General features: G+C 36.2%; 1 protein-coding gene and 1 pseudogene across 11 annotated transcripts; one reads left to right on the forward strand and one right to left on the reverse strand.

Moving 5' to 3' along the window:
- Positions 1 to 6030: 6030 nt before the first annotated feature.
- Positions 6031 to 11923, reverse strand: LOC136204023 (subtilisin-like protease SBT1.8; annotated as a pseudogene).
- Positions 11924 to 27567: 15644 nt separating this feature from the next.
- Positions 27568 to 40602, forward strand: LOC136203260 (uncharacterized). Of its 11 annotated transcripts, XM_065994380.1 has the most exons (8): positions 27568 to 27792; positions 27894 to 27969; positions 34686 to 37147; positions 37235 to 37534; positions 37609 to 37714; positions 37804 to 38411; positions 39438 to 39525; positions 40349 to 40600. In XM_065994380.1, the coding sequence occupies exons 3-6, from the start codon at positions 36192 to 36194 to the stop codon at positions 37879 to 37881; spliced, it is 1440 nt and encodes a 479-aa protein (XP_065850452.1). In that variant the 5' UTR covers positions 27568 to 27792; positions 27894 to 27969; positions 34686 to 36191; the 3' UTR covers positions 37882 to 38411; positions 39438 to 39525; positions 40349 to 40600. The 11 variants fall into 11 exon arrangements, with proteins under 11 accessions (XP_065850452.1, XP_065850455.1, XP_065850450.1 ...); XM_065994383.1 differs by having other exon boundaries at positions 34686 to 37440; positions 38186 to 38411; positions 40349 to 40602; XM_065994378.1 differs by having other exon boundaries at positions 34686 to 37534; positions 38186 to 38411; positions 40349 to 40601.
- Positions 40603 to 72089: the final 31487 nt, after the last annotated feature.

Consider the following 72089-nt stretch of genomic DNA (forward strand, 5'->3'; position numbering starts at 1 on the left):
GTGTCTTTAGTCTCCTCAATTAATCTTGTGCATCCTATTAATCTTCTCAACTTACCAAAATGTAACACTTCGTGCCCCTTAGGTTTATATATATGTTTCAAGGCAATGCAGGAAGAGTTCACATCAGGATGCAGAAAGTGTATCAGAATAGATACAAAATATATCTTGGAAGGTGTACGCAATGCATGTAGGAACACAAATGGCACAAAGTATTACATTTATTAGGGGCTAATAGGTTGTCCCCTAAATTGAGGGGGCAAAGTGAAAAAATGACAAATTGAAAGAGCTAAGAAGTGATTAAGCCTATAATGAATAGGTTTTGTATCCTAAACATACATATGTATGGAGAAATGTCCTTAACACAAGAACATTTAATTATACTAGAATTACCATTAAAAATATAAATATATCATAGAATTAATGTATTAATTTAATTAAAAAAATGAGTTGTATTTATTTTAGGGATAAATATAAAATAAAGGTTAATTAGAAGTAGATGCCATATAGTTTTATCGATTTGTGGATGAGTACATGTGATATTTTTTTAAACGCAACCCGTTGTTTGCAAAGTTTTTTTTTATTTCTTTTACTTTGCCAAATTTGGTCGATGACGACCTCAAAATGAAAATTTTCAAGAATTAAAGTTCCTTAGTATTATATTTATTATTGAACCATATTTTTAATTTTTCAAAATCATAATTTTTTGGAGTTTTTTCTCTCTAAACATTAACTTTCTCTTTCATTAAAAACCAAATATAAATAACCTCAAACCTAAAAAATTAAAGTTGCTTAAAATATCATTTAACTCTTGAAATTTTCCATTTTAAAGTTGTTATCGGCCAAATTCTGATAACGTGAATCCAAACGCAAAATTTTACAAACCACAAAGTTGCATTTGCAAAAACAAATATCACAGATACCAATCTGCAAATCAATGAAATCATAAGGTATCTACTTTTAATTAACTTTAAAAATAAATCTTATGGTTTGACCAATTTGTATAAATATTCCTTGTAGTTTAAAAATTTACGAACAATGGTGTGTATTTTTTGCAGTTTACAAACTCATTCATTCATTCAAAATTTGTTCTTATGACTATTTACCCTAAATTGGAGCGATTTGGAACAATTAAAAAGAGTGACGTTGTAAATAATGTAAAATAAAAGGTCTAACTTTACAAATTAACTATACCACAAGTATTGTTTGACTGAAAAATAGACTCACATATCTTTTAACTGTAAAATTAATAAATTATAAGGTTAATTATAAAAAAGTACTATGTGGTATGGCCGATGATGTGGTACCTGTGGTATTTCTTTTAGAAACACAACTCTATGGTTACAAAATTTTACATGTTTTTTTTACTTTGCCAAATTTAGCTGATAACGACTTCAAAATGAAAATTTTTAAGAATTAAACTCGTTTGGTATCATATTTACTATGTAACAATATTCTTAATTTTTCAAAATCATCATTTTTAGAGTTTTCTTTCTCTAAATATTATATTTTTCTCTCATAAAAAACAACACTTAAATGACTTCAAACCTAAAAAGTCAAAGAATTAAAATTGTTTAAAATATCATTTAACTCTTAAAAATTTTCATTTCGAAGTCATTATCGATCAAATTCTGACAAAGTGAACTCAAATGCAAAATTTTGCAAAGCACATGGTCACGTTTGCAAAAAAAAAAAAAAAAAAACCAAAGATACCACATCATAAATCGGCCAAATCACAATGTACTTTTTTATAATTAACTCTAAATTATATTTCTATTTGTAAAGTTTTAAACCATAAATACTGAAAATCATAAAATCATAAAGTTTATTTTTATACATTTTTCTTAATTTTATGAATAATAAAAAAACATAAAATCATAAAATCATAAAATCCATATAAAATCATAAAGTTTATTTTTATATATTTTTCTTAATTTTATGAATAATAAAAAAACATAATTTTTTTTATTTATATTGGTGATAATGACATGGGGTAATAATAGTCTCCACCTCCCAACAAAAACCTCAAACCACATCCATATACATAAGTTAAAGACCATAAAGAGTGGAGAGGAGACTTGACTCATCCTCATTGTTGAGGAATATTTGTTCATGTAGCTAAAATGGTCCATTGTTATAGTGACAACTCAACATCAATCCACTTTTTAAATTTTTATATTTTTAATATAAAATCTATTGAAAATAGAAATTTTTTAAAATAATTTTATTTCTTATGCATAAGGTAAATACTTTATTAGTTTGGAAGTTTGTGCATATTACATTAACTAGTCTCTATTTTTAAAAATATATTATAAAATCTCTAGATTTTAACAAAATTAAGTATTTAAATGATGTTTGATAAAAACTGAAAATTAACTAATGAAAAAATAAAATTCACAATTTTATGTGTTAAATATTATAAATGTTAAAAATATTAATAATATAACTGTTTATTAAATACTACCATTTATATAAAAATGTTAGTTGATAATATTTAACTTAAATATTAAATTAAATATTTTGACTTATTAAAATAAATGATTTTTAACTTAATTGACTAGTTTAAATGGTGGAGAATCATTCTTATCAAACATATTTAAATTAAATAATTGTTTAACATTTTAATTTAAGTAGTGGAGAATCACTCTTATCAAACATATTTAAATTAAAGGGAAAAGTATAAAAATAAACCTTATGATTATACCTGTTTTCGAACAACACCCATATAATTTAAAAGTTCGCAAAATGGTACATTGAGTTTCATTCCGTTAGCAAACACATACCAAATTGACTAACGGTGTTAAAAGGCAAAAAGAAAATAGTTAATTGAGTCATTATATTTATTTATTTTATAAATGAACCCTCATTATTATCTAATTATTATAAAAAAGCTCCAAAATAAAAAAATAAAAATCAATTACACTGTCTTCTCCATTTCTCTTTACTTTTTTTATTTTTTTCTTCTTTCTCTCTCCTCTTTGTTTTTTTGATAACCTCTCTTCTCTTTGTTACTTTCTCTCTAAAGTAACCATTAACTTTTTGAAAGATACATATTAGCTCCCTGCACTTTTTTAAGTGCTTTATTGGCTTCTTGAACTTGTTTAACATGTGTACTTTTCAAAATATCTTTTTATTCCGTCATATAGATTTTCAGAGGTTGATAGGTTACTTAAAATAAGTTTCGAGGGGTAAATTAAATATTTTAAAAATTCAATTTTGCCCCTAACGTCTAAAATGATGCAATAACATTGGAAGCCAAAATCAATTTTATCCATAATGTTGATAAATTGAGTCAATTTAAGAAATAATTCATCAAACTGTTTTGTGGATCATGAATCTTGTCATCTACACTTCACAGATACGTCATTTTATCAGTAACAAATCAGAAACATATGTTAGGATGTGAAAAAAATTAAAAAAATACTCTTTCGTATGAATTATAAAAAAATATGAAATCCTTTTTTTAGAACGAATTGATATACAATTGGTGCAGAATAAAAAACAAAAATATATGTGTTTTATAATAGGGGTAAAATTGATCTAAATTATCAACATTAGGAGTAAAATTGCTCTTGATTATTCTTTTAAAATTGTACCATTTTAGACCTTAGAGATAAAATTACTCCTAACCCAAAATATTAAAAGTATTTTTTACCCATTAACCCAAGTACAAAAGAGCAATTGATTTTTTTTTTCACAAATAGAGAGGGAAAGGAATATATTAAGCGTAAATAAAATAGTAAATACTAATTTAACCGTGAAGTGGAAAATAAAGGCACTGTACTTTGTAGAAAATAAAGTAACTATAGCGGACACCCTGTATTTGTTTATCAAGTCAGGAGAGGTTACAATTTTATCTAACTAAATTTTTGGGTAAATTACACTTATGGACACTGAACTTTAGCCATTTTAATATTGCGGCTACTGAATTTTATATTTTTTAATATTGCTGACCAATAAACGCCTCAAAACAACCGCTAACGGTCTGAAAAAAATTGAAGAGTTAATGATATTATAAGGAACCTTACTTCTTGATAATTTTCGTTTTGAGGTCATTTAAATGTTGTTTGGTTAGGAGTAGAGGTGGCAATTTCTGACACGAAAACACGAAAACAGAGCCAACCCGACTGACACGACACGATTGACACGAAAGTCATTTTTCTAACATTTATAACATATAAAACCATATGGAACATAAATATGAGATAACACGATTTTGACACGAAACACGACAATTGCCAGGTCTAGTTAGGAGAGAGGGTGAATTTTTAGAGAGAGAAAGTTAAAAAAATGTGATTTTAGAAAATAAAAAACGTGGTTTCATGGTAAATGTATTTCTAAACAACTTTAATTCTTGAATATTTTTAGTTTGAGGCTGTTAACGGTCATTTTAAGGAGTTAGTTTTTATCAAAAAAAAAAAAAGGAGTTAGTTAAAAGTTAAGTAACCACCGGAGTTGAAAAGTGTAACATTTAGTTGCTGTACTATTAAGAATCGAAATTCAGTGACCATAATGTTAAAATGAGTAAAATTCAATGACCTTGAGTGTGATTTACCCCTAAATTTTTAAATTAATTGTAATAAATATATATATATATATATTTTAATTTTGAGAATATCACAATTTTTTTTCTGGGGTAAATTACATCCATGGCTACTTATTTATTTTAACGTTGTGGCCACTAACTTTAATTCTTAACAGTCCGACCACTGTAGTTTACACTTTTTTTTTATCGGTGGCCACTTAACTTTAACTAACTCATTAAAATGACTGTTAACAATCTCAAAATGAAAATATTCAAGAATTAAAGTTGTTCAGAATGACATTACCATGAAACCACATTTTTTATTTTCCAAAATTACCTTTATTGGTTCATTCTCTCTCTAAAAATCCATTCTCTCCTAACTAAACAACACTGAAATGATCTCGAAACGAAATTTTTCAAGAATTAAAGTTTCTTAGAATATCATAAACTCTTCGATTTTTTTTTACTTTTTGGATGTCAACGGTCGTTTTGAGGCATTGCATGACCACTTATGTTCAAAAATGTAAAATTCAGTGGTCATATCGTTAAAAATTGAAGTTCAGTTGCTATAATATTAAAATGAGTAAAATTCAGTGGTCATAATGTTAAAATGAGTAAAGTTCAATGACTATAAATGTAATTTACTTTTTTTTTGTACAATAATAGTAAATTTGATTTTCTCAGAATTTAGTTTCAATTATTTCTTTTGTTTTCTCCATATATATTTGCTTTCTCAACTATTATGCGTGATGAACTTTTTATCATCGAGTTCAAGCAACAATGTATAAATATTTTTTTTTTGGTAGGAAAAGAAAAAACAACAACAAAGACACCAAATCAAGGGATCGGCCTAGAAAAGCTAACCCCAATCCTATCATCTAAAAAGAAAGGGAAGAGAAACCCCGAGGGATCAGGAAGGGTAGAGACTTCAAGAACACCGTCATGAGCAGCTGCCGCCAATCGATCTGCAACACAGTTTTGCTCTCTGAAGACGTGACAGAACTCAAAACTCTCAAAGGAGGAGCAAAACCTTCTAATAGCTTTAATAAGGTTGCTATACTTCAAACTTGGGGCATGACTGTCCTTAATCATATTGATGGCCTCCAGATTATCCGATTCAATAGTCAGACTCTTAACACCTAGCCTACCAGCCAGCTTGATCCCAGCGAGTACTCGTTAATAGTCGAGAGTAATTTTACCCTTAACGACTAAAATAATGCAATTTTATTTTTAACGTTGGCAGTTATGGACAATTTTACACATAATATTGGCAAATTGGGTTAATTTCAAATATTATTATAAAACACAAATTTTTTATTTTTTATTCTGCACTCGTTAAAAAGTTGTTCTAAAAAATCTTTTATATTTTTTATAATTTAATAATAGAATTGGAGATTGATATTTTACAACTCGATAAAATATTTAGATCACACAACACGATTATATAACCTATTTTTACATTCCTAAATAAGACTCTCAAACAAAGTTCTATATCACACAAGTTTAAAAGGCACGTATATTTCCCATTATATGGTATTACAAACACATATGTGGACACAATATATTAAACTCCTTCAATCAGGTAGTTAATACATGCACAATCGGATATTTTCCGATTAAATTTATTTATAACTGCGATAATTTAGAGGCTATAAACGTAATTTACCCGATATTTTACATGTACAATTATTTCCATGTAAACGCAATTGGACTTCTAACTTTATATTGTTGGTAGCTCCAAACGACTGAACCAAATTCGGCATCATTTATTGGCTTCACATTTTTGTTGGCTATAAATGTTATTGCATATTTTTGCTTCTCCCCCAACTTTTCGAACACCAATACTGATGGTTGAACCGTCACAGTCACAGTTGGTGGCGCACTCACCGCAACTTCGTATGTAGATTTGGCGACACCCACATTGGTCAATTCACGAGTGTATTTGACCTTAGTTTTGTTCGTGAACAACACCGAAAATGACGGGTAATTAAGCTCTCCAAGATCATTAAACTTGGTTGAGCAAGTGACATTTGGGTCGTCGACAATTGCTTGAACAGCAGAAAGAGGGTAACCTAATGAACACCAGAACGTTATGTAGTCTTCATTCGAGTTATTGTAGATGAGACCAGGGGAGAAGGCTTTCTTCGGGTCAATATGACCCGATCCGTATGCCCACGAGTTTGAAGATTGAGCAGTAACTTCATCGGTAATAAAAGAGTGTGTGTTATCATATGCGTAAGCAGTGGTCATGATGGCTGATTTAAGAGCACTTGGGCTCCAATTTGGATGAGCTGCCTTTAGTAATGCAGCTACTCCAGATACATGTGGACATGCCATGGATGTGCCTGCCAAAATATCCCTCCAAATTACTTCTATTCATTAAATAAAATATTAATGACGCTGATTTTTGGCGCAACAATAACGCTATAATGATACTTTTGGAAATATAAAACAGAGTCGGACCATTCTATTCATGCAACCTTTTTGAGTTTGAAGAGCAATTTTAAATTCTTTGATGCAACGTTGTATGAGAGATCATTATCGAGATATTAAATACTAATTTAACTGTTGAAGTGAAAATAAAGGCACTAAATTAAAACTAGTTTATGAAGTCATGAAAAAATGTTTATTTACTCCTAAACCTTATTAATTTTAAGATATATAATATATCAGTCATCCTGTTTTGACAAATACATTTTTACATAATAACACTGTTTAGTTATTCTATTTTGAAAAACACCTTATAAGGTATATATATTTTTTTGTCATTGTAACCTTTGGTCTTATTGTTATTCTTTTTTAGATTTTTACCAAACATATCTTAATTTTCAAGACAGTCATAATGCAATACAAAATGACTTTATTACTCTGTTATTTTGCATGTTTATGTCGAATATAGCGGTTATTCTTTTTTAAATAGACAGAATGACTAAAAGATTATAGTAACAAAAGTTAAGGACTTTATAATTTATTTTTCAAAATAAGAATTCTAAATGGCATGTTAGACAAAAATGAAATAACTAATACCCATAATTTTATAAGATAAGTTGTCATGTGTTAGAAAGGGTTCAATGCACCATTAGTTAGTGAACTTGCATGGATATCTCAAAATGGTCATTTAATTTCAATTTGTAAAATTAACTTTCTGAATAAAGGGATGGCAACAGATACTCAACCCGCGGGTACCCGACATTACCCCATCCTAATGTGACTATCCATACCATGTATAAAAGGATATGAGATAGGTATGAGATCAGAACTATTACCCGTTAGAGTAATAGGACATATATGGGAATATATCCCCCACGATGGTACCCATTACTTGTCATAACTCTTTTATATATTAAAAAATATTATTGTGTTTTAGAGGTAAGATGTGATATTTGAACACCAGTCTTTTCTTTTTCGACCGTTAAGTGATATCATTAAGCTACTTTATTTTTATTGATTAAGGTTCAATTTGTTCAATTTTTAGATGGACGATTTATTAAATTTATAATTTTTTGTTTTATCTATTGATTCTTAACGGGTAAAGGTACTCGTGGGTACCCGTGAATTAAATGAGACGAGTATGGGATGCAAAACATATACCTGTTAGGATAATGAGACAGGTACGAGTAATTAAAAAATAAACGGATAAGAGTTTGGAATTGGTATTACCAGGGCCGGTCCTGACAATTTAGGGGCCCTAGGCAAAACAAGTAGTAAGGGCCCCTTTAATATAAAATTTACTAATTGATTTTGGGTTAAAGTGCAAAAATACCCCTAACATATTGGATCAGGAGCAATTTTACTTCTAATGTCTAAAATGGTGCAATTTTACCCCTAACGTTGGAAGCCAAGAGCAATTTTAGTCCTAACATTGATAAATTGGGTTAATTTGATAAATATTTCATCAAACTGTTTTCCAATCATGAATCTTGTCATCTACACTTCACACATGCGTCATTTTATCAGCAACAAATCACAAACATATGTTGAGATGTAAAAAAAATAATAAATAAAATATAATGTCTTTTGTACGAATTGGACAAAAAAATTCAAAAAATTCACCGAATTTTTAAATATTAATCTCCAGTTCTATTATTAAATTATAAAACACATTAAATCTTTTTTTAGAACGAATTGATATGCAATTGGTGCAACATGAGAGACAAAAATATATGTGTTTTATAATTGTGTCTGAAATTGACCTAAATTATCAGCGTTAGGGGTAAATTTGCTCTTGGCTACCAACGTTAGGGGGTAAATTTGCACCATTTTAGACGTTGGATGTAAAATTGATCATCACCCAAAACGTTATGAGTAATTTTGCACCTTAATCCATTGATTTTATTCATATCATTGTATAAATTAATTTTTAATTTTCAAATTTAATCAAAGGTATTAAAATGAAACTTTTTTTTAATTTTTAAATTTAATCAAATTAAAAATAGTTATTCTAAAATGAGGTAGTAAAGAATTGAACTCATACCCTTTTTAGTGGGAAGACAATGTATTACTAGTATGCTAGTTTGAATTTATGTATAATATTTAAAACATATAGAATTTATTTATAAAACTAATTTTTTTTGGGCCCCTTCCGGCCTTGGGCCCTAGGCCGGCACACCCCGGGCCTAGGTCCAGGGCCGGTCCTGGGTATTACCCGCGGATACCCTACCCGTTGTCATCCCTAGTTAAAATGCCTTATTAACTAATTAAAAATATCTTAAAAAAACAAATATAAATTTTATTCCTTATTATGTACTAATTGCATATTGGTTGGTTCTAAAAAACATTTTAGACTTTTTGTGATTTAGTAATAGAATTGGAGAATAATATTTATAAATTTGGCGAAATATTTGAATTTTTTTCATACAACTCGTATAAAATACAGTACAGTAAAACCTCTATAAATTAATAATGTTGAGACCATGAAATTTTATTAATTTGTAGAGATATTAATTTATCGCGTATAAATTTACTGAACTGGTCCAAGTCAAACCAGAAGAAATTATTATTTTAAAGAGGTTGTGAATTTATCGAGTATTAATTTATGAAGGTTTTACTGTATATATATATTTTTAAATTCACATCTAATCATATATTTTCGTGATCTGTTATTAATGAGTGATAAAATGGTGCAGTGAAGCGTAAATGACAAGATTCATGGCCGAGAAGACAGATTGATAAATAATTTCTCAAATTAACCAAACTTATCAATGTTATGGGTAAAATTGCTCATAGCTGCCAACATTAAAGGTAAAATTGCACAATTTTAAACATTAGGAGTAAAATTGCTCATGTCGGTAAATGTTTGGAATATTTTCGCACCTAATCCTTTAGTAAATAAAAGGAAAAAAGCATATTTAAGCCTCTGAACTTTACATGTTTTAAGGATTAAACCCCTGATCAATTATTTTTTCATATTAAATCATTGATCATTGATTTTGTTATGGATTTTGCCATTGTTTAACTTTTCCGTCGATTTGAGAGAGGAGATGATTGATTTGACGATTCTAATGCTAAAAATCACAAAATGGGAGAGGAGAAGATCGAGTTTAGAAGAACCTACTGGAAATTAATTTATGTAATTTGTTGTTACTTTTTACTCTCTATCCATCCTACTCAATAAACTTTTATTTTTATTTGTCCACGTCAAGAAGTTGAATTGCCCCAACGAGTCGTGCCACCAAACTCGATGAAAAAGTTACATAAGGGTCAAATCCACAACAAAATTAATAATCAGAGGTTAAATGTAGAAAAATATTTAATCGGGGGTTTGATCCTTAAAACATATAAAGTTTAGAGGCTTAAATACGCTTTTTGCCTAAATAAAACAGAAAGAACCAGAATATACCTGAAATAATAATGTATTTAGCAATCCTCTTATCCTCCTTCAACTCCGTTGGTCTAGCAGCCTCAGAATATGCAGCCAATATATTCACTCCGGGAGCCAATATATCCGGCTTCAAAATCTCCGGCGTCACCGAATTCGGCCCTCTCGAACTAAACGAACCCACCACCGGCGCCGGCCGAACTCCCACCACAGTGTTTCCAAATCCAATAATTATCGTCGGATTAGGATCAGACTTAATATAATCCTTAATCAAATCGCCGTTTTTCTTCCCGACCACCATCCCCGGCACCAAATCGACTTCGGAATCCAACACCTTCACCACCGTCTCAACCACCATAATCATCGCAGCTCCTCCGGCTTTCCGTACAACCATCCCTGTCTCCGCTTGTCCGATTCCCCCATCATCGCAGACCACAACTTTTCCTCTCACTAATTCCGGCTCAAGCGTACCTTCCAAACAGTAATTACTCAAACTATTCTTCCCTTTATGATAGATTAAACTCACCGGTTTAGATCCGATTCCTGGTCCGGTGTAGAAACTTTCGCCGGAAAATCGTTTTTTGTTACCGAGAATAGCATTAGCCGGAAAGTCTCGGTCAATGGTTCCGGCAGCCACAGTTATCACCCATGGAGCTACATTTTCTACCGTCGATTTTGTAGGTCCGTCATTACCTCCGGAGAAAGAAAAGAAAACTCCATTTTGCGTTGCTAAATAAGCACCCATGGCGACAACGTCAGAATAATACGACGCAGTGGCTCGAAATCCGATCGAAATAGACATTAACAGCTTGATCCATTCCACTAAGCATATCAGCAGTATTACATTTGCCATTATCGCCGCAGACCTTGTAGGCAGCTATTCGAGCTCGAACCGCCATTCCTCGGGCAGTCCCCGTCGCTAAACCGAACATGCTCGCATTAGCGACGGGAGAGCCTCCAACTGTGGTAGCTGTGTGCGTCCCGTGGCCGTTGTAGTCCCTCGGCGAGAGATGATCTTTCGCTCCGAGTTTGGCACTTGCTTCGAGGAAATAACGGGCGCCAATTAATTTCTTGTTGCAGAGTTTATGATCAAAGTCTTTAGTAGACTTGCATTTACCCTTCCAACTTTTCGGCACAGGAGGTAATCCGGTGTCGTGAAAACTTTCGGACTCCGGCCATACCCCAGTATCAAGTACACCGACAATAATATCCTCGGAAGCTTGTTCGATTTCTCGAAATTCGCCTCCTTCGATGAAGTTAAAGTTGGAGTTTAGACCTAAGAATTGTGAGGTGCGAGTGGTTCTGATTGAGTAGACTTGATCTTCGAAAACGTTGCGGACGTGTTCGTGATTTTTGAGAGATTGCGCTTCTTCGGGGTCGAGATAGGCCGCGAAGCCGTGGAAGACGGTGGTGTACGTGTAGAGGATCGAATCAGAGGTGGAAGTAAGAGATTGATACCATTGATGGTGAGTTGAAAACGAGTCGGGTTTGGAGTGACGATTCATGTGGACAATGTATACTTGCTTATCTCCAACAGAGAAAGGAAGAAGTGAAAGAAGAACAAGGACTGAAAAAGTAGCCATTGTTGTTGCCATATTGTTGATGCAAAAACATATAGTTGTTATGTCATTATATACAGGGGTGTTTAGGTTTTTGATTAGACAGCTTATGATTGTTTTTGACATCTGAAAAATAATTTTAAAGGCTAAATAGGCACCCAACCCTCTAAACGTGTAACTTTTTTTCACCTGGTCATCTCAACTTAGGAGACAACCTCTTAACCCCCTCAATTCTCCAAAAACATCACATACAACCCCTTACACCCTTATGTTCGGTCAAAATATTGACTCGTGTAGAAAACGCGCTTGACTGTTGACCACACCAATACCACGTGTCATTTTTTCATTAAATTTTTCCATTGAGACCCATGCTCGGCGAGCAAGCCCATTCGTGCTTGGCGAGCAACTACCAAAGATGAATTTCAATCAAAATTCTTATGCCAGAATCCCAACTTGAATCAACTCGTAACACTCCAATTCGACCAGAAGACTCAATCTGACTATGAGGCGACATTTAGCACTATTCGAGTTGGGATTCTGGCATAAAAATTCTAATCGAAATCCATCTCTGGTAGTGGCTCGCCGAGCACAAATGGGTTTGCTCGCCGAGCAGGGTCCCAATGGAAAAATTTAATGAAAAAATGACACGTGACATTGGTGTGGTCAACAGTCAAGCGCGTTTTCTACATAGGTCTTTTGACTAAACATAGGGGTGTAAGAGGCTGTATGTGATGTTTTTGGAGAGTTGAGGTGGGGGCCAGATGAAAAAAGTTACGAGTTTAAGGGGCTGAGTGTCTATTAAGCTTTTTATAAAAGCAGAAAATCCCTGCTTTTTGAAAAAATAACTTTTTCCAACAACAAACAACAAATCGTAATAGCAAACACTAGGTACAATAAACTTGTAGATATTTTTCATACTAAGTTGTTTTTGCAAGAAATTTTGAAATATAATAAATCAACTCTATTCAAATAAAACATTTCAAAATGAAAAAATAAATCTTTTGGTTTTATGCATTTGTATGGTACTCATTTTCACTGTATTACAATTCAACTTCAAAAAATAATATAAAAAATGAAGGACATATCTAGGGGAAGCGGTAAATTTCATCTATGGTGTATAATTTTTTGACTCATTTCATACTTTGATGTACAACATTCATTTTGTCTCACTAATATGTACCACCTTACAGGTGACCTCTCACTATGGTGTACAACCGGTAAAAATAACCGGTCAATGCTTGATCAATGTGCCATCTCAGCATTTTTCATCTACCTATTAAAAAAAGTGGGACCTACTTCTTATATAATTACTAAAATAATTTTCTTTTTTTTGAAATTACTAAAATATCCCCATACTCTTCCTTGCAACCCCTCTCTCTATCCATTTCTCTCTCTAAGTTCACTCTCTCTAAAAACCCAAATAAATCAAACATTTTTTTGCAATTATGAAACTTGTATAAGCCTGAAAAAGGTTGATGTTTTTTTAAAAGCCTAATAGCTGATGTTGTCCGAGTATGCTTCGACAGATGATGGAGAAGAAATTGATTCAAGTTCTGGACAATCTGGGCAAACTCATTGGTGAATCATAAATGGGTTTCTGTTTTGAACGCGGATTTACAAAGGACATTGCAAGAAAAAAACTCATTTCCTCACTTTGTCTAAAAAGTTTGACTGGTCTTTAAACTTTTAAAATATTCCAATAACTCTCTGAATTTGTATAAAATATTTAGTTAATTTCTTGAATTTGCGTAAAACGTAATCAGTTGATCATCCGATCGCAAAAAAGTAAATTAAATGCGGAAGATCTATTCCACAAATCTTAGAATGTTATTACATAATTCAAAAATAAATTAAAAATAAAGTTATTACTTGCTTAATTATAAAACTTGTATTCCCTAATATTAGAACCGCATATCTCGATTTTGATCGTTTTTTTTTAAGGTTCGTGGAATAGATCTTTCACATTTAACTTACCTTTTTGCGATCGAGTGATCATATTTTATGCAAGTTTAGTGGGCTAACTGCACACTTTATGCAAATTCAAAAGGCTATAGGAACACTTTAAAGTTCGGGTGATCAATCAACCTTTTTGTAGGGCGAATGTTGTATTAAAATTGTGATGCTTGAATTCTATTGAAGACAAAATTTCTGCAATTAGTGAGGATGCTGATAATGGCGATAGTGCATGTTATTGAAATTGATTACGATAATGGCAGATTTTTCTCTTTTGCTGAAATTGATTTTGATTTTGATGAAATTGATTGCAATAATGGCATTCTTTCTTTTGCTTCCTGCGTTCTCTTCTGCTGCTGCTCCTTTTAAATTTTGCTGTCTTTGGGGAGGATTTTTGCTAACTTAATCCATAGATATGCACATAGAAAAAAGCCAAAATCTAACAAAATTATGTGATAAGGTAAGAGATGAAAGAGTAAGAGACAGGAAGATAACCCATCTTAACGGTGGATTTAGGAAGAAAATACAAATAAGGTTATTTTAGTAATTACATATGTAGTACGTCAATTTTTAACCTTTTGACTGGTCAAATTGATGAGGTGGCGCATTGACCATGCGTTGACCGGTCATTTTTACCGGCTGTATACTATAGTGGGAGGTCACTTGTAAGGCCATACATATTAGTGAAACAAAATGAAGGTTATACACCAAAGTGTGAAATGAGTCCAAGATTGTATTACCCGTAGGGGAAGAGGGGTACTTAGCACCTACTGGTCGCGGAAATATGTAAAAAAATTCTATGAAAACAATGAACGAGATGTTAATTTTTTTTTATTTACACACACTCAAAAAATATTAATTAGCACCTGTCAATTACAATAAGCACCCCATCTGGGTGAATCTTGAATCTGTCACGGATAAAAGTCACTCAACTTTACACTCTCTAACATTATGGCCACTAAACTTCAATCAACGCTTCAAAATGACGGTTTATGATCTCAAAATAAAAAATTACAAGAATTAATGATATTTTAAACAATTTTAAATCTTCAAAATTTTTGTTTTGATAACATTTAGGTGTTATCTGGTTATGAGAGAGAAAGCTTAAAAAATGATAATTTTGAAGAATAAAAATTGTGATTTCATGGTAAATATCATTCTAAATAATTTTAAGTTTTGAACGTTTTCATTTTGAGATCGTTAATTGTCATTTTAAGGCGTTAGTTAAAGTTTAATGGCTATAATATTAAAAGTATGAAGATTAAACAATGTGTTAGATAAAAATGTAGGGATTAATAAATTATTTACCCTTTAATTTTTGTTGATATGAAATGTTCACAATATAAAGCATACAGTAGTGTTCACATGAACCCTGAACGATAAAATGAGTTTGGTCATTCACTGTTAGATTTAAGCTTATTAACTCTAAACCTCATGATCATTTGAATCTCTATCCTAAGATTTTGATATTCATAGATCTAACGGTAAATGACCAAACTCATTTGGTCATCCAGGATCCATGTGAACACTATAAAAAAAAGTATCTAACGACACTTTTTTAAGGACGCTAAACGATATATGTCCCTACATTTTCTAACTTAACCACACTCTTTTATTTGTGTTGGTTTCTATTGTCACTTAATGACACTTTTATGAATTTGTTGGCATTTTAAAAAATTTAACTACGCTTTTGAAAAAAGCATCGGTATTTTTAAAAAATTAAAGACGGTTTTGATTTTGTGTCTACAAAAATGTCCGGACTAAAGGACATATTTTTATTTATTTATATATCTAAAATTTACCAACAATTTTTATTTGTGTTGTCTTTTATAATAAAGACGTATTTAATTTTTTGTTGGCATTTTTTAATATTTAACTACAAATTAAAAAAAAATACAAATTAAAAAAATGTGTTGTTATGTCTTTTTTAAAAATTGAAATGTATATCACTTTAAGCAAATTCTGGGACTAATATGTAACTTATCAAATTAAAATGATCAATATATCAGTTTAAACAAGTTTATGAGGGCTAACAAAACACTTTTTAAGTTTAATGGGTCAATTGAATTGTTGAACCCAAGTTCACGGACTTAGTCATTATTAAGTCTACAAATTCAAACCACCATCCCAATTATTGTTCACGTAAATGTGGATACACTTTATTAAAAAATGTTTGAGTTAATCTCAAATCTTTTTAGTTAACTAATTTATATCCTTCGAAGTATTTAAATAGGAAAAATAGATTTTTATACGGTTTAGATCTCTTCCTGAATATATCCTTCTAAATTTTTAAATATCTAATTCCTATCTCCTAATTTTTCCTCTTTTTATCTCCTAATTTTCCCTCACCTTCACGTTTTGCTTTCACGTTTTTCCCTCTTATTTTTTCTGATCATAACACCATATAAATGAGGTAAAATTTGCTTATATTTTTTTTTGATACAATAACACCATGGTTGTGTTTCTTTTTTTACATATTTCTTGTTATTTTCATTGTTGAGAATTTCTTAGTGTAATCATCTTTTTACTTTTATATTTTGAACAGAAATATCAAGTTAATTTCAGCAAAAATACATGACAAGGAGAAGATTGAGAGGTATTCACATCAGTACAGATGGCGAAAGCGAATCAGATGGATTAGACAATCTGAATTTAGATAGTGAGACTCAACCACCCAGTGAAAATGAATTCGATGACTCTCAAAATCCAAATCTAGAGAGTGAGACACAAACTCCCGATGATTCTCACTCAAACTATGATCCCGAGCAAGGATATTCGGCAACCAATAAAGTCAATATTGAGGTTGAAATAAGAGGTTAGATTTTATATATTGTTAGATTTTAATTGACGGAACATTCAATTGCAACATTCATTTATTGAATAGAATTTACAGACTTGTTAAATTTTAATCTAAATATGAGTTATATTTGAGTTAGTTTCATTTGTTGAGTTTAAGTAAAACTTCAAAATTATATCGTAGATTTTTGGTTCATTGGAGCTGCAATTTTTTTATTTATTAAGAGCATTGGTTTAACATTGATTTTGCAATTTCTATATAAACATGTTTCATGTTTTACATTTATTAATCGAATCATTTTTATGAGGTTTTCAAATATGATGTATATTTACATATTAATATGATTTTCATGTCATTGTTATAGATGCACAAGGGATGTTTGCTAGGTTTTGGAGAAATCGGTTTCCCTTACCCAATTTTATTGATAAAGACCTATTTATATACAAGTATAAAACATTAGGTCGTATGTAATTACAATGGTATCCTTTATTCTAACACCCCCCCTCAAGTTGGAGCATGGAGATCCCGAATGCCCAACTTGCCAAGTAAATAGAGAAATTGTCGTTTGCCCAATGCTTTGGTGAAAATATCCGCAAGTTGCGCATCGGTAGGCACATAATAAGTCGAAATGAGACCCTCTGTAAGAGCATCACGCACATAATGACAATCCACCTCGATGTGTTTTGTTCGCTCATGAAAAACTGGATTTTGAGCAATGTGAAGCACAGATTTACTATCACAAAATAAATTCATCGCCCGGGGATGGTCAACACCGAGACTACCAAGGAGAGCCTTCAACCATTTGAGCTCACACGTAATGGCTGCCATGGAATGATATTCTGCCTCTGCCGACGATCGAGACACGGTGTGTTGCTTCTTCATTTTCCATGAGATAGGAGAGCAACCGAGAAAAATAAGCCAACCGGTAAGAGACCGACGCGTGAGAGGACAACTAGCCCAATCGGAGTCACACTAACCCGTCAAGAGCAAATCACAATCGGATTTTAAAAGAATACCTTGACCGGGACAGCCCTTCAAATAACGAACCACACGGAGAGCCGCTTCCCAATGCTCCTGCCTCGGTTCATGCATAAATTGAGCAAGGATATGAACTGAGTAGGCCAAATCTGGACGAGTAAAAGAGAGATAAATAAGCCGACCAACAAGACGACGATACTGGTTGGGATTATCAAGAGTTGTCCCACCAGTGAGAGCTAAAGTATGATTTTGTTCAATTGGAAAGGGTGAAGGCTTGGAACCTAGTAAACCAGCGTCAGCGACAATATCAAGTGCATACTTTCGTTGACAAAGGAAAATCCCCTCCGGACCACGAGCTACTTCAATTCCAAGAAAGTACTTCAAAAGGCCTAAATCTTTCATATGAAAACATGCACTCAAATACTTCTTGAAATCAGCAATAGCGGAAGAGTGATTACCAGATATTATCAAATCATCGACATAAACGAGAACATTGAGTTGAACCTTGCCCCGACGAAGAGTGAATAACGAATCATCAGAGTAAGACTGAAGGAAACCATACTGTTTCAAAGAGGCCGTTAACTTAGCAAACCAACACCGCGGGGCCTGACGCAACCCATAAAGAGATTTCTTCAAACGATAGACCATGCCCGGCTTGGCTCCCTGAAAACCAGGTGGCAACTTCATATAGACCTCCTCATCAAGATCACCATGAAGAAAGGCATTGTGCACATCCATCTGATGTAATTCCCAATTTTTAGCAGCTGCTATAGCAAGAAAGACCCGAACCGTCACCATTTTGGCCACGGGTGCAAAGGTCTCGGTATAATCAATTCCTTCAACCTGATGATTGCCAAAAATGACCAATCGAGCCTTAAGGCGCTCTATTGTGCCATCGGCATGATATTTAATTTTATAGACCCACTTACACCCGAGTGCTTTCTTACCCGACGGTAACTCCTCCATAACCCAGGTCTCATTAGCTTCTAAAGCACCAATTTCTTTTTGCATTGCTTCACGCCAACCCACATTTTTCATTGCTTCATTAAAAGAGCGCGGTTCTATACCAGATAATACAGCTGCAAGAAAGACACGGTGTTTCACAGAAAACTTGTCACAATTCACAAAGTGTGCTATAGGATAGGGATTACCTGAGGAAACGGATGGCGCAGACGAACTCGGGGATGGACTCATTTTCTGCACATTGTTCATAACATAGTCTTTCGCCTAGCCTGGAGGGCGCTTATCACGGACCACACAGCCTATAGGAGAAGCAGGCATGGGCAAAGAACTACCAGCCATGCCCACGGGAGGAGTGGCCGCATCAACCGCGGCCTCATTGGTAACCGAAGGCGGAATAGGCACCGCATGAGGGACTTCCATTCCAGTAGTCGAAGAACCCACACCATCACTGTCATCATCATGTATAGTCACAGTCGGAAGAGAGCAAGACTCACCAACATCTAACTGGGAAGAAGATACATCCTGAAATGGAAATTCATTCTCATGAAAGTCCACGTCCCTAGAGACAAAGAAATCTCCTGTTTCAAGATCATAGAATTTCCAACCTTTCTTGCCATTCAGATAGCCAACAAAAATGCATTTACGACTACGAGGGGCCCATTTATTTCTCTTAGATTTTTTATCATGAACAAAACTCAAACAGCCAAACACCCGTAGTGCAGCATAGTCGGGAGGCTTGTCAAACAAGACTTCATAGGGTGTTTTATTTTGTAAGACCAGCGATGGTGTCCGGTTAATCAGATAAACTGCTGCAAGAATACATTCCCCCCAAAATCTAATCGGTAAATGACCCTGAAACATTAACGCTCTCCCTACATTCAAAATATGTTGATGTTTCCGCTCAACACGGCCATTTTGTTGTGGAGTACCCATGCAAGAAGTTTGGAACAAAATACCACGTACAGAGAAGTAATCAAGCATACATTTAAATTATGTACCATTATCACTACGCACAATCTTAACAGTCGTGTCAAATTGGCGTTCTACCATAGCAAGAAAAGAACAAAAGGCCTTATAAACTTCAGTTTTATTTCTCAATAAATAGACCCACACTGCTCGAGAAAAATCATCCACAATGGTTAAAAAATAAACAGCATCACATGAAGAGGGAGTATTATTCGGACCCCACAGGTCACAATGAATAAGTTCAAACTTTCTACTTGCTTTATTTTCACTAAGAGAAAAACAATCACGTTTTTGCTTTGCTTTAGGACAAACTACACAAGCTTTATTGGACTTTTGCATATTACTAGAATCTAAAGCAGCCACTAACTTGACTGCTTTATCTGAAGGATGACCCAGATGTCGATGCCACAACTCAAACTCTGTCAAACCCGGAACAGTAACTGCTTGCACAATAGGAACGCTCCGGAAGAAATAGAGTCCATCCCGTCATTCACCTGCTCCAATCAGATTCCCCGAAACTTGGTCCTGTATAGCACATAAAGAAGCAGTGAATTTAACAAAGCAAAGGGAATCATCAATCAATTGGGATACTGAAATTAAATTGCAAGTGAGTCGGGGTACAAATAGAACATTTTGGAGAGTAAGTCCACGGGGTAACATCACACGCCCTTTCATAGTGGCAATTGTATGTTGACCATTAGGCAGGCCCACGGGACAGTCCGGAATCCTCACAACATCCACCAAACAAGTTAGGTCTCCGGTAACGTGATGAGAGGCTCCTGTATCAAGTATCCAAGATAAAGAAGAAGTCTCACCAGTCATTCTATCTCCTTGACTTTTACTATCAATCATGTTTAATAGAATTTGCACTTGTGCTTTGTCTAAGTTCAAAGGTTGAATATCAATAGAATCAGTAACAGCGTTTGCACGAACAGGAGTTTCTCTTCTACGACCGACGGAAGTAACAGTACCCGTGGAGGCAGCCCCACCACGAGTCGAACCGCGACGATTACCGTCACGATTGCGATCAGCCCACCATTCCGGATAGCCATGGAGTTTAAAATAGGTACTAGCATCATGGCGAGTCTGCTTACAATGAGTACAAGTCAATTTTGATTTATCATAACGATCTGAGTTACCCTTAGAGCGATCAACTTGGAGGGCAAATGCATGGACATCCGCTGCTACAGTCACCACCTTCTCCCGTGCAATATCGCGGGAGCGCTCTTCCTGAACAAAAACTTCATATGCCTCCTCCAATGTGGGAGTAGGTTTTTGAGAGAGAAGATTAGTGCGAACAGCAGAATAGAGATCATCATCAACACCAATCAAGAGTTGATGAAAGCGCTCCTCTTCTCGATCCACCTCAAACTTCCCTTGAACACCACAAGTACAGAGGCCACATTCACAAGTATGCATCGATTTCAACCGATTCAGCTCATCCCAAAGAGACACAATACTATTATAATACTCCTCAATTGACATACCTTTTGCTTGTTTGCAATTGGTAATGGCAGCCCGCAATTGTTGAAGACGAGGTCCGTTGGCCTTCGCAAAACGCTTCTCCAAATACACCCAGAGGCGCCGCGCCTCATCATGAAAAGGAACCGTAGATGCAACCTTTACATCCATTGTTCGCATAATCCATGACACAATCATGGAATTGACTGTGTCCCAATCCAAAAGCTTCTTCTTATCGGTGGGCTTATTAACCTTTCCATCAGGAAAGACAAATTTTCTACGAGATTTCAGTGCCAAAGTAATGGCTCTCGACCAAGTTACATAATTATCCCCCTTGAAAACGACATGAGTAATGATATTACCGGGTTGATCACCGGATCCAAGATAATAAGGAGAAGAAGTATCAATCTTTCCCTTGTCTGCCATAGTTTTGCAAAGGAGAAAAAAAAACGATTTAGGGTTTGGTTTGCTAGACGGCTGGCTCTGATACCATGCTAGGTTTTGGAGAAATCGGTTTCCCTTACCCAATTTTATTGATAAAGACCTATTTATATACAAGTATAAAACATTAGGTCGTATGTAATTACAATGGTATCCTTTATTCTAACAATGTTGGTGCGTAAAAAACGTGGGACTATTCACCTTAAGGAGGTGTGGACATTGCCTGAAGGACATAAAATTGTTGTTAATTGCAATGATCTAGGGCAACCTATTAAAGAGGGAGCTGGTATTTTGGGAGGATGGTTGGGTAATGTAGCTAGAAAGAAAGAATTTTGCTCAATAGAATTCACAGATTGGAGAAAAATGCCTCGTCAGTATAAGCATGATATTCTTAATTTGACAAAGGTATTGGACTAGTTCAAATATTTAATATTGTTTCAATTGATTATAAATCACTTATATATTATACCTTAATTTTCTTTTTTATATTTATACTAAACTCTGTTCATGTTAACATTATAGAAATATTTTGAGCTTCCTGATACTGAAAATGTGCAAAAATGGATATTGGCATCTATTGCTCATAAATGGAGAGAGTTCAAGCATGACTTGAAAAACAAATATCTTTTGCCTGGAAAGACTCAAGAAGAAATAGAGAATGATGTTCCCACTGGAGTCTTTCCGAATCAATGGAAGGAACTTGTGCAGTACTGGCATAGTTATTAGACTCGTACGAGTCACGAGTCGACTCGTACGAGTCGATACGATTTAGAAGGATTTCGAGTCGACTCTATAGTCTAACTCGAAACCTTCCTGAATCGGTCATGACTCGGCCGAATCGTTGGTGACTTGGCCGTATCAGCCGAGTCATCCGAGTCGGTCGAGAAAAAAAAAGAGAAAAATTTAACTTAGTGAGGAGACTCTTCACTTGAGAGGCTGGCCACTCAACTCCGTCCCTGTATTGGCCATGGCTGAAGCCCTTACAGCCATGACCAACGGAGAAGAAGATGCTATCTTCTATTTTGTTTTTCAAAAAATAGATTTAATCAGCAAATCTCACTTCTAATGGCAAGCCTTCAACAAAATTTGATTATTGAGTTACATTTGATCCAAAGTCTTAGATTTCAATTTGTTCCTGATGATATGCGGTCGAAACCGACCGACTGTGAGTGAGGCGGTGGAGAGAGGACGGTAGAGAGAGGGACGAAAAAGAAGGAGAGAGACCTAAATGATTTTAAAAAAAAACTGAAATGATTTATTATTATATTAAGGCTTAATACACAAATAACCTCCTAAACTTGTCTACATATTGCAACTTTCCCCTCCAACTTTCAATTGTAACAACTTACCTCTCAAACTTGTTCAATTGTAACAACTTACCCTTTAAATTTGTCCAATTGTAAAACACAACCTCAAATTGCTGACATAGACTGCAATTGAAGAAACACGTAAAATACAAAATCTGCAACACTCGTGGAGTATAATAATCAGATCTTTGACGTGATACGAATCCGGTGAAACTTTTTCATGGTTGTTTCAAATACGGGGTAAAAAAATTCCCAATTTGGGGTTATGTTTTACAATTTGACAAGTTTAAGGGGTAAGTTGTTACAATTGAAAGTTGAGGGGGGCAGTTGCAACATTTAGACAAGTTCAGGAGGTTATTTGTATATTAGGCCTTATATTAATTTGTTAGTTCCTGGACTTTCCACACAATACATTTTCATTTGTTTATTTTTATTTTTAGTTTTGTCAGTTTTTAGGTTTCTTATTATTATTTTCTATTTGTGTTGAGTTCACTTCTAACTACTATTTTTATTTCTTTTCAATTTATATTATTGATGGAATTTCAGTTAAATTAACTATTAGATTTGAGTTAAATTTGTTAATTTGGTATTTAATTTTAGTTTATTTCTTTTCAATTTGTACAGATGTTTCATTTGGATATTAAAATTTGATTTTTAAACTCATATTTAAAGTTAAATATGGATAATATTTTATTTTTTATAATATTTTAAAATTGATCCGTATCTTACGATTCGATTCGATTCACGAGTCTCGATTCACAAAATGAGATTTCGAGTCATGAGTCGTATCTCGATTTAACAACTATGAGTACTGGTTTTCTGAAAAATCACAGGTTACTTTTTTCAACAAATATTACTAGTTTATCATTAAGTTTATAATTCTTATTACTAAACAATTTATTTTTCAACTATATGTTCAGAAGCTTTCAGAAAAAGGCAAAGCATCATGGGCAAAAAAAATACATCGCATACAACGGGCTCAAAGAGTTTTGCAAGGAAAAAAGACGAATATGTAAGTTTTTATTTTAATTTTCGAATTCATGGTTTGTTATTATGAGTTTGTATAGCTACTTATTAATGAAATATCATCATAGGAGGTGGTTCATGGAAAAAACCAGGACAAATTGAGTTTTTTGGAATTACTCACAAGAGACAGGATGGAAGTTTCATCAATGATCAAGCACGAGAGCTTATGGTAAGCCTTGTAAAATAATATTTATGATTCAATTTTTTATGTGCTTGATATACAATTATATCAAATATAGACTTTATTACTTTTAATAATAAAATAGGAGCAAGTTGTCAACATTGTTGCTGAACGTTCCGCAACATCTAAAGATTCCAATCTAAATACTGTTGAGGATGATGTGTTCAATGAATTAATAGGAAAAGATAAATATGGTCGAATTAGAGGATACAGACTTGGAGTTAGTAGTAGGCAATTGTTTGGACCTGAATTTCATCCGAGGAAAAGGGCTCATCATGATGTTACGATTCAAGACAATTGTGAAGGGAACATTGCTGACATGAAAGAATATTATGAGACAAAGATGATAGAAATGAAGAATGAGCATGAAGATAAGATGAGAGAAATGAAGAATGAGCATGAAAATAAAATGGCTAAACTTCAGAAGAATATGGACTTAATTAATTCAAAAATATCTCGTTTTAACATCGTTTCCGGGGTTAGTAATTTTACTTGCTTACATGGATTATTATACTTGTTTTATATCTGAACATAATTTGATTATAATCTTCTTTTTTTTTTCAGACCCAGACTCGATACAGTGATTCACAAGGTTATCATGTGGTGTCGAGAAAATGAAATCAAGCTGCAAATAGAATGGTCATCACTTTATTTTTAGATATGATTTTGTTGAAGAATTTCTTTATGTTGTTTTATCTAGTTAACTTAACCATAGCCTGACCAAATTTGAAGTTGAAATCAGCACCGTGTGCGACTGAGCTAGTGATGTTGTCCAATGCAAGTCGTTGATCAACTTGAAGAACTTGAAAGGTTCTGATCAGGAAAGTTGTGTTTGTTTTTTGAGAAAATTACAAAACTAGGTCAAATGGGAGGCCCATTTACATATTTAACCCATTTACTCAACCTATTACATATCTAGACTCATTTTGTGTGACTTTTCAAAAATACCTCCAATATTTACGCGCGGCTCGCCCCACCCCGTCTGACTTCGCATATTCCATACTATGCGAAGTCTGCGAAGTAAATGTTTGGGTTTGCTTGATGAATTTAGTTCGCATATGCGAAGCCTGGATGTGTTTTGAAGCTAATTCGTGAAGTGGTATATAACAAAAAAGGGCAAACAACAACGGATTCTAACATTAAAATCATAACATTATCAAAATTTACAACAAGATTGCCACAATAACGACATTCAAATCATAACATTATCAAAATTTACAACAAGATTGCCACAATGAACTCTACTAACATTATCAAAATTTACAACAAGATTGCCACAATAACGACATAACATTATCAAAATCTACTAACAAGATTGGCACCATGGGATGGACGTGTCCCATGGTGCACCCCGAGATTGACACAACCTCTCCGAACGAATCATTTCAGGAGTGAATGTGTCAATCTTGGGGAAGTTCATCCCTATATAGGAAGGAAAATCATCTTCCCTGCAGCTCAGTACGCCGCCTTCTAGAAAGGGATGTTACGTATTCAACCATCTACATAAAAAAATTAACCGTGTTAGTTATGAAAAAGAACGATTTTGGATTCGCGAAATGAAAATTAGCAAAGCATGCGAATGTAAATGTGCAGGGGAAGAGGTGATTTTACTTCGCATAACGATTTTTTCGCGAAATCTGCGAGGTCTGAAATGTGACTATCTACGTCGCATAACGATTTTTTCGCGAAGTCTGCGAGGTCTGAAACGTAAGGATCTATTCGCAGAATTCGCGAACTAATAGATTCGCGAGGTAGATCCATACGTTTCAGACTCTTTCTCTTCGTAGAACGTCGTGAAATCATCAATACATGAAGTAGATCATCACTTTCCAGGCTCGTTCTCTTCGCAAAGCTTAGCGAAACCATCGATTGCGAAGTGAATTCATTATAAAACGCAGAAAAAAAAACAGATACTTAAATTTTTCGCCCCTTTCACCCCCAAAAGCGACAATAACAATATGATAACATGGGAAGAACGAAGGAAATAACGTAGAAAAACCATTTCTTTGATGGTAACAAGAAGAAAGAAACCAAGCAATGAACATGAAGATGAAAAACCATGGCTTCGTTTTCTAGGGTTCGGAAGTTGCAGAATCAAGAGATGAAAAGAGGAAAATGAGAAATTCATTGTGATTTTGACGAAATGGTGCAGATTTCGTGCAATTTAAAGGAAGAAAGGAAGATCAAAAGTCTTTGAAATCATTAATGCAGGAGCAACTTTTCGCATAACCAAGGAGATAGGGGGGAGCGGTGATTCGCGGAGATAGAGGGGAAGTGGGAAGGTCAGGGGTATTTTTGGAAAGTCACACAAAATGAGTATATGTAATAGGTTGAGTAAATGAGTTAAATATGTAAATGACCTTCCCATTTGACCTAGTTTTGTAATTTTCTCTTGTTTTTTTTTTTGTTTTTAATCAAGTTAACCTCTTCATTAATTATTAATTATGGTCCTGATGTAAGACTTTTTGGATTATGTCGTGGATGTGAATAGACTTTGAAATGTCAAAATTGTGTTTGGTGGATTGTAGATTACCGCAGAAAATGTGTTAACATGGCCTTGCTTAGTTGTTCTATTTTTAATACCAGCTATATGTAGTTTGTACGCACTAATTTAGGAAATAGAACTTTAATACCAAATGTATGTGGTTTCTACGCACTAATTTAGTTGTTCCTAAAAAAATTAACACCGTTTTAAGAGCTTATTTTAATCAATTGGGTTGACTGTTTTATTATCAAATCGTCTTTCTAAACAAGTTGAACGGTTCAATCTAATTCGGAAATTTGAAAAAATCTCTAAAATTGTATCTATCAGAGTCAATGATACAATTTGGTTCAATCCTAACGAAAAAGTCAGTTGATTCATTGCGCTTTTGGATCTTTTTATTCAGATATTCAGTTCGATTCTAAAATCTACAACATGGCTAAAATTAATCTTACTTGGAAACGTTAGAGTAAAAATCATTTCTTATCACGATAATGATCAAATTTAACTCTAATATTTGAAGCAAAGTGTAGATTTAGCGATAACGTACGAAATAGTGCAAATTTAACTTCCAAGCAAGTCCAAGTTTAGTATTACACTAAATATCTTTCACATAGTTGATTTTTGGAAGGTTTCAAGTGAGAGTTAAATACAAGTCAAACTTTTTTTCCTAATTTCGACAACGTAGGGCTATAATTGATCTTGTTTGGAAACGTTAGCGTTAAATTTACGCCATTTGATATATTAGCGTTAAAACGTTAGGGTTAAATTTGGTCTTTATCCCTTTCGTATATTAGGGTCAAACATCTTCCACATTTACCTTACTTTTTTTGCAATCAAGTGATCAATCGATTACGTTTTACATATGTTTAGGAGGCTAACTGAATATTTTATGCAAGTTAAAGAAGATATCGGGATATTTTAAAAATTTAGAAGGCGAATCAAACCTTTTAAATAAGTTGAAGGTTCAAAGCTAAATTTCCAAATTAACAATTCCCAACTCCACTATACTGAATTCCTAATTATAATTAAATCGTTTTTCTTCAAAATAAATAAATAAATAAAAGAAATTATAATATAATGAATTAAACTAAATTTCTTTCACACCCCTGATTCCCAAATGCAAAAGAGGCAGAAGACCTAAATTTTATAACAAACAGTTGGCAAATTCTGCTTGGGAGATTTTTTTTCATAATTTCATAATCGCCGCCGCTTGCGAGATTTTTTTCCAAATGAATCTAATTTAAGATTCAATCTCCTTATTGTTTGCCAGCCATAGCAATCGCTACTCCGATCTCAATCGCAATCGCTACAATTGGGTACTCCGATCTCTTTCAGGTTAGCTCGCTCAATGATTCTTGATTTTATCATTAAATTTATTTTTTTTGCTTAAATTTCTGGTGTACTGCGTGCTTGGTCTTGATGTGGCTTATATTCAGCTTGTACGTATTACATGAGTAGAAGACACTGTAAATGGATTTGTAGAAAGGGAAGAACGACTCTAGTTTTTGAAAGGTATTTTCTACTGACCCACCCTTTGTGTGTAAATTTATAACTATTTAGTTAGTTTCAACCTTTATTTATGTTCACTAATTAAATTGCCTTAACTAACTTGTTGCAATTGAAATTTCTTCAAATTATGCATTGTGGTGGGCCGCGAGTCTAGTGGAGTAGTTTACGAATACGGATGTGGATGTGATATGTGTGAGCTACGGGACTATGGATTTGATCTTTATAAATGCTCTAAATTCACTAGACGTCAAGACCGGGTATCGAATCCACGGGATTTATAATTACAAGTATTAAACTACTCGGTTTCGTAAGTTATTTAAGCGATGATTACTTTGGAGTAAAGTAAGACACAATTACACGCTATTCCTATAATAGGCGACACAAATTTATGTAGCTAAAACTCTATGAAGTGGGATGTGTACGATAAGTTATAACTACGATAAATAACGACTCTAAATGTATACGGAAAATGGTTTATTCTTGCAAAGATGACTAAGTATAGTAAGATCGACCCGTGAAGTGCTTAGACTACGTGATTCCTAGTCAAGGCGTGTCTAATGCGGGGGAACTAGAAATTAGGGCCCGTAAGTTCCGTGGTTTGTCAATCCCTACAGTTTCCGGAACGTCACTTCCGGTAAGGCAACACCTATATAATTCCCTAAAGATAGCCCGGATGGCGGCGGTAATCGCGTGCCCCTACACAATAGTCAATTATCAACGTCAAAACAAACAATAAACATCAACACGTAAAGGGAAATAGAGATTATGAATCATAAATTATAAATATGGAAAGTGTATAGATGAAATACAACCACGCCTAGTACATAGGAAGAGTACAAGCTAATTAGCAAGTAAAAAGGGAGAATCTGCCCTTGGAACTAACTAACCGGACTCAAGGCCGTCTCCTAGGTCGTGGAGGTGGAACTCTCGAGCTTGGTGATGAATGATGGAGCGGGACTTCGGTGGAATGTCGGAACAACCGAACAAGCTCTCGAGGGGGAGAGTTTAACTACAACAAACTTGAATCTAAATTACAAGAAAGGAAAAGAGTATAGTTTAACTCTCTAGCATGTAATTGGTGTCTTTTGGAGTTGGAGAGCTATTTATTTATACACATCAAGTAAGGGCAATTTGGTAATTTCACAAAGTACAAGCATGGAGCAACATTATTTAGTGCAGAAAACCCATGATACGCCCCGCGTAGATAGGTGTACGCCCCGCGTAGATGCCCATTCCGTCAGAAATCTCCTGCGTGTGGACCAATTCCCTGTCTATTTGTCCTAAACACGCCCTGCGTAGCTGAAGTACGCCCCGCGTGTTTGCGTTTCTGAAGTTTATTATTGGAATTGGAGTGTTTTACGCCGTGCGTAGATGGATTACGCCCCGCGTAAATATGTCCCTGATCTTTTTGCATTAAAGAACTGTCTTATACGCCCCGCGTAAAGAGTGGTACGCCCCGCGTATAGGTGGTTGACCAGGGGGGACAATGCAGTCTGACTTCCAGGATTATGCCAATTATTGCCGACAAATGTCATACGCCCCGCGTAGAGTGTCATACGCCCCGCGTATGCTGAGTCAATTCCACATGGTGCTTGCGGATAAGGCAATTATTTCTGGCACCATGTTTCACGCCCCGTGTAAGGGTTTTTACGCCCCGCGTATGTGGTAGATTCTTGCTCATTTCTTGTACCTGAAATACAACACTTTAGGAGCCGAGTTAGCTTGACGATTTTATTTTCTAAACTAATCAAAAACGACGGATTTAAACTAAAAGTACGAGATTTATTTTTATTTCTTTATTTATTCAAAATACTTCTATTTTTACAATTAAACTTACTTATTCTATCCAAAATCATCCCGTAAATCACGCTAAAAGATAGGGGTAAAATACCCCTATCAAACCTCCTCGGACTTTAAAGTTTTACTTGCCCTCAAGGAAAAGAAATCGAAAGACAAGGGATTGAGAAAATTAAGAAACAAATCGAAGGTTGGTTTTGCTAAGTGCGGGATTTCAAAGTTACGGTTTTGTACAAAGGTTTCGGTAAGTTCCTACGCCGACAATTGAGTACAAAAACTCGTTCGGAACCTCCATGATCAAGATTTAATAGGCAATATCAACGGGGGTTGATTATCTTTTGAGAACCCGATAGTACCTCACCAAGGGATTTCACTCTTACGCTCAATGTTTTTGGTGGGTTTGTATTTTATCACTCTTCTTTGCACTTACTCGAGATCATGTCGAATTTGCATTGTCATCCGAGTTTTTCCTCCTATATAGTGGTTAGGCAATATTAAAAATGAACCCGGAGGGGGGTTGTAATGTGGGTGGCTTTTTAGTGGTTAGTTCAAAGACACTCAAGTTCAAAAATACCGTTTTGTGGTTGCACCGTGTTTGTTTATTTCGGCCTTAGCAATTTTTACAAAATATACTTCAAAATTGCTCGGGTGGAGCTTGAGAATGCCTTTTTGTCTTTTATTGCATCTTTTGTTTTGATAGAGGCACAAAAACAATATTTTGAAGGCTTTTGATGCTTGTTTGTTAAGGCCGTGACTTTTTCGAGTGATTTAGGCGCAAATTGATTTTGTCGGTATTTGAACAAGAGGAAAAAGGGTCAAATGTTAAAAGGGTATTAACAAAAAAATTGGTTAATAGGCTCAAGGGGTTTTCCTAATGGTTAATGAAACATGAAAAAAAAATGAATTAGGAAAAATTAGCCTAAGTGGGTTCGGTTTATCATCTATTGCCTTTTTACCAAAAATAAGTGTACTTAACCCGGTATTAGATGCAAATTCTATGAGTCGAGTGAAGTCAAAGCTCTCGAAAAATTGTGAAAGAATTAGAGTTCTCGTACGAACTCTTTTATGCTCAAAAATACCTCACAAAGATTCGGGTTTTAAATTGTGTACTATCGAGTCTTCGCTAGAGTCTCGAACATGCCGTTTTTATTGCCTTTTTAAGGTTCATTATGGAGATGTCAATTGGGTTAAGATTCAATGTCTTAGTTTAGTACTATTCTAATCTTTGTACAAATTCCATGATTTCAAAATCAAGACTAAAATTTCTTAGTTGAATCATTCCTTTATGTTCCGACACTTTTATTTTTGGGTGACAAATAACGGAACTTTAATTAATTTCCGAAGGAGAGGTGGCGTGTCGGGAGAATTTAAGGGAAACAATAAATTAGTTTAATTATTTTGTTGTTTATTTTATTTTTATTTTTGTTTTTTGTAGTGCAAAACAAACATTTAGTGTGGGGTTGCACGTCCCTCCGCGTGATTTAAAATGACGCCTATTCCAAGGGCGTTGCAAAAAGAAAGGAAAAAACAAAAACAAAAATAAAGTGAAAAAGGAAGAAAAAGAAGACCCTTAGGGGTTATGGGTTATGCGGGGCGTGCCCACAGGGGCACCCCGTGTAACCAATTTATTATGGTGATTGTTGGGCAGAGACTCAAATACGCGGGGCGCAGGAAGAGACGCCCCGCGTGTTTGAGTTTCTGGACCCTTTATTAATAGTAAAAACGAAGAGACGCGGGGCGTGTCATGGGGTACGCCCCGCGTGGTGTTATTGCAAGCAGTAAAAGAAGGAACAAACAACACGAAACAGAAGCGAAAAGTACAAATATATTAAAAATAGAGAATACAAGAAACAACAAAATACTTAAAACAAAGGAAAAGAAAGAAAACACAAAAAGAAAATGGAGCTAAGGTTGAGATGGGGGCGGATTGCCATGGAGGTTGAAGTACGAAGCGAAGGAGGCGGTGAGGGCATCGAACCGAGTGTCGAGATGAACTCGGTCTTCCTGCTGTTGTGCCTCAAGGGTATCAAGGCGGGTGTCAAAATGGGCTCGATTACGACGTTGGTTGTCCTCGATGATATCCAACCGTGCGTAAATGGCATTGAAATCGTGAATTGGTGGGGGACTTAAATTGAGACCCAAATCGGGATCCGAATCTCCTCCCACATCGGAGTTTGCAGCCCCCAAGGTTTCACCCGGACCGGAAGCAGGGGTAGTCAAGGATTTAAAGGCGTTTTTGTCTATGGACCGAGGCACAAGACGTGGAAGGTGCTCAATGTTGGCGGAGCCGAGGGTGGAGAGGGCGAAGATGGTGATGAGGTGACCAAACCCGAGTTTAGCCCGTTTCCGGATAGGTGTGGCACGGAGGTGAAGAGCTACATGGTAGGCAAGGTCGTAGGTGAGTCCATTGGCGCAACAGTAGAGGGCCAACAGCTCATGTTGGTTGACCTTGGTGGACTCCGACTTCCCCGTAAAGTAGAAGGAGATGAAGCGGTGAAGTAATTGGAGAATGGGGTCACGAATACCAGCCGGGTGGAGGTTGGAGACGTGGTATTCGGTGGATCCGGTAATCGAAGTCCAAAAGTCGGAGGCGGAGACACCGTTGGGCCAATGGGCAACACTCGGCTCCACTTGGTGAGTGAAGTGATTGCGGAGCCATTGGGTGTCAATGGTGAAAGGGCGGTTTTGGAGGCGAAAATTAAAGAGGGCAGCCATGGGTACATTATTGGAGGTGAGGGTGGAGAAGAACTCGATGATCAAAGATGGATAGACATGGTGTTCGGTGATATACATGTCATACCACCCGAGGGCACGAAGACGGGCTTCAAAAGGCGTGCCCAAATCATATTGATCGGGCACGCTGCGAGGGATGTATGGAAGCCACGGGATATGTGTGAGCTAGTGGTGTAGTTTACGAATACGGATGTGGATGTGATATGTGTGAGCTACGGGACTATGGATTTGATCTTTATAAATGCTCTAAATTCACTAGACGTCACGACTACTTAAGGGCAAGTGTACCCCGTCGTATCAAGTAATAATCCGGTTAAGACCGGGTATCGAATCCACGGGATTTATAATTACAAGTATTAAACTACTCGGTTTCGTAAGTTATTTAAGCGATGATTACTTTGGAGTAAAGTAAGACACAATTACACGCTATTCCTATAATAGGCGACACAAATTTATGTAGCTAAAACTCTATGAAGTGGGATGTGTACGATAAGTTATAACTACGATAAATAACGACTCTAAATGTATACGGAAAATGGTTTATTCTTGCAAAGATGACTAAGTATAGTAAGACCGACCCGTGAAGTGCTTAGACTACGTGATTCCTAGTCAAGGTGTGTCTAATGCGGGGGAACTAGAAATTAGGGCCCGTAAGTTCCGTGGTTTGTTAATCCCTACGGTTTTCGGAACGTCACTTCCGGTAAGGCAACACCTATATAATTCCCTAAAGATAGCCCGGATGGCGGCGGTAATCGCGTGCCCCTACACAATAGTCAATTATCAATGTCAAAACAAGCAATAAACATCAACACGTAAAGAGAAATAGAGATTATGAATCATAAATTATAAATATGGAAAGTGTATAGATGAAATACAACCACGCCTAGTACATAGGAAGAGTACAAGCTAATTAGCAAGTAAAAAGGGAGAATCTGCCCTTGGAACTAGCTAACCGGACTCAAGGCCGTCTCCTAAGTCGTGGAGGTGGAACTCTCGAGCTTGGTGATGAATGATGGAGCGGGACTTCGGTAGAATGTCGGAACAACCGAACAAGCTCTCGAGGGGGAGAGTTTAACTACAAGAAACTTGAATCTAAATTACAAGAAAGGAAAAGAGTATAGTTTAGCTCTCTAGCATGTAATTGGTGTCTTTTGGAGTTGGAGAGCTATCTATTTATACACATCAAGTAAGGGCAATTTGGTAATTTCACAAAGTACAAGCATGGAGCAACATTATTTAGTGCAGAAAACCCATGATACGCCCCGCGTAGATGCCCATTCCGTCAGAAATCTCCTGCGTGTGGACCAATTCCCTGTCTATTTGTCCCAAACACGCCCTGCATAGCTGAAGTACGCCCTGCGTAGCTGAAGTACGCCCCGCGTGTTTGCGTTTCTGAAGTTTATTGTTGGAATTGGAGTGTTTTACGCCGTGCGTAGATGCATTACGCCCGGCGTAAATATGTCCCTGATCTTTTTGCATTAAAGAACTATCTTATACGCCCCGCGTAAAGAGTGGTACGCCCCGCGTATAGGTGGTTGACCAGGGGGGACAATGCAGTCTGACTTCCAGGATTAGGCCAATTATTGCCGACAAATGTCATACGCCCCGCGTAGAGTGTCATACGCCCCGCGTATGCTGAGTCAATTCCACATGGTGCTTGCGGATAAGGCAATTATTTCTGGCACCATGTTTCACGCCCCGCGTAAGGGTTTTTACGCCCCGCGTATGTGGTAGATTCTTGCTCATTTCTTGTACCTGAAATACAACACTTTAGGAGCCGAGTTAGCTTGAGGATTTTATTTTCTAAACTAATAAAAAATGACAGATTTAAACTAAAGTACGAGATTTATTTTTATTTCTTTATTTATTCAAAATACTTCTATTTTTACAATTAAACTTACTTATTCTATCCAAAATCATCCCGTAAATCACGCTAAAAGATAGGGGTAAAATACCCCTATCACATTGCTGGTGTTGGATGTACTGTGATATTCCTATCAAAGAGGTTGAATTCAACTAACATATAATTTTATGCATTTTTTTCTTTGGGTCATCTAGTAGTGCATGAAAAATGTTGAATTTGTCATCTAACAATGCATATAAAAGGTTATATTGAATTAGGAGAGCATTATGGCTATTAGTTTGAGCACTTTTATGAATGTTAGTGTGTTTTTATTTTGATCATATAGAAATGGATAAAAGCTGGATCAGTGAATGTAGATCAAGTGTTGCATATTTGAATGGTGTAAGTAGTTTTATCAAGTTTGCAGTTGAAAAAACAGTTGTCAATGGATTGATTTATTGCCCATGTAAGAAATGTTATAATAGATATTCATATGATGCACTAATTGTTCAAGAGCACCTATTATGGAATGGTATTTTAGAAGGATATACAAAATGGATATTTCATGGAGAATCGGTTGTAGTATCATCATCGTCAAATGATTGTACTATTTCTTCTAATGAGACAAGTAGCTCCAGGCGATCAAATTTGGATGGGGACTATGAAATGTTGGGGCTTATTAGAGATGCATTTGGAATTATTTCAGATGACAATCATCACAATGATCTCAATGACGATAATCACAATAATCTGAATGACAATCATCCTAACGATCTCAATGACAATCCTTATATCAATCTTTCACCGAATAATGATGATAGAATCAAGTTCCAACACCTACTTCAAGATTGTGATGACGATCTATATCCGGGATGTACAAAATTCTCAAGAATATCTTTTATGTTGAGATTGTACCATATCAAATGTTTAAATGGTTGGTCTGGAAAGTCTTTTAGCATGTTGTTAGAACTATTATCTAATGCACTTCCGAGCGGCAATCATTTACCATCATTTTACTATGAATCAAAAAAAATAATCAAGGATTTAGGATTGGGTTATGAAAAAATTCATGCTTGTCCAAATGATTGTACACTATATTGGGGGAGAAAAAGAATGATGAATGTTGCAAAGTATGTTTGACATCAAGATGGGTGCTTAACAATGAAAAGGATGGTGATTTAATGGAGGATGAGAATGACAACCCAAAGAAGAAAAATCCAGCTAAAGTCTTGCGATATTTTCCTTTAATACCAAGGCTAAAACGACTATATATGTCTTCAAAAACTGCTTCTTCCATGAGGTGGCATATGGAAGGTAGGAATAAGGATGGAAAATTGAGGCACCCAGCAGAATGCATTAGCTTGGAAAGAATTTGATAAGCGATTTCCAGAATTTGCAGCAGATCCTCATAATGTGCGACTTGGCTTAGCTAGTGATGGATTTAATCCTTTTCGAACCATGAGTACTACATATAGTACTTGGCCAGTTGTTCTGATTCCTCACAACTTAGAACCGTGGGCTTGCATGAAACAATCATCACTGATTTTATCCATGGTCATTCCAGGAGAAAAGGGTCCTGGAAATGATATTGATGTTTTCTTACAGCCTCTGATTGATGAATTGAAACAATTATGGGATGGTGTGGATGCATTTGATGCTTGTATTAGGGAAAACTTCAAGTTAAGAGCTGCACTAATGTGGACAATTAACGATTTTCCGGCTTATGCCAATTTATCAGGTTGGAGCACTAAGGGGCGTGTAGCTTGTCCATCTTGCGGGGAATCAACTCATTCTCAATGGTTAAAAAATGGGGGAAAATTTTGTTACATGGGTCATCAAAGGTGGTTAGAGCATGATCATCATTTTCGATATGAAAAAGATCAATTTGACGGCACAGTGGAGTTACAGACAGCACCTTTGCGACCTTCTGGTACTAAGGCAGTTGAGTGGTGTGAATTTTGTTTATGGAAAATCAGTAAAATCAAATAAGAAACGGAACCGAGAGCAGAATGAGAGTTCTAGAATTCAACCAAATACTCAACAATATTGTTCAAACAATGAAGCAATTCATTTTGAAGATGCAGATAGTTTTCTTGATGAAAGTATTGAAAATTGTGAGGAATCAAGACCTTGTTTATGGAAGAAAAGAAGCATATTCTTCGATCTTCCTTATTGGGAGTTCAATCTTCTTCGTCATAATTTGGATGTCATGCATATTGAGAAAAACATTTGTGATAATTTGCTTGGTACTTTCCTCAATCTTGATGGTAAGAGCAAAGATAACTACAAAACGAGGCTTGATTTAATTGATATGGGAATTAGACATGAACTCCATCCCACTGCACATAATGGGTCTCGCCGTTTGCCACAAGCATGTTACACTATGTCTTCGGTAGAAAAAGAACTATTCTTAACTGTGTTGAAGAATATGAAGGTTCCTGATGGTTATGCTTCAAATATTTCAAGATGTGTGAACTTGAAAGAGCGCAAGATTATTAATTTGAAAAGCCATGATTGTCATGTTCTTATGCAAGACATTCTCCCTATTGCTTTAAGATCTACTTTGCCCCGTCAAGTAGTTGCTGTTGTGACCGATTTGTGCTCCATTTTTAAGGGTTTGTGTAGCAAAACCCTTGATCCAAATGAACTTGACCTCTTGGAATCAAAAGTGGCTGAAACACTTTGTCGATTAGAGAAGACATTCCTTCCTAGCTTTTTTACCATTATGGTTCACTTGACGATTCATTTAGTTGCAGAAGTCAAACTTGTAGGTCTAGTGTATTATAGATGGCTGTTTCCAATTGAAAGGTTAGTACCTTTGGCTTTGATACTATATGTTTCCACATTAATATTTTCAATATTGCTAATATTTACTTTGATTTATGAAATAAAAAGGGACTTAGTTCAGTTTAAAGCAAATGTTCGAAATAAAGCGCATCCAGAGGGTTCAATTGCAGAAGGTTATGTTGCAGATGAATGCTTGACTTTTTGTTCACGATATTTTCAAGGCGTGGAAACAAATTTCAATCGCCCACAAAGAAATTTTGATCGAGTTAATAGAGTTGAAAACTATATGTTCTCAACTGGACGACGAACATTAGGTAAAATAGAAAGTGCATTTCTTGATGAAATGTCATTTGCACAAATCCATCGTTATGTTTTGCTTCATTATGATCAAATATGCACATACAGGAGGTTAGTTACATCTCATTTCATTTGAATTCTTATTTATTGTAATTACTTGTTAATGATATTTGCAATTTGAGCAGTGAATTTTTGGCTGCTCAACGAAGAGCATATCGTCCAAGTCGATCTACACAACGCATTGAGCAGAAGTGGCTTATAGAAAAATTTCCAGAGTGGCTTGTGCATCAGGTAATTTACTAAGTCATACTATTATTTTTATAAGAATTTATATCTAATATTTACATTATATAATTGTTGTATGTATTGTATAATATTAGGTGGAAAAAATGAGAAAGAATAATATTTCAGAAGAACTAGTATCCATTGTTAGAGGACCAAACAATGTCATCAGATGATGTAGTGGTTTTATAATAAATGGTTTCAGATTCCACATAAAAAGTCGCGAAAAGTACGATAAAACACAAAATAGTGGTGTGGTTGTGGAGGTAGATGGTGTATCTTATTATGGGGTCCTTAATGACATAATCGAGTTAGATTATTATAGGAAGTTTAATATTGTGATGTTTAGATGCGATTGGGTTGATGTTAGTTCTAGGGGTGTGAAAAAAGATGAAAATGGTTGTACTATGGTTAATCTTTATAGGTTAATCCATAAAGGACATTTATTACAAGATGATCATTTTGTCTTCTCGTCTCAAGCAAAACAAGTATTTTATGTACAAGATCCAAAGCATAATGAATGGTTTCAAGTGATCCATACAAAACCAAGAGATCTATATGATATGGGTACTTGTGTGCAACTTGATGATGAGGATGCATACACTCAATGTGCGCCCAATAATGTGCCCGGAACGGTTGATGTCAATGAACCTATCAATTGGGTTAGAGAGGATGTACATGAACATGATATATGATTTCGGATAAGGTATGTTATATATGCCTATTTTTTTTTAATTAGGGATAAGGTACCAAAATAGGCATATGGTTTTTAGGGAATTATCAATTTACGCTCCACGTATAAAATAGCACTAATATAGGCTTAAGGTTTAAAAAAAAGATATTAATTTATGGTCTTGATAACCGATTGGACACATCATTCATGTTCCTCCGTTAAGTTATGATTTCTCCCTCCACGTACAATTGACAGAATTTAATGGAGTAATATCAATGACGTGTCTCGTTCCGTTATCGAGACCTAAATTGATATCTTTTTTAAACGTTAAGCCTATATTGATACTATTTTGTACGTGGAGCCTAAATTAATACTTACCTAAAAACCATATGCCTATTTTGGTACCTTATCCCTCTTAATTATAATTTATTTCATAAATTATAGATTGCATTTTCCTGATTGTGTACTCAGTTACTTATTTTGTCTGAAATAGGAATTAAATGAATTGAGTTAGTGAATATGTTGCATGTCTTTGTCAAGGATAAGAAGACTCGTTTTTTACATAGTTTATTTGGTTAGAATCTTTTTATGTAGTAGGAATCAGATGTCTAAAGGAATGCATAAACATGATAATGTAGAGATTTCAGAGAGAATTGTTCGTTCCTAAGGTAATGCATCAACATGATTTGCCTTGAAGTAATTGAACCCCAAAATCATTGGTTATTTATGTTTAACTCTTGTAAGAAGAAAACACTTAGGACGGAGATTTAAGGGTGTAAAAGTCGTTTAAGATGTAGACAATGTGGTATCTAACTGCTCGCACTTTTTTTTATCAGTCTTCCAACTTAATAACCAATGTATGCTAATAATTATCTTGTGAATACAACAAAGAAGCGTTATGGAGCGGTTTTGACTCTATGGGCATTAATAATCTTGGTGCATCTCCTCTATATAACTAATATGCCCAAATACGTTTAGTTAATCTTATTTACAAGCATATGAAAACTTATTGTATCTTTCATAGTAGTTTATTTATGATGCATCTAAAATGTAATGCAGGTCTATTTCATGGATAGTCAAACTTGGGTATGTTGTTCTCTCAATCATATATGATGACTTTATTAGTGCTTTGGATCGCCTAAGAGAGGTAATCCTCAAAATAATTTTTTCTATATATATTGTTTCACATTGCGACTAAATTCATGATGCACAGTGTTTAATAAGGCATTCTTTATGCATGCTTGTTTTAGTAAAGGAATAGATGCATCCCTCGTTTTTGGAATGAGAATTGGTTGGTTCCTTCAGGTTGAATAAACATAATAAATATCTGGACTTGAATAGTTAATAACTTTCAACATATCATTGGCTATGTGGTTTAAATATAGGTTGTTCTAAATATCACATTTCTTATTGAAATGTTTGTGTACATTTATAGCCATATGCATACAAATAAAAAAGGATAAGGTATCAAAATAAGCCTATGGTTTTTAGAAAAGTATCAATTTAGGCTCGACATATAAAATAGCACCAATATAGGCATAACGTTTAAAAAAGGTATCAATTTAGGCTTCGATAACGAATTTGGACACGTCATTCTTAACGGAGACGTTTCTCGTTCCCTTATCAAGGCCTAAATTGATAATTTATTAAACGTTAAGCCTATATTAGTGCTATTTTGTACGTTGAGCCTAAATTCATACTTCCCCAAAAACATAGGCCTATTTAAGTACCTTATCCCAATAAATAAGTAAGTTGTGTTCTGTTGTGAGAAACAGTTGTGCATTTATATAGTTAATAAATTTGGAAGTGTGCATTGATTTAACTTCAGGGAGTTTATGTAAAATAGTGACATATATAAAGCTAGAGGTAAGGAGTATATTTTGTATGTTTTAGTTGGGACTATTTTCTTTACAATGTGGCTAACTATAAGTTTATATGTTGTTTCTTGCGCTTGTTGATTTGTTTTTCAGAGCCATTTGCTGATTTGTTGTATCATGAAAGAAAGAATGTGATCGAGAATATTTTTTGAGAAAATGGACCTTGAAAAAAAAGTCATTCACTTGTATGCAGCTATAATTGTTTATTTCATTTTCTGTAATAATTTCACAATTTGACTTTCAATATGATCATTTACATCATAGACATTTATGTGATTATATATAATATAATTGGAGATATTTTTTTCAAATCGAAGTGTTGTAACATTTCAAGACGTTTATTTACAAATAAGTTATTTTGTCCAGGATATAATAATATTTATGCGTCGTGATTAAGAGACATTTTTTAATTAAAAATGTCGTTGTATTGAAGATGGAATAATATTTATGTGTTCTAATTTTGAGACATTTTTAAATTAAAAATGTCGTTATATTGAGAATGTAATAGTATTTACGGGTTCCATTTTTACGACATTTCTGTTAATTAAAAAAGTCGTTACGTTCGAGACATAATATTTTTTAGTGTCGTTATATGTAGACATTTTAACAATTATATGTCGTAACTTTAAAGATGCTTTCAAATTTAAGTGTCGTCATATTCAAGACGCAATGAATATTTCTGTAGAAAAATAACGATAAAATAAAAATTATGTGTCGTCGATATTAAGACACTTTAATAAAGCGTAGTAAAAATTACAAAAATTATAAATTAATAATGTGAAAAAAATTACAACGCTAAAAAAAGTAAGTGTCTCTAGCATGACAACGCTTGTACACGCAATGTCGGCAAATTGAATTTACCTACACAAGATTTATGTGTCGTTAAAAAATGGCGACACGCGATTTAACGACGTTTGTGGCGACACTTTGAAAAGTGTGGGTAAGTGTTTAACGACGCTGAAAAATGTCGTTAACCCATATATTTTAGCGTCGTTAGATACCTTTTTTTTTTACTATAGTAAAGCATCAATAGTATTCACATGAACTCTGGATGATCAAATGAGTTTCGTCATTCACTTTTGATTTTGACTTATTAACTCTAAGCCTTACGATCATTTGCATCTTCACCTTAAGATTTTAATAAGCCTAGATCTAACGGTGAATGACCAAACTTTTCTTTCTTTCTAAATATCCCAATTCAATTCTAGCCTTCCTTATTCATAGCACAAGGACAGATGACACTTTCTTTTTTCGAATTGGCTAAAAAAGAACTCACTTGCTCAATGGTGGTTCCCCCCTCTTTCTCTCTTCGTCTATGTCGGACTCTCCCTTTGTTTCAAATTATAGGAAAAACCATCAGTAGTGTTCACATGAACCCTAAATGATTAAATGAGTTTGGACATTCACTGTTAGATTTAGGCTTATTAAGTCTACGCCTTACTATCCTTTGAATCTCCACCCTAGGATTTTAATAAGCCTAGATTTAACGATGAATGACCAAAGTCATTTGGTCATCTAGGACCTATGTGAACACTACTGATTTGATCATTTAACGTTAGATGTAGGCTTATTAACTCTAAGCCTTACGATTATTTGAATCTCCACCCTAAAATTTTAGTAAGTGTAGATCTATGACCAAACTCATTTGGTCATCCAGAATCTATGTGAACACTAATGATAAGCGTCAATAGTGTTTACATGGATCCTGGATGACCAAATGAGTTTGGTCATTTAACGTTAGATTTAGACTTATTAACTCTAAATCTTACGATCCTTTGAATCTCCACCTTAAAATTTTAATAAACGTAGAACTAACGGTGAATGACCATACTAATTTGGTTATCTAAGATCCATATGAACACTACTGATAAAGTACAATATATAGTTAAAAAAACAAAAACTCTATTTTTCTACGTATAAATATATGAATTTTTTTAATACTTTTCCTTATTTTTTATTTTCTAACAATAAACAATATGGATAATCCTTTACTTTGCAAAAGCCACAAAATAACATATCCATATAAAACACTTGATGAGTACATGGAACACGACCGGTTTTGATCACATGGACCTTAATGATCATGTAGTATTTGCTCATTCACCATTAGATCTAGACTTGTTAGAATCCTAAGGTGGAGATTCAAAATATCATGTGACTTAGATTTAATAAGCCTAGATCTAACAGTGAATGACCAAATTCACTTGGTCATTAAGGTCCATGTGAATATTCTTGGAAACACGAGATAGTGGAAAAAACAGAATTATTGCTTTCAAGTGGATAATTTGTGTGGACAAATATAATTTGTTGACACGGGGAAAAGTAAAAAAAAAAAAATATATCCGTGCTTTATCAGCACGAGGTTTAAAAGTTTATAAATAAAGGTGTGTTGTATAGTTTAATTTAAAAAACAAAATATTTCAAAATACTATTTCAAAATATTTAAAAGTTTATAAATAAAGGTGTGGTGCATAGTTTAATTTAAATAAAGGTGTATATTAAATTTTGATTACAACCAATAACATTTAATCTTGAAATTTTTTATTCTTACATATCGACAAAACACGGTCCCTATCCAAACGCAGCTCCCTAAATTGAAAATATAAATCATTTGATGAAAATTTTATGTTTTTACTAATTTCATAGTTTATAAACTAAATTTATATTTAAATTCATTTTACACAATTGTAGTTTAATTTTTGGACATATGTTTTGTCAATATGTAAATGTAATTAAAAAATAAAATAAAAATGTTGTTGTAATCAGAACTGAACATCGTAATTTGAAATACCATTTTTGTAAATTAAACCATACCACAGACCCCTATTTGTAAACTTTTAAACCAAATTGGGCAAACCACATACATTATTTTTGTAGTTTGCCCTAATATATATTAAAGGCCTAATACATTTTGAGACCGTTTGAACTTCAAAATGTTATAACTAACCCCTCAAGTTTTTTAATTGTAACAAATAATCTCTCAAATTGCTTATTTGGAACAAATAACCTCTAAACCCAAAAAAACATTCAACATAATATTACATCAAAGATATAAGATGTTCAAAATATCGGTTGATACAACTAACTAATCTACTGATATATTAACAAAAGGGAAAATGTTTCAAAAAACAAAATCACAAATATTAACCTATTTGAGGGGTAATTTGTTCCAAATAAGCAAGTTGAAGGGGTTAATTATAACATTTTGAAGTTCGCGGGTCAGTTGCAGTTTCTAGACAACTTAATTGAGCTGGGAATATGTTAGGCTATTATTAGATATTTGAATGAACGAATGAATTTAATAAATCAATAAAGATCAGACATGAGGATAATGTTGTCTTTTGAATAAATTTTTTTTATCTATTTTTAAAAAAAAAAAATTATAGTCAACCAAACATAAGAATAGGAATAGTTTTCTTTCCGATTATATTCATTAGAAATAACTATTTTATTCCATTTTATTCTGTAAACCAAACGAATAAATATTTAATATTTCATAACATATATTGAGCTCTTAATTATTGGTCAAAATACAACACAAAATATTTTTGTTTTCCCACACATAAATGTTTAATATTTCATAACATATATTGACATATTAATTATAGGGTAAACTACAAAACAATATCTATGATTTGACAGATTTAAATTCAATCCCGTGGTTGAAATTTGAGAAGTTTGCAGTTAAAGGATAATATAGAGTGGAGGAGCCTTCAAGGGATCGGTCCCTGGAGACACTCTGATGCCCAAGTTAGTGTCAATATAGACAAATAAAATAGTTAAGTAAGAGAGAGAAAGTGGGCATACCTTTTATTGGTGGTCATGTAGTTCTTTTTTTAGATGAAGGGGGCCTCTTAGTGGGCTTTGTGACCAGAGGGTGATTGGGTTGGATTGAGTCTGGTCCATATCCCTTATCAAGTATTCCCCCGAACTGAAGTGCTATGTCGAACCATTAGATGCGAGGATGATTTCATAGAGTGCTTTTATGTCGCTATAGAGTTGTTCATTCGCTTGGGTGGATGCTTTGTCGTTGAGAGACACCTTGAATATTGTGAATCTGAAGCGTTCATGCGAATGTCATGAGTGTGTTAGTGTGTACATCGATTGTTTCGTGGCAGCTATAATCCATTGAGATTTCAAAAGGAAAAAAACTATAGTTCTCCCATGCATGACTCCATCTGACAATAGCATTGATGAGGCGTGACTATAGTTGCGACGCGTGAATGCCAATTTTCTTAGTCGGTATGGTTGTGTCATTCTGGGATGTCAGTTGATTTTTTGTGTGCTATAAAAATCCACCGCTACGTAATTTTTGAGTTTTTCACCTTCTATAATCCGTCTTTTGTATAGCGAATTCCTCATTGCTATGTTCTTCTGTTTCTGAGCTTTACTTGATATGATCGCTTGCGACCATTCGCGTGCCTGAACTACTTCTGCTGATTTTCTTATGGAGAAGAGGTCAGTCTTCTATATCTTCCGAGCTTTCTTTTACTACGTTCGTGTTTTTCTTTGGGGTGCATTTAGGTGAGCTGTATTATCTCTAGGGGTTCATCCCAGGAGCAAGTCATGAAACTAGCTTTTGTTGCTCCTGGTGATTTTTCCTTGAGGGAATCTGGTCGAGGTCGCTAGAAGAAACGTAAGGCAGAATCCGGGAAAGGGAAAGATGAGGGGACTTCACTGCCGAAAAAGGTTCATGTCCGAAGTGCTCCGGTTGTTCGTTTAGCACCCGCTGTTCCAACGCCTACGGGTGGCGTTAAGCCTGGGACTATGGAATTTGTTTTCACGGTTCCCAGGTACTTAATGAGTGGAGGGGAATATTTAGGTACATTACACGAGCAGATACGGAAGAAGGTGTGGATGCATGGGCCAGGTGTGTCTAGTTTGGATGGGTGTTAGTATGATCTATTGAAGAGGCCGAAGAAGCCAGAGCGCTTGACCCTAGAGGGAGTGCGCTCGATCATAGTGCGAGAGGACTTGGCTTCTTTAGTAGTCACCTATCGGATTGTAGTTCCATATGAAACCAATGATATTGAGATTGATGTACGAGCAAATGATGTTACAGCGATGAACGAAATGATCATGTATGAGGAGCAACTTGAGCTTGACATATGTTGCCATTGCTGCCGTTCTTTGTCGAGGTAATAAAGGAGTGCAACTTATACCCCAGCCAAGTGCATCTGAATGGATGGTGCATGATGGTGGCGTTTTATTCGTTGTGCCGCTCGTAGGGTTATGGGGCGATGGGCATCGTCTTCCGGAACGCCAAGTGTCATAGTCAATATGGCTGTGTCATTCTAAAATGTCGGTTTGGTTTGCTTGTGTGCTATAAAAATTCATCGTTACATAATTTTTGAGTTTTTCACCTTCTATAATCCGTCTTTTGTATCACGAATTTCCTCCTTGCCTGCATTCTTCTATTTCTGAGCTTTACTTGAGAAGACTACTTATGACCGTTCACGTGCCTAAACTGCTTCTACCGATTTTCTTATGAAAAAGAGGTCAATCTTCTATATCTTATGAGCTTTCATTTTATCGCGTTTATGTTTTTCTTTGGGGTGCGTTTGGGTGAGCTTTATTATGTATGAGGGTTCGTCTCAGGAGCAAGTCGTGAAACTAGCTTTTGTTGTTCCTGGTGATTTTGCCTTGAGGGAACCTGGTTGAGGTTGCCAGAAGAAACGTAAAGAAAAATTCGGGAAAGGGAAAGATAAGGGGACTTTACGGCCGAAAAAGGTTCATGCTCAAAGTGCTCCCGTTGTTCGTTTAGAGTCTTCCTTTCTAAGGCCTAGGGGTGGCATTAAGCCTAGGACCATGGAAGTCATTGTGACAGTTCTAGGGTACTTGGTATACGAAGGGGAAGATTTGGGGACCTTATATGAGCGGATGCAAAAGAAGGTGTGGCCACACAGGCTAGGTGTCTCTGGTTTGGACGGGTGTCGATATGATCGATCGAAGAGGCCGAAGAAGCTGGAAAGCTTGATGTTGGAGGGAGCGCACTTAATCATAGTGTAGGAGGACTTGTCTTCTTTAGCAATCGCCTATCAGATCAGAGTGCCATATGAAATTAGTGATGTTGGGATTGACGTGCGCAAATGATGTTACAACGCTGAATGAAATGATCGTTTATAAAGAGCAACTTGAGGTTGGAATGCGGTTGCCACTGATTCTATATTTATTGTCGAGGTAATGAATGAGTACGAATTATGCCCCGACCAGGTGCATCTAAATGGATGGAGGATGATGGTGGCATTCTATTCAGCATGCCGCTCTGATGCGCCTCGGTTGAGACTCATTAAGGAATAAGTGTACCCCGTCCTTATCAAGTAATAAAATTTGGACAAGTTCAGGTATCGAATTCACGTGATTTACTCCTGCAAGTATCGAGCTACTCAGCTTCTAATGTTATCTAGGCTTTGGGGGGTTTGAGATTGAGTTTGATTAAGTTAAACTACTCCTAATTAAGTTATTCTACTCCTAAGTGATCTTTCAACTATGCAATTACCTGAAAGGAGATGAAATGTTACGATAATGATGAACACAACCTGTTTAAAAAACCAATCAATAACCTGTGTCTGAGGCGATTAACCCTATTTATCCTTCTACGGTTCCTAGTGCGTGATTCCCTTGTAAGGCCGTAACTAGCTCTACGGCTCAGAAATTTGGGCTTCATCTTCCATAGGGTCGTCAATTCTATAGGCTTTGACTAGGTCAAATTCAGCTTGCAATATGTGCCAGCAAAATATTTGGATTTATGAATGAGTTAAACCAATCAGATAAAGTGTAAGACAAAGATTAAATAGATAAATCAATTGAACAAAACAATAATTGTATTAACATTAAAGTTGGAGAAAATTGTCACGGAGATACAATGAGCCTAGGATTCATAGACTAAATCAAGAGATAAACAAGATGTAAAAGAGTAAGCAAATCCCTTTCAGGGAACATGTCTACCACTACATGCATCTTCATAGGACTTAAGGAGGGAACCTTGAATAACGCTCGGGGAGTGGAGCTCGAACATTCTTCAATGGAGGATGGAGGAGATGGAGAGGATTCTTCAAGGGGGAAGCTAGGGTTTTTTACAAAGATGAAAGATATCTAATTTACATGTACAAAGTCTTATTTATAGTTGCGTTCGAGTCCCAGATCTAATCGAATTCGTTTCCTATTGCAAGTGGAAGAGCTGGGGACAGATCGTGCCTTCGTGGGGCCGGGAATCAATCAAAAGACTGATTCCCGAAGGTTAGCTCACTGAGCTGGGCGAGCCAGCTCGACACGAGCTGGCTGGCAACTGTAAGCTCGTCTCACTAGCAGTGCTAGCTCACCGAGTTGGCCTAAAATGGCCAGTTTTGGCGAGCGACAAGTGCCCAAACACTCCGAATGACTGTCGGGGGTCCCCGAGATGTGATTTTTACGCAAACTTGTTCCTATTTTTGACCTGCACATGCATAAAAACTCCAAATAATGTTAGTCCAAAGTTCAGATTGACTCACTAGTAGTTATATTTGAGTAAAATCTTTATTTGGTGCGGTGGATCAATTAGCCATAATAAATAATTGAAAGTTAACATAGGTGCTATTTTGGCAATATTTGCCCAAAAACAACCAAAAAACGACCTCAAACTACAAAAAAGTAAACAAGACATATACAAAACCCAAATAGCATGCACACATTTATAAAATTGCGAGAATCGCTCGCTTATTGTAGGAAAACTAAACTAAACTAACCTAAAAACTATACCTAAAGATACGGGCTTTTGACCCCTATCATGCATGCTCGTCTTCCGGAAGTCCTTTAAACCTATGAATGGACCGTAGTCTCAATATGTGACCTTTTTGCATGCGACCTTCAACATTATCATGGGTCTATCTGACAAGCTACTAGTATGGATGCATCGCTTCTTCCGGATTAAGCAGACTCTTGGCGATTTCCCGTGCTGAGTAAGTTGGAGTTGAGACCCCTTAGATTCCTCTCAGTGCTTGGTCGAGAGGCAGTTGCTGGAATCCGAGGAAAGGTTGGTGACATTTTTTGAAGGGCCTCCCTGATGATAATGATATCAAGAAAGACATCAATCTGCTCATTGGGCACTACATCTCCGTTGGTTATACCATTTGGAACCAGTGGCAGTTGGCTCACTCGCTGGTTAGTCGAAAGACATGGAAGAAAGGTCACCAATTTACTGATGGAGAGATGGCCAAACTCGAGTCCATCAGGGTGAATGTTGCCTGCGGTAAGTTTAGGGTTGTGGTTTCACTATTATATTTGTTTTTTCCTTTTGCTTATGTTGGTTTAGTGTACTTGATTTGTGCTTCTCGAACTAATATATGTGTTGTTTTTCTTACGTAGAGCCCGAAAGTAGTTGAGTTAGCATGGATTTTGACATGATGGAATTTGAGGAGGGATTCTTGCCACCGAGTGTTGCTTATGAGGCGGCTTCGAGCTTGCTTCCTTCCTTTACCTCACTCGAGGATGCCAATCAGGTTGTGCAGACCATGGAGGCATCCTAGACGTGAGCATCGATGTCAGACTTGAGTTGGATGTTCCAGCTGGTCACCCTATTGGTGAAGGGGAAACAATTTCCTTAGCCAAGTCTAGGGCAGATGCTGCCAAGGATGAAGTAGTCGTGAAGGAGGAGAGCTAGAAGGGCATAAAAGGGTCGTCTAGGTGCAAGAGGTGGGCTGTGAAGTTTGATTCTGAGAAGTGAGTTGAATCTTCTGACGATGTCATCGAGATTGATGAGGTGGAAGAAAATGAGACGCTGATAGTGAGAACCTCGAAGAGGGCTCATGATGAGGAGAATGTTGCTGAGGGTGAAAAAACTGATGCGTCGGAGTCATCCAATCATTTAGTGGGATCTGATGCTGAGGTGATGGCAAGGATGGAGAAAAAAGTCTAGAGGGTTCTTAACTATGGTGGCAACATGAGTTAGGATGGTGACCTGACTAACTCGGCCCTGGCTCATGAGATTGCTAATTTCACTGTCGTGCCCGGTGAGGTCCAGCGTCACCATCCATTATCTCTTTTGGATCACTTCCGGGAGACACTATTGGCATGTGGAGTGGTAAGCTTATTTTTGGCATACTTTGACTTATGAAATTTTCTATTTTTTGTTGTTAATTTTTGTGCTAAGGTTTCGTCTGTTTATTTCTTTTGTGCCGAAGGCTTTGATCAGGTGCAATGAAGCTTATTCAATGTACCAGAAGCTTGATCAGATTATGAAGGAGCTAAAGGAGGGGCACAACGATGCTGTTTCAGAATTGGAGAGAGTGAAAAGTGAGTTAGAGTCCAAGGTGGGGGCCGAGACCTCCGTGCTTGTTAGGCGAATTCCACAAATGCACTATTTCGCTTGTAGTAATAAAAGATATCGATCCCACAGAGAACGTTTAATATTTTGATTAAAAATTACTGTTTTAGTTAAATTCGTTTTCTCGAGGTTTATAAAAAAATCGTTAATTGTTAAATGGTTTCTAATTCTAATTATGATTACAATTAGAATTAGAATTTACAGAGATTAAATTTAGATTATGACTTTTTCCAAGGTTAATTTATACTAAGCAAAAACACAACTTTAAACTTTGGTTTGTTTAGAGTAGATGTAATAAATTACCATTTGACTCAATTTAAATGAATTGAACTATTACAAATCTTTACTTTCGGTCTAAGACTGAAAACCTTAGTCAAATTCGGAATCTAAACCCGATTATTCGAATTAACACAATGACCAAATGTAAATCCGAATTCGCTTAAGTGTTCAACAAAGTTTACATGAGAAAATACCAAATTGCTTTCAAAATATTTTTACATAAAAATACCAATTAAAATTACTTAAATAATATCGTTAAATCAAACTATAAATAAAACAATAGTGAAAATGGAATTGAATTAAAAAAATATTTTATTAGTGTGAGTTATAAACATCACAAGTTTAATAGAGAAAAAGAAGTTTCAAAAGCAATTCGACCAAGCATGAATTCCAGGTTGTCGATCCTTTACTAAACTTCGTAGGTTCGTCACACCGTGTTTCCTCTTTAATTCTAGATATTCTCGTTGAGTCTTCGAAAATAGCAATCACTCGATCAACTTCGAAGTATAAACTCGACTTGGGTAATGTAAATAATAAAATCTATAACTTGTATCTTTAATTATTTGTAATTGAACAATAAATGAACAACTTGTGTAACATGAGATGATAGAACAAAGTCAGCATGAGATGATAGAACAAGTTAAGCGGAATAATACTCAGTATAGAAGTCTCATGATCAAGCTGAGTGGAAACGAACCCAGCATCAAAAGATTGAGACTTAAAATCCAACAGAGCTTATTGAGATAGAACTCAGCATGAGAAACAGTCTTAACAACTGTCTTACGAAGCTGAGCTGACTAAAAATATACTCAGCTTAGGAATTGCCGAAGATAATCACTTACGCAGTAGAAGCTGAGTGATTCCTCAAGATAGCATGAAAGAGTTGTTCGCTACAAGATAAAGATTGCCAACCCTCTGCACCAATAATTGAAACCTTGGAATTACACAAAAAGACACATTCTGAGATGTATGGGTCAATGGATTATTGGTAAAACACAACTGGCACAAAAAGACGAGTCTAACGCAAGAAGACAAGCCTGACGTCTGAAGGAAAAGAGAGGAAGGGAATGGCCGGAACAGTTTGAAGTTGACCAGAAGCTGTCCCCTAAAAGAGCCGTTTTAACATTAACGGCTACATCATTTCAAAATGATCCGATTCCAGATTTTCTCATATATAAGGACAATCAAAATCCTTGGATCATTGCCGATTGACAAAAAAAAAAGAAAAGTACAAAAGAGAAAAGATACAAAAGCACTTAGATACAAAAAGAGATCTTACACCCATCTTCCATTCTTTGTATAAATCCTAGAGTGATTACTTGTAATCTTTTAAAGTGTTCTTTATTTGAAAAGGAACAAGTGTTTATCAATTGTAACATTGAGAGCATTGTGCTGAGTGTTTGGTTGTAAACATTCAGTGGTAGAGAAATCTAGGTGCTGGGTTGTAGCACTTAGTAGGAGTTGAGTAGACGAATAGAGGAAGGTACTCTTGCATATTCAACTGCCTTGTAATCGGTTTGTTCTCTACCTTTAAAGAGCTCAGTATTGGATTCTAAAAGCCCGGAGGACTCTGGGGACTGGACGTAGGCGGAGAGGCCGAACTAGGATAAGTGATACTGAGTAATCTCTAACCCTCTCTCAATGTATATATTTGCATGTGTTGTGTGAGAAGTGTACTCAGCATATAAAATTGTTTAAAGTTGACTCTGAGTAATTTCAAGTGCTGAGTTAGAAGCTGACCTCCAAGAGTGTCAATATCTAACTTATAAGTAAAACAGCCTTAGTCAATATTCGGTCAAAGCTGTCTTGTAACATATCTGGCCAAGCTGACCAAAAGCTGAGTTGACAAACTCACCAAATAACTAAGTCAGCACATTAATTAAACGAAAAAGTTATATTAGTTCCCAACCCCCCCCCCCCCTTGGAACTAATCACACGGGACCAACAAATGGTATCAGAGCCTAAGCTCACTACTCAAAGATATAACTATCTTGAGCGGATCCCCATAAATGGCTGAGAACAGCACTCATTTCCTTCCAGGGAACCAAACAACACAGATACTCCCCGAGGGATTATCAATCATTAGACCTCCTCTATTCTTTGGATCTAATTATACATTCTAGAAGAATATGATGAAAAACTTTATTCAAGCCACAAACATGAGTGCATGGCTTGCAATTGTACAAGGTCCATATGTGCCATATAAAACTGTTAACAATGAGAAAATTGTTAAAAGCGAAGCTGAGTGGACAGAGGATGACCTCAGAAAATTACAAAATAATGCTTCGGCTATAAATGTGCTTCACTGTGCTTTAGATGCTGCAGAATACAATAAGATTTCAGGATGTGAGTCGGCACATGAGATTTGGAATAAGTTGGAAGTGACTTATGAAGGCACAAGTAAGGTTAAGGAGTCCAAAGTCAATCAGCATATGAGACTCTACGAGCTGTTCGAGATGAACGAGAACGAAGACATCTCAGAGATGAACTCAAGATTCACCAACATCATAAATGAGCTAAAAAGACTTGGAAAGAACTTCACTGAAGAAGAATAGGTGAAGAAAATCCTGAGAAGTCTACCTAAGAGCTGGCAAGCAAAGAAAACAGCTGTAGAAGAAGCTCAGGACTTGACTACCTACAAATATGATGAACTGATCGGATCCTTGCTAACCCGTGAAATCTCTATGAAAAACTTTGAAGCTAAAGAAAAGTCTGAAGATAAGAAACAGAAATCACTAGTGATGAAAGCTGACTCCACAGAAGCTGAGTCAACTGATGATGAGGAAATGGCTATGTTTACTAGAAAGATGAAGAAGCTATTCAGAAGAAATGACAGAAACAGCAAATGGCCACACAAGAGAGGTGATAGGTACAAAGCTGAGTCTAGTGACAAATATAAGAAGGACAGCTCCAAGTCTGTCACATGTTTTGAGTGCCACCAAACTGGGCACATCAAGTCAAGCTGCCCAAACCTAAAAAGGGATAAGAAGGGAAACAAGAAGGCAATGGTAGCAACATGGAGTGACAGTGACGAGTCAACATCATCCGAAGCTGACGCAAATGAAACGGCAACATATGCTTAATGGCCGATGATGCTGATCACTCTCAATCTGAGCAAGCTGACCTCTCTGATGAAACTGATCAGGAGGAACACAACAATGAGGTAACATCCCTACTTTTTCTTAGAAATGAAATGGTAAATGCCTTGAGTGATTTATATAAACTAACTAAAAAGTGTAACAAGAAAATCAAATCACTCAGCAGGCGGTGTGACGAGATTGAAGAGGTCAAGTTGAGTGACCTTAGATATCTCCTCTAAGACAATGCATATTTACATAGCAACGTTCAAATAATGCATAAGTTTGTCACAGAGGTTCAATCTGAGTCAAAGAAACTTAGAAAGGACGTTACAACCTTACAGAGTCAAGTAAAAGGCTCAAATAAACATAAATCCCATACTGAGTACTCAAGTACTAGTCAGCATAAACAGCTCACCCAGTGTGACTGTTGCGGGAAAAGGAGACACACAAAAGATGTGTGTTGGTTCAGCAAGCGGATTGGCCAATGTGGCTTCTGCGGAAGAAAAGGACATACCACTAAGGTATGTTGGCATGCTCAACATAACAATGCTGACCACACTTAGCATCGCCCTCAAATAATAAGTTATTGTGACTTCTGTGGTAAAAATGGCCACACTATCAAAGTATGTCGTCACAAACTGTAACATGACTTTGCACCTGTTTATACTAACAAGAAAGGACCCAAAAATAATTAGGTACCTAAAGATGAATAGTTTAAAATGCAGGTTAGCTTGACATGCATGGAGAAGTCAAAACTTTGGTACATAGACAGCGCATGCTCAAGACACATGACAGGTGATGAAACACAATTCATCACACTAGAGCTTAAACGAGGTGGAAGTGTAAGCTTCGGAGACAATAAGAAGGGTAAGATAGTCGGCTCAGGTACTATCGAAGTTAACCCAACTATTGAGTCTGTCTCCTTAGTCAAAGGTCTCAAATACAATCTACTGAGTGTAGCTCAGCTTTGCAAAAGTGGTAGAAAGCTTGTATTTGATAATACCAAGTGTCAAATACTCGAGGGAAATACAAATGAATTAATTTTAACTGCCCCTCGTGTAGAAAATGTGTACATGCTAAATTTAGAAAAACAGTTTTCCAAAAAAATATGCTTGGTGTCTAAAGAGGATAACTCCTGGCTATGGCATAGAAGACTTAGGCATGTCAGCATGGACCTTCTTGCCAAATTAGCTAGAAAGCAATTAGTTGAGGGATTACCCAAATTAAAATTTGAAAAAGATCAACTGTGTAAAGCTTGTCAGCAAGGCAAACAAACTAAAAAGTCATTTCATAGTAAAAATATTGTCTCAACCAAGAGACCATTGGAATTACTACACTTGGATCTTTTCGGACCTATCCAGCCACTCAGCTTGGGAGGTAAGAAATTTTCCTTAGTCATTGTAGATGATTTCTCTCGGTACACTTGGATCATCTTGCTGAGTTGCAAGGATGAAACATTTGAGATGTTCACCACATTGATTAAAAAGCTTGAAATTGACAAAGAACTAAAAGTAGCTCATATTAGAAGTGACAATGGTGGAGAATTCAAAAACCAACAGTTTGATGAATTCTGTGAAGCCAGTGGTATTGACCACAATTTCTCAGCTCCTAGAATACCTCAACAAAATGGGGTTGTTGAGAGGAAGAATAAAACTATTGTCGAAATTGCTAGAACCATGCTGAGTGAAAATAGGCTTCCAAAGTACTTCTGGAGTGAAGCTGTCCACACAACGTGCTATATATTGAATAGGGCTCTAGTAAGACCTATACTTAAGAAAACCCCATATGAACTTTGGAAAGGACGAAAGCCCAACATTGGGTACTTTCATGCCTTTGGGTGTAAATGCTTTATACTCAATACAAAGGACAATCTTGCAAAATTTGATGCTAAAGTTGATGAAGCGATCTTCTTAGGGTACTCAACAAACAGTAAAGCATATAGAGTCTATAATAAACGAACTTAGGTTGTAGAGGAGTCTGTCCATGTTGAGTTCGATGAAGCTGACCCTGCAGGAAAGTCAACTCAGCTCAATGAAGATGAATCAGCTTCCGCTGATCAAAATGGAGCCTTTGAATCATCAATACAAGGGCTGACCAAAGGTAAGCAAGAAGTTGAAATTACATTTGCTGACCAGTCTATTCCTGTAGAGATTGTAGAAACACATGTTCCAAATGACACAACACTACCTAAGGAAATAAAAATCCCAAGAGGACACTCAGAAAAGTCTATTCTTGATGCTGCTGACAACAAGTTGATGACTAGAGATCAAATTAGGAAGTTCCTCAGCAACGTAGCATTCGTCTCAATGCATGAGCCAAAGAACTTTGCTGATGCTGAGCACGATGAATATTGGATCAATGCTATGCAAGAAGAACTTGATCAATTGACCAGGAATGAGGTATGGGATTTAGTACCTAAACCTATGAATCAAAAGCCTATAGGAACCAAGTGGGTCTTTAGAAATAAACTAGATGAGCACGGAAACGTAATAAGAAACAAGGCTCGACTTGTAGCCCAAGGCTATAGTCAGCAAGAGGGTATTGACTATGGAGAAACTTTTGCACCAGTTGCTAGGTTAGAAGCAATACGTATATTGTGTGCTTATGCTAGTTTCATGAACTTTAAGGTATACCAAATGGATGTTAAAAGTGCATTTCTTAATGGCTTTATAAACGAGGAGGTATATGTTAATCAACCTCCTGAGTTTGAAGATCCAAAATTTCCAAACCATGTTTATAAACTCAAGAAGGCCCTGTATGGCCTGAAGCAAGCTCCAAGAGCTTGGTATGAGAGGTTGACCAACTTCCTGCTGACCAGGAATTATGTCAGAGGAAAAGCTGACACAACCTTATTTATTAAGAAAAAGGGTAAACATACCCTACTTGCACAAATATATGTAGATGATATAATATTCGGTGCTACTGACGAATCTTTGTGTAAAGAATTTAGCAAACAGATGCAAACTGAGTTCGAGATGTCCATGATGGGTGAACTCAACTTCTTCCTTGGACTTCAAATTAAGCAAGGTAAGAATGGCATCTTCATAAGTCATTCCAAGTACACCAAAGAAATGTTAAAGAAATTCGATATGGAAGACTGCAAACCCATATCAACCCCAATGGGTACTGATATTGTCCTATGCAAAGATGAGAAGAGTAAGTCAATAGATAGTAAACTTTATCGAGGTATGATAGGCTCCTTACTTTATCTCACGGCTAGTAGACCTGATATACAGTACTCAGTATGTTATTGTGCAAGATATCAAGCTGATCCCAGGGAATCTCACCTAGTTACTGTAAAAAGAATTCTTAGATATTTGCAAAACTCAGTTGATGCAGGCTTATGGTATCCAACCTCAAATGAATTCACACTCATTGGATATACTGATGCTGACTATGGACGAGATAAGCTAGAACGTACAAGTACTTCAGGAGGATGTCATTTCCTTGGAAGATGTCTAGTATCTTTGTTCGGCAACTAGCAATCATCTGTAGCCCTGTCTACAACTGAAGCTGAGTACGTGGCTGCTGGAAGCTGTGTTGCTCAAGTTCTATGGATAAAGCAAAAACTTGAGGATTATGGAGTGAAGACTGAAACAATAGAGATCAAATGTGACAACAAGAGTGCCATTGATCTGTCCAAAAATCCAATCCAACATAGCAGGATGAAGCATGTCAGCATAAGGCATCACTTCATCAGAGATCACATACTAAAAGGTGAGATCAAGTTGACCTATGTGCCAACAGATGAACAACTTACAGATATCTTCACCAAGCCATTGGCTCGTGAAAAATTCAACATACTAAGGGAAGCTATCGGTATGTCTAATCCTCTTCTGTAATTCTATGAGAAAATTTGAACGTTGAGCGATTGCCATGCTGAGTTAATTCGAAATTACTTAATATACATGTTAAGTGATTATCCTGAGTAGATGCACATGTTGTGTAATCACCCTATGCTGAGTAGATACACATGTTGGAGTGATTATCCCATGCTAAGTTACTAAGAGAAGAACTTCATCTACATAGAACTAGGTACTCAGTATCACAAATGCTTCAAATTCTAGCAAAGCTGAGTTAAAACCTACTTGCACCATTAAACGCTAACACGTGTAATAAATAGCTCCTAGGATAACTCAAGCAATAATGGGAAAACCCATGCGCCGAATGTGTCTTAAATGACAGAATCTCTGTCGATTGAACGTCCCTAGGTGAAACGGCTAGTTCAATGAATAGGATCAATGTCAATCTCTTTAAATAGTGGAAGATTTCCCACTTAATCCTCTTTACGCTTGAATCTTTTGGCATTCGAACCCCTCTCTCTCTAAAAATCAAAATTCCTAAAAATCTCTGAGAAAGAAAATGTCGAACCCTCAAAATATCTCCGGTGGTGATTCCGGCAAACATCACACCGATGAAAATCCCAAATCCCCTGTTCTTAACAAAAACCATCAAGCTCCTCAAAACAACAGCAACCCAAGGCTAGAATCATGGTAAAGGTTCACAAGAAAGTCAACAATCTCGAAGTCCTAAAATGCCGGTGGTTTTCTCCCAGCTTCATCACCGCCGAGAAACCATTCTGTGAGTGGATCGAGAAAAACGGTTGGGCAGGCCTTTTCTCTCTCCCCAGAACTACCTATCCTCGCCTGGTTAGGGAATTTTACTCCAGTCTGTTTGTGGATGAAGACGATGCAGACTACCTGGTAACCCATGTCAAGGGCCACAAGATAACAATCACACCATCCTACTTGGCAACCCTACTAAATCTACCAGAAGAATGGACTGAGTTTAGAACAACAAAGGAAAAGCTTGATCATGTCAAGGGATTCTGCAAACCCAAAAACCACAAAGGAGAGATACCCAGTACCTGTATGGGTTAAAACCAGAAGATGGCACACTACATACTGACCAACTTCATCTTCCCTAAACTCAACTCAGCCTTGTCGGCCTCCAACTTCGAGCAGTGCTTTATATGTCACATGCTGACCTATAGCCCACTCAATATGGCTGTGTTTCTAGTTGGTGCACTTCAACATGGAGGTAAGAAACTTAGACTAGGTTCTCTAATCACCAAAATCCTTGAAGATCACAAAATCGAGACAATCACTGAGACTAAGAGTTTGGGAACAGAAATAACCGCGACTCTGCTATTTGGGTTGTTATTCAACCAACCTTTAAAGGGAGTTGAAGATGCTGAGGCAGATGAGGAAAAAAATGATGCCGAACAAGGAGTCAAAATTGTTTAAGAAGTAGAAGCTGTGCAAGAAGCAGGTGATGATGAGCCAGAAGTTGAACCTAAGAAAGGGAAGGAAATCCCCGCCGAGTCACCAAAGGCAAAGAAGAAAAGGAAAGCACATGAAACATGCACAAAGGACATCTCTGCCGTCCTAAAGAAGAAACGGGCCATGGCTAAGAGCAAAAACATTGATGCTGACCAACCTCAGGTTACACCTAGGTCAGTAGAGAAAAGAAAAGGGCAAGCTAAGCCCGAAGACGAAAGTGATGACACCCCAGAACAACCTCTAAAGAAGAAGAGTCGAAGGTCTGGTTTGAACATTGTTGAAGCTGGTCCCATTGATTGGGTTGTGCCACCCAAGACACATTACACTCAAAGTCTTGGAATTGACTTGGAGAAAACTCCAGCTGAGCAAACAGAAGAAGAGGAAGAACAATGATAGGATGCAAATCAGCCTGATGTTGAAGAAGAAGTTCATACTGAGTCAGATGATGTTGAGCAACATCAAGCAAAAGATGATGAACAAGAAGGAGATGATCAGCAAGAGGATAGGCTCACACAACATGAAAGTCCAGATGACATTCACGCTGACCCGTCTCCTCCCAAAGCTAAGTCATTCAAAAGGCTCAAGAAAAGGGCCTTCAAGGGACCAGTTATTGATATACTCATAGATTCTCCGCCTCTGGACCCAATCACCGATATGTCTGATATTCAGTTGCAATACTTCTCCCACACCGTAGAGTCTCCTCCTAAAGAACCGTCCAACAATCAAGCCTCTGTTACTCATATTGAGGAACAAGCCAAGACTCTAGAGGATCCAAAATCAGCCGGGCAAGAACTCGACATCACAGCTACTCAAAAAGAAGCCCACCTACTCAATTTGCACCTCATGAAGAACACTCAGCTCCTGGTACTGAATTACCTCACGGACCAACTGTTGATCACTCAACTCAAGCTGATAAGCAGCCAACTCCACCACCATCCAGATCAGCTTCCATACCTACTTCTGAGACAAATCCAGCTGGTCAATTTTCCTACCTTAGTGCAACTCAATCTGGCCGTCGCATCGTAGAAACTGCTCAATCCCTTCTCCATGAGTTCAACACTTCTGATGCTGCTGGGTCTGCTTATCCTGAGTCATCTAACATCTCATCCATCGCTCAACTTCTTAATGAACTCAAGGGGCTCAAGGACCTTATAAGTGTTATGACATCACTTCAAACACAGCAACCCAAGCAAGACCAAATTGCGAAGCTGAATGAGCTGCTACTTCTCATGGTAAATCATATGGATTCACTTGAAGGAAAAATCAACACTCTCTCTGTGGTCAATCCAGGATATGTCACTTCAGCTGAGTTAGCCCAACACTTTACTAAGCTGACTGCAGAGCTGACCCATCTACGGTCTTTGGGAAATCCTGAATCTGCCACATCTACTGAGTTACAAGAATGCTTTACCAAGCTGACTGCTGATCTTACTTGTACACGTGAGTTAGTTTCTTCTTCTTCTCAGTGTACAATTGACCAACTGAGTGAAGCGGTAAGTCTACTCAACGTCAATAAAGCACAAATGGATGTTGACCCCATCACTCATGAAACCCTTCTGAGCTTCTCACAATCCATCCTTCGCTCAGTCCGCTACACAAATGCTCAAAGACAATTCTACGACTCAGCTCTGCTCAAGATGTACCATCAATCCTTTGCTCAGCTCACTGCGTCCATCTCTTGGATCAGCAAATCTCATGAATGTCTCATCAGTATGCTGAGCAGCTCCTTATGGGTTCCTCGAACTGTTTAAGATGACAATGTTCTAGTTATTGATGGCTTAAGTGAAAGTACAAGAAGGTTGAAGCGTTATTCAAATGCTCGGTCTAGTGCCGCTCGAAATGATACCTTCATTCCTCCTCCTCCCGATGATGGCAAAACAGGGGAGAAAAGTCAAGATGGAACTCAGCACGCCGGTGGTGCATCAGGGAGTAAAGATAAAGGAAAAGGCAAGTCTCAAGTTGATCACCAAGCTCAAGTCAATCCGAAGAAAAAGAAGTAGTCTAGTCAAAAGCTTAGAACCTAGCCCATACTTCACTTGTGCTTAATATTTATATTTCTTGTTGAGTAAAATTATGATGAGCATCACTTTATCCAACTTGTCTTAATACCAATGCTGATCTGTCCAAATTGAACAAACAAATAATAATGAAACATACTCAGTATACATAAAAACAAATCAATCAAACTGAGTACTCAAGCATTTCTGAAAGCTGACCTAGACTCATCTAAATTAGAACTTTATGCCTAGGACTGAATCTAGTCAGTAGAAATATCCTTAATTTATCTCAACTAAATCTTGGGAGGTTTAGAGGTAAATTAATAGATGCAACCCTTTCGGGTGAGGAATTTCAGAAATATGAAAAATAATTCAATCATGGGGAATTTCAAAACTGAGTTCCATAATCATATATTTTTCCAACATCAAAATGGGGGAGTTTGTTGAAACACCTTTCCACAAGATTTTGATTTGACAAAATCATCCATGATTAAGAGACAATTAAATTTAAGTGCTTTATTTTAATTGTACTAATCCGTTTTTTAAATGTTGAGTATAAATTTAAGTATAAAAGATATAAAAGTAAAACAGGACAAAGTCAGCATGAGATGACAGAACAAGCTAAGCGGAATAATACTCAGTATAGAAGTCTCATGATCAAGCTGAGTGGAAACGAACCCAGCATCAAAAGATTGAGACTTAAAATCCAACAGAGCTTAGTGAGATAGAACTCAGCATGAGAAGCCGTCTTAACAACTGTCTTACGAAGATGAGCTGACTAAAAATATACCCAGCTTAGGAATTGCCGAAGACAATGACTTACGCAGTAGAAGCTGAGTGATTCCTCAAGGTAGCATGAAAGAGTCGTTCGCTACAAGACAAAGATTGCCAACCCTCTGCACCAATAATTGAAACCTTGGAATTACACAAAAAGACACATTCTGAGATGTATGGGTCAATGGATTATTGGTAAAAGACAACTGGCACAAAAAGATAAGTCTCACGCAAGAAGACAAGCCTGCCGTCTGAAGGAAAACAGAGGAAGGGAATGGCCGGAACAGTCTGAAGCTGAACAGAAGCTGTCCCCTAAAAGAGCCGTTTTAACATTAACGGCTACATCATTTCAAAATGATCTGATTCCAGATTTTCTCCTATATAAGGACAATCAAAATCCTTGGATCATTGCCGATTGACAAAAAAAAAACAAAGTACAAGAGAGAAAAGATACAAAAGCACTTAGATACAAAAAGAGATCTTACACCCATCTTCCATTCTTTGTGTAAATGCTAGAGTGATTACTTGTAATCTTCTAAAGTGTTCTTTATTTGAAAAGGAACAAGTGTTTATCAATTGTAAAATTGAGAGCGTTGTGCTGAGTGTTTGGTTGTAAACATTTAGTGGTAGAGAAATCTAGGTGCTGGGTTGTAGCACTTAGTAGGAGTTGAGTAGACGAATAGAGGAAGGTACTCTTGCATATTCAACTGCCTTGTAATCGGTTTTTTCTCTACCTTTAAAGAGCTCAGTATTGGATTCTAAAATCCCGGAGGACTCTAGGGACTGGACGTAGGCGGAGCGGCCGAACCAGGATAAGTGATACTGAGTAATCCTAACCCTCTCTCAATATATATATTTGCATGTGTTGTGTGAGAAGTGTACTCAGCATATAAAATTGTTTAAAGTTGACTCTGAGTAATTTCAAGTGCTGAGTTAGAAGCTGACCTCCAAGAGTGTCAATATCTAACTTATAAGTAAAACAGCCTTAGTCAATATCCGGCCAAAGCTGTCTTGTAACATATCTGGCCAAGCTGACCAAAAGCTGAGTTGACAAACTCACCAAATAACTAAGTCAGCACATTAATTAAATGAAAAAGTTATATTAGTTCCTAACCACCCCCTTGGAACTAATCACACGGGACCAACATAATCTTCCAAAAGGTACGCTGGAGAGACGTGTCCGTTGGTGAAGACTTGCCTCGATCTAGATGAGAAAATGTGTCGTTTGGAGAAATATACACAAACGGCTTCGCTGTTCCTACCGAGATTCAAGAATCTCGATCGAGATAAGAGGGAGAAGGGGGAGAAGGCGCGTATTCTTGGTGCCCAGCTCGTGTCCCTATCAAGATTTTTAGAATTTCGGCAGTGACAAAAACTCTTCCTTCATTCTTTGCAATGTGTTTCCCTTCTTAGACATGACTTTCAATTCTTGTATGTGATTTATGTTGAAATCTTGATTTGTCACTCATTTTTAATCCATTTTGCTCCTATTTAGCTTTTCCCAAATAATTAACACGTTGCAGACAAACAATAAATACCCACATGAAATCTTTCGAAAATAAATTAATTAACATATATTTTACATGAAATTTTACATATTTATGCATGCTAATTTATGTATATTTTGGTCTTATCAGTGCTTCGAGCACAGCTGGATGAGCGGGGCGTTCATGTGGTCGAGATGGAAAAAGATGTTGCTGTGGCACATGATGAGCTTTGTCGGCGTTATGTATTGATGAAGCTCTTGATGGCTTGGGCTCGCCGAGTGAAGGATGATCGCACATAGCAGCAAATCCTGATGGAGGATGATGCGCGCAAGGATGCCGCCTGCGTATTTCCTGTATTTTCTATTTTTCACGTTTTCTACGTCTTTCATATTTTCTCATAATTCTTGTTTTCACATTTTTTTAATTTTTTGCATTTTCCAATGTTTTCCCGTATTTTGTGTTTTCCATTTTTTCCGTTTTTCGCATTTTTTTTATGTTTCCCGCTTTTTGCATTTGCCTTTTTTTCCGTTTTGTGTGTTTTCCTTCTATTTTATGCTTTTGTCGTATTTTTTGGGTTTTTTTTTGCGTTTTCTCCCTGAGATCGTACCGATTTATCTGCACTATAAAGCGTCCCTGTGAGGCATCGTTGTGTTTGACCGGGGGGCATTCCGATGCCAAAGTCAGCAAACTTCTTAAGAGAATAAAGTGAATTCACAAAATAAAGCTAAGTAAGGTGAGTAAGTGTAATAACTTTCACTTAATACCCTTTTAATGAAGAGTAATGCTCTTTTAATACAGTTTAATGATATCTCTTAACCTATATACTCTGACGAGGTTTCGAGATGTCATTAATGCTGGTTAATGTTCGTGAGCTACTTCGTGTAGTCATTTATCCACTTTAGAGGTGAATCCCTTTGTAAGTCGGATCTCTTATCTTCTCGTTGGGCAGACCATCTAATAAGGATCTATTATGTTACGTTTGGACAGCTTGTGGCGGATCGCAAGAAGGTCTCCTCAAGACGACACCGTTTCTTTGATCAGGTATTTCTTGATCCTGCTTTTTCTCCTCTTAAGCCCTTCCCCTAAAGGAATATTTTCAGTCTGATCCTTCATGTTTCATTGCGGATGTTATCAGAAGCCCCCCTCAAATGGTCTTTCAAGTTCTTTATGACTTTTTAGCTTCCTTGCACGCCGATGGCATTTATTGCTCCTAACAGGCACCTCTTCATCTTCCAGTGACATTTTGACAGGTGGCAGTTCTTGCCACGGATTCCAAAAACTACTTAATCATTTCATTAAGCAAAAAAGGTTTCCCCCTTTTCATCTTATGCTCTCACTTTCTACAATCTTCTTTCGACTACCTACAAGAGCTCAACCTTCCTCTTCATCTCTTGATTTTCATGTAAGTTTGTACCTTTCATCTATAATTCTTCTCTCTAGGTTTACTTAATGCTTCTTTCATCTTCGACCTCTTCTTCTGAGAGAACCTCGAGTCTAAATTTGAATCCCTTCTTATCGTCTTCTTTGATTCCCACTACGATTATGAAGGCTCAGAACCTTACCTCTGGAGAAGAGGCAAGTTCTTCTGCCTCTAAAAAGAAAGGGGAAAAATCCCCAAAAATGGAGGTAACCTCTTCTAGTTTTAGTTTCTCTCTCTTGATAACCCTTCAATCTTTATATCCCTGGCTCCGAGCAGCTTCCTGTTTGGTTCCTACATTTTATCAAAGACCTGCATTCCCCCCTAAAGGCTATTTTGCAGTCTACCAAAGTCATGTTGAGAGGGGCTTTAGTTATCCAGTTCCCCAAATGATCGGGGACATTCTTGAGTTTTTCTACATCCCTATTTTCCAGTTACACCCAAACGGGTGGTTAGATTTGGTTTTGGACACTTACTTGGCTATGAACCTGGGCTTAACTCTGAGCCCTCGTGTTTTTCGGACTCTTCACACCATGTCTAAGCGTGGGGTGGAGAGCCACATTACCTTTTCTAAACTAAAAGGGTTTTCCCCTTTTCATAGCAAAATGTTGAACGTCCATCATTGGGAACAAAGATTTTTCTTTGTGAAGACAACGGAAGGCGCACCCCTGGGTTTTCCTGCTGAATGGAACTTTAAACCAAAAGAGAAGGAGAATCAAAAGTTTTACCTTAATCATGAGGAAAAGAATACTCTACGCATCCTTCGATCCCTTAAGCATAATTACTGGGCGTATGATCAGGCTTTAGCTATCATGAAGTCTGGCGAACCTTTAGTGACATTACACGATGGGGAAATTCATTATAACTTTTTCAAAGCTTTTGAAGGTATTTTCACGACTTGCTTTATTAACTTGTTCTGTCTTTTTCCCCTTTTTGCAGGGGGAAGATTAACGCCAAAGATGTTATTGTAGAGAGGAGGAAGCTTCAAGCTGCTTTGGCTGCTCAGGAGAAGGCAAATGCTTCGCTTAGCAAAAAGGATGGGAAACGTCTGGCAGCTTCCAATGCTCAATCTCCTCCTCTTTCCAAAAAGGTTAAGGCGGACGACTCCTCTCGAGAGCAAATTCCTCAAGCTGGCGGATCAAGCCAACAAATGATCCTAGTGAAGGTTCCTAAGGTTTCTTTGTTTTCTTCTTCTTTCTCCCAGGTAACGCTATTTCTCCCTGCTATTCTTTCAATATAAAGAATGTTCTTTTATTTGAGCTTGCTTTTTGTACATATTTTTCAGTCTTCGAAGCCCGATCTCGGAGGTTACTGGCTATCCAGTCATGGTCCTGTGTTGGTTCTAGCTTCGGATCATGTCATGAATGATATTGAGGAGGCCATCCACAAGCTCCCTACCGTTTTGGAGTCAAAGGCCAAGTACAAAACCCTCACACATCTGAAGATGATCAAACTGCGAGCTTTAGCAGTATGTGATATCTTTGCTCTTGGTATTTTTCATGATTTTTTCTTTTATCCTTATTCTCCATTTTATTCGTTTCAGACTATTGCTCATTGCAATGCTATTGAGGTGGATGTTGTTACAAACATGGCGAATGAAGCTCACCTCAAGGAGCTAGAAGATGAGGTCTTTCTTGCAAGGTCAAACGCCCAGTCAGCTAGTGCTTTGGCAACGGTTTAAAGGAAAAGCTTGCCGAATCAGAGAAGAAGTTAGAGGAAAAGACTTTAGAGGTTATCAAGTTATCCGGGGAACTGAAGACGGAACAAGATAAGCGGGAGGAAGACTAGGAGCGTCTTGAGGGAGCGTGTGGACTTCGTGCCTATTATTATGGCGAACGTATCCTGGCGGCTCTTCTGCGAGACTTCCCAGACTCCGCCCTCGACGATCCTCAAGTGGAAGCGCCTTCTGAGAATGAAGCGGTTTACTATGCTTCTTTACAGGATGCTAGGGCGGTCATTTTCAAGGAAGCTTTAGCTCCTCCCACCATTCCAAATAAGAGGGGATAAATCATTGACCTGGAGGCTGTAGTTCAGGATACGGAGGACATTTTAGGGGATGATGATGTCACACCTGGTGAGGATCTCTCTAAAGTAGGCGAACCAGTGGAAAACCAGCATGGTCCTGTTTCTGAACCTTTATCGGAGCTTGCTGAAGCTAATCCCATCACCTCTCCTCTTGATGATAATACTGATGACATTACTGTTTAGGGTCCTCTTGATGTAAAAATGCTACAATATCGCTTTTGCACATTTCTTTAGTACTTTTCTGCTTCTTCTTTTTGAAGCTTTTTATCTTTGGATGGATGCTTTCTACTTTTTGCTTGATAAGTTTTCAAACTTATTTCCTTAACTGGCCACGTTTTGGCCATGTTTAAGCATTTACATACTTTTAATCTTTCTATTGTCTATCCCTTTCTTCTTTTCTGAACTTTCTTGAGCTTTCAAACTTCTTTCCAAATTTTCTCAAGCTTTCAAACTTCTTTCTGAATTTTCTTAAGCTTTTCAAACTTCTTTTCTGAATTTTCTTAAGCTTTCAAACTTATTTCTGAATTTTCTTAAGCTTTCAAACTTTTTTTTTGAATTTTCTTAAGCTTTCAAACTTTTTTCTGAATTTTCTTAAGCTTTCAAACTTCTTTTCTGAATTTTCTTAAGCTTTCAAACTTTTTTCTGAATTTTCTTAAGCTTTCAAATTTTTTTCTGAATTTTCTTAAGGTTTCAAACTTATTTCTGAATTTTCTTAAGCTTTCAAACTTATTCTGAATTTTCTTAAGCTTTCTTAAGCTTTCAAACTTCTTTCTGAATTTTCTTAAGCTTTCAAACTTCTTTCTGAATTTCTTAAGTTTTCAAACTTCTTTCCGAATTTCTTAAGTTTTCAAACTTCTTTTCTGAATTTTCTTAAGCTTTCAAACTTTTTTCATCGTATCCCAGGGTAGGTGGCCAGCCATCCCCCGGTAAACTTGTGGTAAGATTCCTTTTGCCTAGGACAATCCGCTCAGTAATGGGATATCCTTACAACAAAGAAGTGTCTGGGACATTTATAAAATCTCTTTATAATGATGAACATCTAATGGAGAATCTATGCCTTCCTTCTTGGTTAGAAGACATTTATGCATGACATGTTAAAAGAAAGGGTAATTAATTTATTAGTCCCTATATTTTGACAAAACACACTGTTTAGTCCCTGTATTTTAAAAAACACACGGTAAGGTCCCTAACTTTTTTTTGGTGAACTGTTTAGTCCTTATGTCTATTTGTTAGATTTTTTACCGTTTATGAATTCAGAAATGACAAAATTACCCTTTAATATTTATCAGTCAAAAGCAATTCACAACTCTATGTCTTTCTCTCGCAACTCGCGCTAAAAAAATGGAGAAAAGATTGAATCTTTAACCCATAATCAACCAGAAGAACGCAAAGATGAGAAACAATGAAGATAATGGTATTATATATTTGATTTTAGGGTAAATAATTATAAGGTCCATGTGATTTTACCTAATACACTACTTAGTCCCTACATTTTTAGAAATAATTATATAGTCCTCCAGTTTTTGTTTTTGTCAATTATTTAGTCCTTATGCTTGGGTCAATGGTCAAACTATACTAAATAAACTTTAAAATACCAAAACTACCCTTTTACTTTATGTTTTAATAATAAAACATATATTTCTCCTATTTTATATTTTTTTTCTTTTTTTCCCTATATAATCACAATCTCTCCAATATAAAGTAATTGAAAAATATTTCAAAAATTATTAAAATAGGAATAAGACTATCATTGTAAATTGTTTTATAATTCTAATAAATTTTATAAATGAAGAAAAAATATATGATTTTTAAAAAATTATAAAAAATTTATAATAATATTTAATATTAATTTAAAGATATTATATTAAAAAATAAAAAATAATTACAGTTTAAGAAAATTAATAATATATTTTTTCAAGTATATTAATTTCGGTGTATATGTAGTTTAAAAACTTCATTAAAATTAATTAGATTAAATTTGAAACTAAAATATAAATTTTTTTTATGTATATAACTAGGGGTAATTTTGGGCTTTCATTTACAAAAACAAATAGAAGGACTAAAGAATTGATTAAGATAATACTTAAGAACCTTATAATAATATGATGGACTTACTAGCATGTTAAGTAAAAACATAAGGACCTTATAATTATTTACCCTTGATTTTATGGTAAAGGGTAGTTAAGACATTACATTTTTTAAAATAGATTTTGACTCAAATCCAAATTGACTACCAGAATCTTCATGGAAGTCTAAACGCATGGACTAAACAGTTCACCGAAAAAAACGTTAGGGACTAAATAGTTCATCGAGAAAAAGGTTAGGGACGTTACCGTGTGTTTTTAAAAATACAGGGACTAAACAATGTGTTTTGTCAAAATATAGGGACTAATAAATTAATTACCCTAAAAGAAACATGCAATTGAAAAATCAATTATTCCATAACAATTTATTCATTGAGCAAGAAATGGCTTGCCTCTATTACAATGGTGAATAGCCTCTTTTACGGGCCTCATTAAAACCTTATAACAAGAAAAAACCCGTTGGGAAAAAATCTTATTCTAAGGAAAACGAGTACTCAAGGCCTTTTCCTTCTATTTCTGGAAATATTTTCGGAGATTCTGGATGTTCCAAGTTCTTGGTACCTCCGTTCCATCCATTTCTTCAAGCTTGAAGGTGGCGGCTCCTACTTTGACCGCTACGCGGTATGGCCCTGTCCAGGTTACACCTAGCTTGCCTTTTCCATTTACTGATTGGATTTTGTCTGCCTTCTTCAGGACTAGATCTCCTTTATTCAGCCCCATTAAGTGAGCGTTTTTGTTGTGATAAGCGAAAATCCGTTGTTTGTAGGCGGCGATCTTAATAGAAGCTTTATCTCTCTTCGTTTCAAGATCATCTAGGCTTTGTCGAAGCCTTTCTTCATTTTCTCGCTCATAATAAAAAGAGACTCGCCCAGTGGGGTTTTTGATTTCGATGGGAAGAACCGCCTCAATGCCGTAGGTTAAAGAGAACAGAGTTTCACCAGTCGCCACCCTAGGGGTTGTCCGGTACGCCCATAAGACCGACATTAGTTCATCCGCCCAGCATTTCTTCTTCTCTCCCAATATTTTCTTAATTCCTTTGACTAGCGTGCGATTTGTGACTTCGGTCATCCCGTTTGATTGTGGATAATAAACGGAGGTGAAGTGATTGGTGATTCCCCAATCTGAACAGTATTTTTAAAATTCTTCACAATTGAACTGCGTACCGTTATCTGTGATAATTGTATGGGGCACGCCAAATCTTCCAATAACATTGTCATGCAGGAAATCTATCATTCGTCTAGCAGTAATATTTGAAACGAGCTCGGCTTCCACCCATTTAGTGAAATAATCCACAGCTACTACTACGAACTTGTATTGTCTTTTTGTAGGTGGGAAAGGTCCCACTATGTCAATGCCCCAGATGGCGAATGGCCAACCTTCCATGATTGGCCTTTGAAGCACTTTGTGTATGTGCGTCTCATTTTTATGTATTTGACAATTGTAGCATTCTTTCACCATTTTCTTGGCATCTTTCTCCGCTGTAGGCCAATAATACCCAGCTAGTCTTGTTTTTCTAAAGATCGTGGCATGCGCCTCATGTGCTCCGCATATTCCTTCATGTAATTCCTATAGGACGTCTTGTCCCTCTTCTGTCGTTATACATTTTAACCATGGCTGGCTAAAAGACTTTTTGTATAATTGATCCTTTATAATAGCATAATGAGTTACTTTTTTGACCACCTTTCTGGCTTGTTTCTTGTCTTCGGGAAAAATTCCTTCTTCCAGATATTTTACTATGGCGGTTCTCCAGTCATTTTGGTTTAGTTGAATGATCACCACTTCTTCTTTATCAAATGTCGGCTTCATTTTTATGACAAATGGGCATGTGAGCTATTGCCACTGGTTTTTACTGGAGGCTGCTTAGCTAGATGATCCGCCTCCGTGTTCGTTTCATGTGGGACGTGTATTATTTCCCACTTCACATACTTGCTTTCCAGTATAGACAAGATTTGTTTGGCCTCTCATACAAATTTCATCAGTATTTCATCTTTGACCTAAATTTTTTTTGTTATTTGATTCACCATTAGTTTTGAATCACTGTATATCACTACATGTGATGGTACTACTTCTTTCAATAGTTGTATTCCGAGGATTAAGGATTCGTATTCTGCTGCATTATTGGTGACGAAAAAGTCTAATTTGACTGTGTATCAGAGTTGAACATATTCTGGGCCTTTTATTACTACTCCTACCCCTGCTCCTTCTTCTGATGAGGCACCATCTATATGCATTGTCCACTCCTCTTTCTTAACTTTTGGCGATCCTTTGAATTCCTCTATGAATTCATTAAAGAAATATGCGAGAACCTGGCTTTTCAATATTATTCTTCCTTCATAACGAATGTCAAACTCTCCTAGTCGTATGGACCATTCCATCAATCTTCCAGATGTTTCTGGTCACTGCAATACTTTTCTCATTGGTATACCTGTTCGTACTATGACAGTATGTGCTTGAAAATATGGACGTAGGCGGATGGAAGTGACTACCACCGCCAATGCCATTTTATCTAGCTTTGAATACCTAGTTTCAGCCTCTTTCAATACTTTACTCATATAATATATAGGGTATTGCTGCCCTTTTTCTTCTCTAATTATGACTGTACATATCACTTTTTCTGTAACTGATATATATAAATAGAGATCCTCACCTTTGGTTGGTCTGCTCATTAATGGCGGGTTAGATAAGAATTCTTTAATTCCTTCAAAGGCTTGCTGGCAATCATCATTCCAATCGAAGGATTTTTTTTTCTTTTTGATTACTTCCTAGAAGGGAAGACATCGTCTAGCGGAGCATGATATGAACCTCCCTAAGGCAACAATCCACCCATTTAGGCGCTGCACTTTCTCGAAGGTTTTTTGGTGGCTTCATTTCTAACACCGCTTTTACTTTTTCAAGGTTAGCCATGACTCCTTGGTGATTAATGATAAAACCTAGAAATTTACTAGACGTGGCACCAAATGTACATTTCTCTGGGTTAAGTTTAATATTGTGAATTTTTAATACATCGAGTACCTCTTTAATATCTGCCGCATGTTCCTTCATGGTTTTGCTTTTGATGATCATGTCATCAATGTATATGGAGAAGTTGTCGCCTTTTTTATCCTCGAAAATTTTGTTCATCATGCGTTGATATGTGGCCCTTGCATTTTTCAAGCCAAAAGGCATTACCTTAAAACAATATGTTGCTTGATGCATGATAAATGATGTTTTGATTATATCTTCAAGATGCATAGGTATTTGGTGGTAACTTGATTTCACATCGGTGAAAGAGTAGGCTTCATATCCTGCCGTTCCATCTACCAAAATATCAATACATGGTAATGGGTAATTATCCTTCGGGCATGCTTTTAGATCCATGAAGTCGATGCACAATCCATATGCTCCACCATCTTTTTTGACTAACACCACATTCACCAGCCATTTCGTATAAATTACTTCTTCTATTGCATCCGCCTTCTTGAGTTTTGCAATTTCTTCTTCTATTGCTTTCTGTCTTTCTGGCCCGTGATTTCTTCTTTTTTGCGTTACTGGTGTAGCTTCTTCCATCGAATTAAGTCTATGAGTAATGAGATCTGGGCTTACTCCTTTTAATATTTCATTATCACTAGAGAACACTTCTTGGGACTCTATGAGCGTTTGCTTAATTGCCTCCTTAACTTCTGGGCGTAGCCCTTTTGCGATCTTTACTCTTTTTCCTTCAGAGATTAAGCATGTCTCCGTTTCTCCTAAGGCGGATGTGGGCATACTATCTTCTTCATACTCATCATCGTTTTCCTGGGGACGTATGTTTAGGGACACCATATAGGTCTCTTGAGCCATTTTTTGGCTCCCTTTGATCATTATGCCGCCTTTCTCAGTGGGCACGTACATGGTCAGATGGCGTATTGATATTAGGGCGGCTGTCTCAGAAAGAAAAGTTCATCCTACAATAACGTTATATCCTAGCCGTCCATCCAAGATAGTAAATTCTTGCTCTCCTTTCCAGGTCTGGTTCCCATCTGTGAGTTTGCATTCCAACATTACATGGCCTTTGGTTTGGACGTATGTCCGGTGACTCCTAAGATCTCCACAACAGAGCTTCGACCTGTATTGGATTTATTTTTGATTT

The sequence above is a fragment of the Euphorbia lathyris genome, chromosome 8 (genome assembly GCF_963576675.1).
Source record: "Euphorbia lathyris chromosome 8, ddEupLath1.1, whole genome shotgun sequence".
Classification (NCBI taxonomy): Eukaryota; Viridiplantae; Streptophyta; class Magnoliopsida; order Malpighiales; family Euphorbiaceae; genus Euphorbia; species Euphorbia lathyris.

Excerpts from the sequence above, each read along its gene's own strand:
- LOC136203260 (XM_065994374.1), top strand. The coding sequence starts at position 36,192 with ATGATCATCATTTTCGATATGAAAAAGATCAATTTGACGGCACAGTGG. Across the intron at positions 37,535-37,608 it reads CAAATATGCACATACAGGAG|TGAATTTTTGGCTGCTCAAC; the intron begins GTTAGTTACATC and ends CAATTTGAGCAG. Across the intron at positions 37,715-37,803 it reads CAGAGTGGCTTGTGCATCAG|GTGGAAAAAATGAGAAAGAA; the intron begins GTAATTTACTAA and ends GTATAATATTAG.